This window comes from Phascolarctos cinereus, unplaced genomic scaffold (assembly GCF_003287225.1).
Source record: "Phascolarctos cinereus isolate Bilbo 61053 unplaced genomic scaffold, phaCin_HiC Scaffold_4;HRSCAF=312, whole genome shotgun sequence".
NCBI lineage: Eukaryota > Metazoa > Chordata > Mammalia > Diprotodontia > Phascolarctidae > Phascolarctos > Phascolarctos cinereus.
Genome location: NW_027555847.1, coordinates 115,528,767 through 115,600,855, shown reverse-complemented (window position 1 = coordinate 115,600,855; position 72,089 = coordinate 115,528,767). Strand labels below are relative to the sequence as shown.

At 34.8% G+C, this 72,089-nt stretch overlaps 1 pseudogene; it reads left to right on the top strand.

Moving 5' to 3' along the window:
- Positions 1-32,645: 32,645 nt before the first annotated feature.
- On the top strand, positions 32,646-32,956 carry LOC144456637 (SLC35A4 upstream open reading frame protein pseudogene; annotated as a pseudogene).
- Positions 32,957-72,089: the final 39,133 nt, after the last annotated feature.

The window sequence follows — 72,089 nt, the reverse complement described above, 5'->3', positions numbered from 1 at the left end:
CAGCACAATTTTTGAAAAATTGAATCTGGTTATCTATAATCATATAACATAACATTATTCATTAATAAAATATATTGATAAATATTAACCCTTTATATATTTGAAAATTTTAATTAATAGATAAAATAAGCATTTCAATAACATAATATAATAAAAATATGATTGTACATGAAACCACAAATATATTATATAAAACTTGCTATTCCATTTAAATATATAATAAAGTTATCATGTAAATTTTTCCTTTCACCTTATTAACTTTTGACAGTTAATTAGTATTTCCCTTGATATGATCAATGTTCACTAACTGAACCAGATTTATATCTTATATAGATGTGAAAAATGTTATTTTTGAATGGGTAAAAAATATGTGCTTTTCAAATACTTAGGAATATTATTTTTACCTAGAAATACTTCTACTACATCTGTATTTCAAAGAGATAAAAGACAAAAACAAAAAGGAACTATATCTATCTCTATCTTGATCTCTATCTGTATCTATCTCTATCTCTATCTCTATCTCTATCTCTATCTCTATCTCTATCTCTATCTCTCTCTTCTCTCTCTCTCTCTCTCTCTCTCTCTCTCTCTCTCTCTATCTATCTATCTATCTATCTATCTATCTATCTACAAATATTTATAGCAGTTCTTTTACTGGTGGCAAAGAACTGGAAATTGAGGAGATGCCCATTAACTGGGAAATGGCTATATGATTGTGATAGACTACTATTGTCCTGTATAAAAAATGAGCAGGATGCTTTCAGAAAAACCTGGAAGACTTACATGAACTGATGCAAAATGAAATGAGCACAACAAGAAGAACATTGTGGATAGCAAAAGAAATATTGTACGATGATCAACTGTGAATGACTTAGCTATTCTCAACAATACAATGATCAAAGAGAATTCTGAAGGACTCATGATGAAAAATGCTATCCATCTCCAGAGACAAAAAACTACTAGAATCTGAATGTAGATTTAAGCATGTTTTTTTTAAAACTTCATAATTTTTTTTTTGTTTTGTTTTGGTCTGTGTTCTCTTTTGCAACATGGCTAATAATGAAATATGTTTTACATGACAGCACATGTATTACCCCTATCAAATTATTTGCCTTTCTCAATGGAGGATGAGGAGAATATTGGAGGGAGGGAGAGAATTTGGAACTTAAAATTTTTAAAAAATATACATAAAATAGGTTTTTTTACATGTAATTGGAGAAAAATAAAATATTAAATAAATATATTTAAAGATTTAGAAAGGAAATATTCTCTTCTGGTTAGAAAAAAGAGTTGTAAGTAAAATGAGGAAAAAGTATCAGTTTATTGTAAGCCCTGACTGAAGTGAAAGTTAATAGCCACATTATATAAATCAAGACATAATCAGTAAAATGGATTTGTTAACAGTAAATTCTGTCTGACACAATCTTTTAAAATAAACCAACTTTTCTTGCATTTTTACATGAGGAAAAATTAGCATGTAGATAACTATGGAGATGTCTTGGCAATTATTTCTTGGTTCTGAAAGTGATTTTCTTCACTTCTTTTCCCTTTGCTTTCTCTGTAAGTCATTGAATCGAATTATTCTTAAATAAGTGAGTGCAATGAAATATCAAATGAGAGCACAGGGGTGTTGATTAGAATGGTAATACCATCAATCAGGCTAGACGTGTACTATAATTAGTAAATATTGATATACATGAAAACCAGGTCAGTCCTCACGGAGATATTGGACAAGGGGTTCAGAGAAAATTAGTGTAATCTTTACATCTTATTTACACTGTAAGCTATAGATATATTCATGTGCAAGGTGAAAGGCTATGTTTAATTAAATATCTTCATTCTCCATAGAGCTCCTATGGATAACTACTTTGATCATATGGATTGGTAGATGAATGCTAAGGAATAAAGAAATGAATCATATTCAAAGAACGAGTAGATGATAAAAACTGCACTTTTAAAGGATTTACCATAAATAGGATTTCCCTTTGAAATGTATAATGCATGTTAAAATAAACACTGTTATATTCATACCTTTCTTTCTTCTTACTGGCCAAAAAGGATGAATAATCAAAATGTCATAGTGTGATTAGTAATGTAAAGGGTGGGAAAAATTTGCATCCTTTTTTTTGTCATCACGCATAGCAAAAACCAAAAAAATTAAAAAAAAAAAAACACACCCTGAAGCATTGAAAAAGTACTGATTTGCAGAAAAAGAAAAGAAAAAAAAATTTCCAAATGGGTAGATCAACTGAGCAAGTAGGTTTTGTGATCAATTTGAGTATCTTTCGATATAACTGGTGTCAATAACTGAAAATGAACAGGATAATATGGTTTAATAAGGATTAAAGTTCCCAACAGCAACAAGCTGTTGGGAAACACAGCTTAGTAGTGCAATAACTAAAAAGAAAACAAGGAACAACTTTATATCAAGGCAGGGAAGATTTCTCTGCAGGGTTACTCTCTACATTTTCTAGGGATGCTAAGGAAAGAAACAATAAGCTCTTGAACTTCTTAGTAATTGGTGCACTGCTGTGCTTATAAATGGACATCGAAATGTGGAAATACATTTGTATTGAGGATGAGTTGGGGGGGTTGTTATGATGAGAGAGTTGTAAAAGAACACCAAAAACATTAAAAATAGCATGCATATACATGCAGAAATTTAATATCCCATACTTTTACTGACTGTCTTGAATATGAACATTATTATTGTTAAAATATGATCATAGAATCTTAGATCTAGATCTTAGAGTTGAAAGGTATCTCAGAGGTCATGTACCAACTGAAGACTTTTATCTTATTCTATATCATAATATTGTTAAAGTGAAAGGCACGTAAAGGAATTTTTAGGAAACTTCTGATTCTGAATAAATATTGGGATAAACCATTTATTAAGAATCAGAGCTTATAAGTTTAAAGAGAGGGTGACATTACATAAAAAGGAATATATGTTATGGGAAAACACAGAATAGGAACAGGCTTATAAACAGAACACTTCTGTATTTCACTGCCTCCATAAAAACAAACAAACAAACAAATTAAAGGCTTTCTTGAGATTAAATTGTAGAGAATTTTAGAAAGCATAAAGGAAAAGTAGGGAAGAGAGTGGAAAGAAAACAACACTTCTTGCAAATGGAATACCACATGGATATCAGTGAAATAAAACAACTGGTTAGGTGTGTATGTGGGGAGAGGTACAAGGAAGATTATATACTGCACTGGGTTTGTGTGTGATAAATGTTTAACAACTTACTGAAAAAAAATGAGCGCTACATACTTTAAGTTAAATCTGCATTATTAAACATTCTAAATTATTTTCTTAAGTATAAACAGTTAACAAAATAATGTCACAGTGTGATTTGCGGGATTCACTATTTCTAGGGGTTAATCATCACTTTAACAATTTACCAATCAGCCACCAGCAAATAGTTGGTTCTAGCCTCTCCCTGAAATTGATCTGGGTTAGGGAAAGGTTAAACAATAAAAAAAAAAAAAGGAGCTAGTGAATGAAAAGAATTCCAAGGAACTTAAGGTTACATGTTATAATGGGAGGGAGATCTAAATTCAGAGTTAAGCAAAATTGTAAAAGCAAAAACAGGTAGCTACATTGCTCAGTGGATACAGTATTAGGCCTGGAGTCAGGAAGACTCCTCATTGTGAGTTCAAATCTGGCTTCAGAGACTTACTAGTTGTGTGACACATTGGTAAGAAACTTAACCCGATTTGCCTCAGTTTCTTCTTCTGTAAAATGAACTGGAGAATGAAATGGCAAAACACTCTAGTATCTTTGCCAAGATAAATGGAGTCCCAAAGATTTGGACACAATGGAAAAATGATTGAATAACATAAGCAAAATGCATATACACAGGTATGTACAAGATATATACATACATATGTATATATGTTTTTGCTTATGTGTTTATGTTACAGATATGTGAGAGACATGCTGATGGAAAGGAGGAGGTAAATTTATAGTATAATATCTATTATCTATTTGTATGTACTTAAAGCATAATAGATTCACAGAAGCTGAGATTTGGAAGGGACCTTAGTGGTCATCTCTTCTACCCCCTGGATGAATATAAACCTTACTATTAAATACAAAAAGAGCTCATCCAGGCTCTGCTTAAACATCTAGGTCTTAGAACATTGCTTTGCACTTAATCTTGATTGCATATCCCCAAGGGGTAAAGGGCTCAATTATTGAGGTAGCCCATTTCACTTTTACATAGTTTTCCATGTTAGGTCAATTTTCCTAACAACTAACCTAAATACCTCCCCCACACCTCACACCCCCTCTTTTTTTTTTTTTTTGTAATTTCCTAAAGCACAACTAGTTTCCCTCTGGAGCCAAATAGATATAGTAAGTCTGAGAAAATATTTCTCCTTAAATTGAAATGCAGATGCAGGATCCTGATATTTTATCCTACAGATTGGAAAAAAAAAACATATGTATAGGAAAAAGAAACTTCAAAATCTACTATAGCTGTTGGGTTCATTATTCAAATCTTGATAAGAACAATAGAGATTCTATTCTGACAAAGTCAAGGAGTATGTATGAAGAGCCCACTATGTTCCAAGCTGTGCCAATGACTGGGGATATCAAGAAAGTTTAAAAAAATATAGTGCTGTCAAGGAACTCAGAGACTAACCTCTTTAAAAAATGATATGTATTGGCATAGAAGAAATACACCCATGGGGTAAGATATCAATCTAGTATAAGAAAGGGAAACAAAACAAAGGACAATTTAGAACCCCGATTCACCAGATTGCTTAGTATCCACTTCTATGAAATTTCTCTGTCAAGAATTGGTTAGGATCAGAACATAAGGACAAGGTATTTTTATCTTGTTGACTTTCTCTTCTCCTTGACTAAGCTCTTTAGTGAGAAAAACAGGTCAGATGTGGATAATTTCCAGCATCTGCTAGGGTTTAAGGGTATAGGGAACTGCTCACAGCCTATTGTCACAGAAGAAATGCAAAAGTCATTCGTTAGAAATTAACATCCGTTTAGGTAACTGGTATGGCCATTCCATGCATTCCCCTACTAGGAACAGAGGTCCCTGAGCCAAATATCTGGGGAGGAATCTGGGAACCTTGGTTATGAAGATGGAAAGACCATCTGTATTTTATATAAGGGTAAAGCGTGTGTGTGTTTGCGTGTGTGTGTGTGTGTGTGTGTGTGTGTGTGTGTGTTTACATAATACACATAGAATTCAAGGGATGCTCAGTGAGCATTGATAACTAGTTTGGAGAAACCAAGTCTTCCCAATTCCCACTGGTCATTTTAGGTATGAGTGACCACAGAATAGTGCCTATCTCTGGTATGGTGGATTGATAAGAAGTACAAAAGAATTTCAAAGGTAACACGTCCTCCTAACCCAAGGTCTAAAGGGCGGGGTCACTGTTTAAGTGCTCACTGAGTGCTGTACTCACACAGATTTTTCTGAGTGGCATTTAGTAGTTCACATTCTAGAGCCAGCAAACCTTTTCAGGTTAATTACAAATTATTTCCCTTTCACATTTACTTTTCCCCATGAGGTCTACTTGCACTTCACGTTTTACAAGACATTCCATCTCTGCCTCCAAACATGGAAAGGTATCCTGTAGATGGTCCATTTGAGCTGTGTCTTGGAGGAACCCCAGGGATTTAAAATAAGGGAATGTGAGGAGGAAGATCATTCCAGGCATGAGAACAACTGATGCTAACACTTAGAGATTGAGGATAGAATGTCCTGCCAGGTAATAACAAGCAATTAGGCCATATGGCTGGATGCTGGAGTGCATATTAGGAAGTAAAGTGTAAGAAGACATCCCTCTTTTCAACACTTATAGCCTGTACTGTGCACTTGTGTCTTACCATATTTTATTATTTATCTTCTAAATGTAGTTTGCTGGTCGGTCTCTTCAGCTAGATTATAAACGTGGTGAGTACTTAATTCACTTTGTAGGTCCAGTGCCTACCACAATACCCCACAGATACTCAATTAAGGTTCTTTGACTTTGGAATAATGTAGTAACAATAAAAAAAATTCCTAATGCCACAATGGTAACAATAGACAGTAAGGCCTTTCTCTTTTCTTTTGCAGTATTCTGAACTTGGCTACAAACCTGGAGACACTTATAGCAGATATTTTGAACAACTGTCAGTATGTTATGATCAACACATAAGATGATGCTTTATATTTAATCAGGAAACTATTTTGTTTCTAGTAAACATAACTCAATTTAAGAGAAAAAGGCATGTGATAGAAATGTTTTATTAATATCAATAAACAGCAATGGAAAGCTGAACATTTCCGAGCTCAAGGCTCTGAAAAAAATATATGCATCTTCCTCCCTTGCTATTTTAAAAAAAAATTCTGGAAAGCTTTTAATACAGTTTGGTTTTATCTAGAAAGAGGAAAACACTAGTCAGAACACTGTAAGCAGAGCAAACATGCAATTTTTGCACCCTCCTCCTCCCTGAGATTTCCAGCACAACTTTAGGTAAGCAAAGAGTTAAATGTCCAGACTTTTCAGTGTTGCTCTGAAAATACTTTAGCTTCCATCCTACCTCACTATCAGGATTCTTGTTGTTTTCAAAAAGGTTTCTGGCTTACTTCATCGTTGTCTCATCAAAGAAACTAAATGAGAAAAATGGCAAGTTTCCAGTCACTTTAATGATGATATATTGTGCCAAGGGAGCTACAGACAAATGATCAGCTCTTCTTTTTAGATACTAATGGAGAATACTCTTTAATCCTGCCAATTCACCAGTGCTGTTAGGAGTTGCTTGTCTAGAAGGGCAGAAACAAAGCTACTTGTAGCTAAAAGCACATTGAAAATAATTTATGTTTCCCTCTACTTCTAAAAAATTGGATGAGATGCCTTTGGTGTAGTGTGAAATAAAATGCTATTGATGCAAATTAAAAGACTGAATATGATTATTTTAATTGATTACATAATCCACCTAAATGACCAACAAAGTATTTGCTTTACTTTAAAAGAATAGTATAGTCACATCTAAGGAAAAAAGTAAAAAACAGTTTTCATCTTTAGGTTTCATGAGACAGAGCATAATTGGGGATGAGGTGAAGAGAGAAGGAATTGCCCCTCAATATGGGTAGTGAAGATTCATTACTTGTATGTCGTGATTTGGAATTGTATGTATATATATTCCTTGCTCTTTGCTTCTATATATTTTGGTTTCATGGTAAGCATATATATAACTCACTAAGTTCAAATTTCTGAATATTGATTGTGTTTAAGAAACATAAAAACCCATTTTTAACATTTGAATTTTAATGAACATTATTTTGGGGGGGGTTGTCTGTGTGAACAAATTACTTGATTAGTTTTGGGCTGACTTTTTTTCGGTGACTGATTGACCGAATTAGTCAAAGCATTTAAGTTAATTACAATGTTTTAATGAGAAGCATCATTATTACAAGGCTGGCCTTGGAGTCAGGATAATCTAGATTCAAATCTTCCCTGGGACAAATACTTTTATTGTGATGGGGGAAAGTTACTTAATCTCACAATGCTATGAGCAATTCTGTAAACCTACAAAGGTGTTATTCATTCATGAATAATTTTATTCAAAGTGTGAAGAGATATGTATCTATGGAGAAAATTTCCATACCAGCTCCCAAAACATTGATAAAAAAACAAACAAACAAAAAGATCCATTACTCCACTGCCAGCCCACAAAATATTGTGCATTGACAAGATGGCTTCTGTCAAACATTGGGTCAATTCTATCCAGTTGGCATGTTCAGGCTTAAATGCATGAAGCTTTAATTGTATTCTGCCTTATTACTCATTTGCAGTGAATCAGATTTCTCTAACTTAGAGACTGAGTGAATTTGAGCCATTTGCTTCATTTCTCTAGGCCTCAGTTTCTTGTCCTGAAAGCCAGGAATTTGGAGTAGATAATCTTGAAGGTTTCTTCTAGACTGATGGCAGTATAAACTGTCCATATTAAACCTATTTCATCCGTTTGTGTGTCTGGGGAAGGGGAGTTTTGAGAGAAACTTTATTAGAACATGTTAACAGGTTCTCAGTTGACCTTTGTAAACTTCTAAGATGCTGTTTGTTAAACTAGTTAATGTAGAATGAAAAAAAAGCAAACTTAACTTTAATCACAGATCTAACTATTCAATTAAATTCAATTCTGAAGCAATGAGATGTTCATAAAACTTTTAGCACAGAAGTTGGCTTAAGTGTATATATTAGTTTTATCTATTTTATGCCAGTAAATATTAGTACATGATGATAATTTATGCTTATTTTAAGACTATAATTCAATTTCTAAGCAACATAAATATGCAGTCCAAAAAACCTAAGGAGTGAGAGAAAATTAAGAAACATGTTAATTTGGGTAGATTTTATGTAAATTCATTAGGCAACAGGGTAACTGCTAGAAGTCATTAGCATTATAAAGATTTAGTATGACATAAATAAATTTAACATTCCAGGATCAGGTGAAAACTAATCACTCTAATATGTCATGCTGTTCTTTCTAAATAAAGTCTTTTCCTTAGTAGAAAAGAAGAAAAGTGAAGGAGGTAAGGAAATTGACACTGGAAAATATGACTGATCAATAAGATAAAGAAGAATGAACTACCAATAGTCAATAAACAAATAGATGCCTATAGTATTGAAGAGCTTACAGAAAGCCATACATTGAATATTGAGTTGTGTCAAGGCCAGATATGTAAAAGGGCAGTTTAATGAAGTTAAAATGTTGGGGGGTTTTCTAAAAATTAAAGGGAGGACAAGTGGTGGAATACAGCTACAGTCAAGGGAGGTTGCTTCCAATCTATTTTTCAGAATATTTAGTGTTGCTTTATTGATAAAACAATCATAAGAAATGCTTATGAAATATAAGTATTTGTATTAGATGATGACAGAAAGTGCAAAGTAGTTATTCTAAGTAAATAAATGTTTTAAAGCTGTTTGGTTGATAGGATCTTGCCATATAATAAGTAATTACTACAAAAAGCTTTATTGGTATGGATGTTCATACTGTGAATGAGTACATAATACAGAACTCAATATCTATTAGAACCAAAATGTTACTATTTAAATCTATTTGGACTCAGCTGGAGAACTGAAGACTCAGATGATTTTTTTTTCCTTTTACAAATATGAATTATCAACAGCAAAGATAATTCTATTGTAGAAATTTAAAATAATTAAATATTCATGGTGAGAAAGCATTTGATGTCATTGGTAAATAGCTTTATTTGAGAGTTTTTCTTGATATCATAAATATGCATTGAGATGGCTTTGAACTGTTGATTTGCAAAACAGCATTCTATATCAGCCATAAGTGCTATTTATTACGGATACCATCAACAAGCTGGTATCTTACTAGATGAGCAATACAGGCCTGGTTCTTAAGCTAATAAGAGCAAATCAATTATAACAAAAATTATAATATTACTCTAACATTTTATCATGGCTGTCTTATTACTCTTTGATCAACACAGATTGATATATTTCATTAGAAATTCAGAATAAGGCAAAGAAGGGGAAATTTTCTTCTAGAAGTTATTCATTTTAATAATTGTTTTATGAGAGAAATGTCAATTGCTCATCATCTTAAATTTAGAATAGGTAACACAAAATATTATTAAATAAGCATGGCACAAGAAAAACACACATGCTTCAGATTATATTATGGCCAATTAAGGTTATGATTGCTTATATGACTTCTCATTCCCCTATGTATCTAATTCTGATAGCCCTAATTCTAACCTATAGGCTGACTACTTTTAGGCTCTGCAATTAAACCTCATCTAAGTAATGATTAGATAAAAAGAACACTGTACATCATTAGCTTATTGCCTCTGTATTCAGCCAATTGGGCTGATGCTACCCTCTAACCTTGCTATTCCACTACAAACCTTGTTGGCTAGGCTTCCTGTTCTATTTTTAATGTATGTTCTTGTTAAGATTTCTTCTTTGTACCTTTCCTATCTTTTCCTTCAAATATTTTCACAATTAAATAATATTCACATTGTATTGCAAGATATTTGAAGGACAGAACCCGGAGCCTTGTAATCATCTTCATCATTCCTATGGTGCCTAAAACAATATCCTGGACATAGTAACTACTCACTGAATATACTAATGAATGACACATTCTAATACAATGTCCCATGGTTATAATATAGAAGTGAAGGAAAGGTTAGAAAAACAGAGAGAGAAAGGGTTAGCTGTAGTGAGGAGGGTGTGAGATAAAATGAGAAATAAAAAGACACAAAGGGGCAGAAAGAAAGGCATAGGAGACATACAGATATAGATAAATTGAAACATAGACAAAAACATAAGTGAACGCAAAATGAATGAAAAAGCAATTTAATGGCCTACAATATGTCAGGGAATGTATTCTGAGTCCGCCATCATATCAGGAGTGGGATAGCATATTTATATTGAGTTCTCTGGAATTGTGGAATACCGGTTACTCACTGCTTTGATCAAATGTCTTAAGTCTTTCAAAACTGTTCGTATTAACAATATTGCTCTTATTGTATACAAAGTGCTACCTTCACTTTGCATCAGTTAATGCAAACCTTCCTGTTATTTCAATCATCTCCATTATTAATTATAGCAAAATAGTGTTCCAACAACAACAACAACAACAACAACAACAACACACACACACACACAATTTGTTCAGCCATTCTGCAATTGATGAGCATCCACACAGTTTCTAATACTTTGCTATGGCTAAAAAGAGCCACTATAAATATTTTTGAGCTATGGGGTCCTTTTCCTCTTTCTCTGATATTTTTGGTGTATAGATTTATTAGTAATATTTCTTGGTCAAAGGGTATGTGTAGTTTATCAGCTTTGGGGGAATAGTTACAAATTACTTTCTAGAATACCTGGATTAGCTCACTGCTCCAGGTGAGTTCTTTAAAACCCTAAAAGTTAATGCTGTTAAATTGCTGCACTCAATGTCAGCAAATTTGGAAAACACAACAGTGCCCACTAGATTGGAAAAGATTTGTTTACTTCCCAATTCTGAAGAAAGGCAATGCCAATGAATTTTCAAATTACCAAACAATTGTGTTGATTTTACATGCCAGCAAGGTTATGATTAAGATTCTGCAAGCTAGGCTTCATCAATATGTGAACTAAGAATTGCCAGAAAATCAGGTTGGTTTTGAAGAGGCAGAGGAACTAGAAATCGAATTGTCAACATTTACTGGATTATGAAGAAAGTAAAGGAGTTCAAGAAAAACAAACAAACAAGCAAACAAATAAAACAAAATCTACTTCGGCTTCATTAAGTACACTAAAGACTTTGACTGCATGGATCACCACAAAATGTGGCAAGTCCTCAAAGTGAGGTGAGTGAGTACCAGATCTTCTGGCTTATCTCCTGAGGAAACTGCATTCAGGCCAATAAGCAATAGTTCAAACTAAACATTGAACAACTGTTGGTTTAAGATTGAAAATGGAGTACAGCATGGCTGTATGTTGTCCCCTTATTTATTTAACTTGTATGTAGAGTACATCATGCAAAATGCCAGGCTGGATGAATCAAAAGCTAAAATTAAGGTTGCCAGGAGAAATATCTGATGGCAGAAATGAAGAGGAAGTAAGAAGCCTCTTGATGAGGGTGAAAGAGGAGAATGAAAAAGCTGGCTTGAAGCTTAACATAAAAAAACCCCTAAGATCTTGGCAGCTGGTTCCATCACCTCCTGGCATATAGGGAGGGAGAAACAATGAAAGCAGTGTCAAATTGTATATTATTTGGCTCAAAGATCACTATAGACAGCAACTGCAAGCATAAAATGAAAAGATGCTTGCTATTTGGAAGGAAAGCTATGGCAAATCTGCACAGCATACTGAAAAAACAGAGACATCACATTGCCAACAAAGGTCTGTGTAGTAAAAGCTATGGTTTCTCCAGGGGCAATGTATAGCTGTGCAAGTTCAACTATGAGGAAAGCTAAGTGCTGTGAAATCAATGCTTTAGAGTTATAGTGCTAAAGAGACTTTGGAGAGATCATGGACAGCAATGGAATCAAATCAATCAATACTTAAAGAAATTAATTCAGGCTATTCACTGGAAGGTCAAATACTGAGGTTAGAGCTTAAATACTTTGCCACATAATGAGAAGATGGGGCTCATTGAGAAAGACCCTGGTGCTGAGAAAGATACATGGAAACAGTGAACAGGTAGCTGGACAGACTTCAGGAGATAGTAGAGGATAGAAGGACTTGGGGTGCTATAATCCAGGGCTTCTTAAACTTTTTCCACTCATGACCCCTTTTTATCTGATAAATTTTTACATGACCCTGAGTACATAGGTATATAAAACAGGCCTACAATTCAAACACTTATTAATAATAAATAATAAAGAAACTTATTTTAAAACAGTTCTTTGGTATGCACATAATTTACCATTTATTAAAGACAAAAGCAAATTTGTATACTAATGAGATGAATGTGCTTGTTTATTTTTACATAAATAATTAAGTCTTGATGGAACATTTGATACTACAGGACGTAGAGCATCTTCAACATTTTTCAGAGTTGATCGATATTTTCATTTTATAATCATCAATGCTGTGTTGGGAACTAAGGCTGCTGTGAAGTCGTGCCATGCAACATAGGAAAGTGCTGCCAGAAATATCTCAGATTTGTTTGCTGTTTGATTTTGAATTAATTTTTAGTCATTGTGTGTTCAGAAACCTTTTACTGTTGCCAAATTTTTGTGACCTTTACAATCAGTTATATGATCCCATTTGGGATTGTGACCCACAGTTTGAGAAGCACTGCATGATATTCCATAGTGTCACAAAGAGTCAGACATGAATGAATAACTGAACAACATTACCAACACTTAATTAACATTCCTATTTTCCTTCATCCCTTCTATTATTTGTAATTTTTCCATTTTTGCCACCTCTATCAACCTGATGGGTGTGAGGTAGAAATTCAAAATTGTTTTAATTTGCATTTATTTAATTATTTGATATTTATGGCATTTTCATATAGCTATTGATAACTTAGATTTTTTTTTCTCTAATCATTTCTCTAACATATCATTGACCATTTATTTATTGAGGAATGACTCTTTTTTCTTACAGACATATATCTATATACCTATACACACACACACACACACACACACACACATATATATACATAGATAGATAAATACATAGATAGATAGATAGATAGATATTTGAAATGAGAACTTTTTCAAAGAAACTTACCACAAATGTTTTTTTCTTCCTTTACCTGTTTCTCTTATAATTTTAGCTATACATACACACACACATATATAAATTTATAAATATAGCTAAAATTATAAAACAAATATATATATATATATGTATCTGTGTGTGTATATATATATATATGCATATATATGTGTGTGTGTGTATACATACATACATACATACATACATATATATATATATATGGGTGCGGGAAATATGTAATCAAAATTATCCATTTTACTTCCTGCGATCCTCTCTGTCTCTGATCTGATCAAGAACTTTTCTCCTGTAAACTAAAATTCTTTGCTCCTCTAAGTTGTTTGCAATATCACCTTTTATTTCTAAGCTGTGTAACCTCTTGGAGACTGAGGGAGTTTCCATTCTAATTAGGTGAGACAACACATATGTAAGGAGGTGGTGGTTATGGGAGAGAATCTGTGGAGTCACAGAGACTGTGAAATGTCACATTTCCTTTCCACAATAGGAATTGTAAAAGTGATTACTTAGTGTTACTGTTCCCAGAACAAGAGGTGGAAATACAGGGAGGGTATCTACATGGCATTATGGCAGATGGCAAGATGTCTAGGTAAATCCTGCTCTTCTAGAGCAGGGGTTGGTTCTCAATGTATGGACCCTTTCAAGAGTCTAGTGAAGCCTATGGACTCCTCAGAATAGTATTTTCTGCCTACAGTCACAATTGAAGGAAATGCTAAATTTCAATTAGAGGTTAGAGAAAACAGAGAAATAACTTTTTTCTCCTCTCAAGTCTACAGATTCGCTGAAAAAAGAAACATTGACCTAGTGGATGGCTGGATGGGAAGTATAGCATGGTCTGGAACTGGCAATACATAGACAAAGCATATAGAAATAGATACAAATATGACAAAAGTTGGAAATACAGAAATAAACAGTGATTGGGCAAAAGAGAGAGAAAGAAAGAGAGAGAAGTCATAAACTAAAACTGAGAGATACAGAGAAAGGCCCAAAATACAAATATACAAATATAGAAAGGTCTAGAGACCAACAGAATAACATTAAGAGATTAACACCTTTGAAAAAGACAATGTTTGATGGTGTAACATCCCCATCTTGTGACTTTTCGCGATACCACTGCTAAAGAATTCAAAAACTATGTTATATTTTTACAACCACAGGCACAAATGGGTATATTGCTTCTGCTATTTCTCCTAAGTGTTAGATGCGAATATTGCAAGGAGTAGATCTGACTCAAGGCATGAAAATTCTCTGTGTTGGGAATGAAGGATTGGAGAAGGGTGAAGAGAATAATTGTGAGAGAAGGAACCTCATGAAATTGCCTAGAATCATTTATTTGCTAGTCTTCTAGGAAGAATATTTCTAAATCTTACCCCCACACCCCCCAAAAAGGGTTTCCTATTCTCTTCATAACAGACACAAATATTCTTTGGGAATCTTATAAATGTAAACATTTGGGCAAAACTTAAGGACGCTCAGTGATCAATTAGCAATAAGAAAACTGCCTTTTAGAAAATATATTTTGGGTTTATTTATCTGCTATATGTTGAAGAGGGTGCTAGGAAATTTTTCCACAGTCATTCATGTCAGCTCACTCTCTTGTGCTGGTTGGAGCTTAGAAAGTGGGGTGAAAGAGGCAGTAACAGATGGACTTATCCAATCTTTCTCTGCCCAATTTAACACATATGCAGAATTACACAACTGTTAATGAAGTGGAGAACAAGTATAATATAAACTTAAGAATAATTTAGTCAAAACTCAAAAAGAGATCTCAATTAAAGTCTGTTTCCTGAAATGTTATCTTTTCTGTTTCCAGACAAACTTGAATTTATTGTCTGATCTAAGATAATACAATAATAATAATCCTCTGGTATTTTCTCAAGGCATAGATAATTATGGATTTAAAGAAATGGAAATTTCAGATGCATCATTGGCTGCTACACTAATGATACTTAGAGGTCACCTACTTTAAGAAAACTATGACACTATTTGGCAACTTAAGTGTTGTGAGATTATAGCAAAAGTAGAATTTCAGAGCAACCATTATAGACTATATTTTATCTGCATAACAAGCATTCATTGAATGCCCACTACAATGTTTAATGAATGTTCTAAGAGACACTCAGTATAGGATGAACAAGTAGCAAAGAACAGTTCCTGACTTGGGAGCTTACAGCCCTTTTGAGGGGGCACAAACAGTATTAGAGATGACATGAAATTATAAGCAAATTAAAGAGAAGATGCTGGGATCTGGATCTACCAAACTCTACTCTCTAGACAATATTTTTATAAGATACGCCTGCTTTGCTTGCTCTCTAAGAGAATTTAATTACTAAAGTACTCAGAGAATCTCACTGTTCAGAAAGCTCATAACTTAGACCCACAGGACAGATTAATAATAAAGCTTACAGGGGATGGAGCAAACTACATAGTAGAAAGCAAAGATATATAAATACAAAAAATTCCAAGCATGGAATTCAGTGTCATGAATAAAAATAGCTAAACATTAGGATAAATCTTTAGGGCTGAAAAGCATTTGAACACATTTTCTCAATGAATCCTCACAATAACCCTATGAGGTAAGTCTTGCTACTAATAGTTTCATTTTATAGATGAGGCAACTGGGGCTCAGAGAAACTAAATGACTTGCTCAGGATCAAACAACAAGTGGAGGAGACGCAATTTAAGCCCAGGGCTTTTTGAATTCAAGTCCAACACTCCATCTGTTATGCTACATTGGATTTTAAAATGGTTAAGGCATCTTAGAAGAAGTGTGTCTTTAGATGGTTTCTGAAGCATGTGTTGGTCATGGTAGCAGAAAAAATGAGGGATAAGGAGTTCACAATTTCTATAGATAGTCAGAAGACATTATATACACTGAGATAATTATATAGAAACATACAAATATAATTCAGCCTACAATCATAGAACTACATGCTAGACCTTATATGATTATGCTTGGGGAAATATTGTTGACTTAACCACACGAACACATAGAATTAGTCATAGAATCACTCCTAAGTAAGACACAGATCTGACCTTAGTATATTTCTGTATCTTTGACATCATCATCTTGCCAAAAACCTCAGAGTAAATCTACTTTTGAAATGTACAGATCACATACTAATGGCAATCATCAAAGTAAGTATAATATACTTGTTGGGGCCACTACTGAAATGGAACCGGTGTACCTATTCCTGGGGATTCAGATTTATTTATATAAAACTTCTAAATCTGCATGGCATAATTTTTCCCGTTTAGATCTCATTTATTTTCCACACAGAATTTCTATGCATATATATGCATCAAAATCTTGGAGACATTAGCTAGTTCTTACATTTTGCTTCGAAAATTTTAGCATCTTAGACTCAAATTCTATACCACTGGGGGAAAAAGACACATTGTGATATTCCTAAGATGGATATTCATGTTTGTTTAACCATCTCAGTTAAGCACCTGAAAATATAGTTCAAAATTGAGCTACAGAAACTAAAATGTATCACCAAGAGATAAATAAAATATATCCAGTTGGACAGTGCTATCTACAGATAACTGTGAAAAATATTCCATCAACAATTTATTAAACCATAAACCTCTTGTTTTAAAAAATTCACATGACGTTACTATATGAGTATGGGACTGTATCAAATAACCCTATGGGAGAAGGAGAAGGAAATGGAAAAGAAAGATTGAAGGAGAGGGATGAGAAAGGGGAATAGGGAAGGAGAGAACAGAAGGCAATAGGGAAAAGCCAAAGGTTGTTGATCACAGAACAGCCTCTTCTCATTCTCCACTTCACACACACACACACACACACACACACACACACACACACACACACACACCCCATAACTCATCTTGCTTTCTGTTAGAAATAAAAGTCCTTATCCATCTGAAGAGGTCATTACTACAGTGATACATTTCCTCAATGGAGATAAATGCTTTATTCTAGATAAACAAATAATCTGAATCCAAAATGTCACTGTTTTCAAATTGGAAAAAAAAAACTTTCCTTCTAAGAAGGAGGCTATTTTATTTAGCCTGACAGTGGGATTTAGTACAATATGTAAATAAAATTATATCACTTTTCCAATGAGTGGGAAGAATATTTACATTTGCTAAGATGACATCCCAGACACATCACTATAATTCAAAAAAGGGAAAGAGAAGAAGCTCATTTTTTTGTACATAAGTGAAGTAATATACTCATATCCTTTAACTTATTTTCCAATTGTGTTTTATTATAAAAAACATAAAATAAATATAGCTGAGCTATAAACTAGCAAAAAATGAACCATTTTCTTTTACCAACTACCCACTGGAATTAAAATTTACTCATTGTATATCTTATGGATATCAGTGTACACTGCTCTGTTTAATTTTAGGCCTGGCACCAGTGAAGGTTCTACAAGAAGAGAGAATGCTAAGAGATATGCTAAAGGAATCTAGGAAAAACTTTAGAATCAAGTTAAATTTGTTTCACATCTAAGGGTTTTTGTTCATGCTATCTGGAAGAGTGAATAACCATCCCCTAGGCCCTCTCTTCCCTGTGGTTAAAGGGTCACAGAAGAATAATAGAATTTATGTAGGTGCTTTATTTAGTCTGAATAGCTTTGTTAATACACTCCTCTCTACTCTTGGTCACAGCACATTATATCCATCCAGATCTGTTACCTCCTCATCTTCTCTTGGAAGCACTCCGCGCCTTCCCCCTGCTCCCTGTCTCTGCTTTGCTATTATCAATCCAGGACTTCCTCACTTTGTGGTTATTTACTGTCATTATGATAGTATTAGCATCATATTTTCACCTGTTGCCCTAGATTGCCAGGGCATTCTGCATCTTCTTTCCTTTCCAAATGCTAATCATAGCTGCTCTCCTATTTGGAATAACCTTTTCCCTATGATAACAGTCAACAGCATCTCAAATCAAAGCTGAACAATCTGTTGCAAAAGATGGAATGGTCTTCTATTTAATCTTATTCAACCTGAACCAGTCCCTGTCCAGTTCTTCCTAAGGATCACAGATTAAGAACAAGAAAATAACTTAGAAGTCATCCAGTCTAAAAAATTTTTGCCAGTGGAACAAAATGAGGAAAAACTAAACCCCTTGAATATTTTCTCAAATGCAGTATATTTCTGTCTCATTTTGTGGATATGAATAACAGACCTAAATACCATGCATCAATATAGGGAAAGACAAATTAGAGATGCTGCTGATCTACCTGGTTGCTCTCAATTTACTTCAAAAAATAATAAATCATTTGGTAAGATAGCAGTAATGTCAATGGCACTGAAAGTTGTGACTGGAAAATAGTTTTCTACTTTAAAAATAAATGTCTCGGCTTCACTCCAACATTTATTTTCTATAAATGCCTAAGCATTTATCTTGCAGCAGGAGACCATTATCCAGTCAGAATGTTCAATTCCTTTGACATTATCTCTTAAGTAAAACAGTAACAATAAGAAAAAAAGACTTGCTGATTGAAAGAGTATTTCAGTATGCAAGGCATGTGAACAAATACTGTAGATCAAACTTACCCCCTTAATCATCATTTGATGTGAAAACTGCAAATGTACTCTGTTCTTCCAATACCTTTTCTATTAGGGCTCAATGGAACAGGGTGATAGTAAGGAACATGCCAAAAGAAGGAACCAGATAGATACTGTGCCTGTATTTTCTATGTTAGGTTAAGTTTACTCTTTTCAATTTCATTTTATTGAATGGTTTTGTTGAATTCAGTTAGTTGAATTCATTTGGAATCCCTCTTGATCACATGTGTGCTGAGAAGCTTCTTATCCTTGATCATAGAGAGTATAATAAGCCATGTTCATGTTGAATAATGTGCTAACTTTAGTAATGTATCTCTGTATTAGAACAATGGGCAGACTCATGATGGAAAATGCTATCCACATCTATAGAAATAACTATGAAGTCTGAATGCTCTCCCTTGCTTTTGTTGTTTTGTTTCATTTCTTCTTTCTCGTGGCTCCTCCCATTAGTTCTAATCCTTACATCATGACTAAGGTGAAAATATGCTTAACATGAATGTATAAGTAGAGCCTATATCAGATTGCATGCTGTCTTGGGGAGGGAAGAAGAGAAGGAAGGGGAGAAAATTTGAAACTAAAAATATTATAGAAGTGAATGTTGGAAACTAAAAATAAATTAATTATTTAAAATTAAAAAAAGTTTGGGAGGAAGCACAGACAAGCTGGATAATTTTGAGAAAGTTGTAGGACTTACTATGTACATTTTTTTTAAAAAAGCAAGTATTGCATAATAAAAATGTGTGGTTTCTAGGTGTAAAAAAAATAAAAATGAATATGCTTCCTTTCTGGCTCTAAAAATAGGAAGATTATACAATCTAGAGCTGAAAGGGACCATTGAAACAATCTGGTCCAAATCCTATATTTTAAAGATGAGAAAACAAAGAAGCAGAGAGGTTATAAGTGCTAGTTGAATTAAGATTTTCTTATGGTCATAAGTTGGTCTTTTCACCCTACAACATTGTCCTCCCCATTCACAATAACTCTTAAGAATGAATTCATTTTAATCATTATTGGTTTTTGAAGCTATATGTGAAAGTACGGTTGTACCTTAAGCTGTTTTGTTGGATCCTGGGTGCCCATATGACTTAAGATTTGTTGCAAGACTACAGTCTAATGACAGATGTCACAGTAGAATTGAAAAGAGCAAAACCATTAAGTAAAATTAATTAATTAATTAAATATTCATATCACTGGGTGAAACAAATAGTATTTGGGAACACTTTGATAAGTCAAAAGTTGTTCTACTACATTTTAAGCACAGGAAGAGGTTATTCCTCAATAAATGACCCATATTGTCACCCAAGGACAAATAACTGGTGCTATAAAATAAAATACATTAGGTCTACAAGCATTTATTCAGCACCTACTACATGTTAAGCAGTGAAAATACAAGAAAGTCAAATAATAGGCTTGGCTACCAAAGAGTTCACAGTCCAATGAGGGAGAGAATATTTTAAAAAGCAAATCAAAGATCTCTCTACTCTCTAGTATATCCATAGTTATTTTACTTGTTGAAAATGAACTTATCTATTTTCTTTTCCCAAACTCTTCCCTTTTCCTAGCTTCCCTTTTATTGTTGAGGTAACCTCCCAGTCACTCAGACTTACAATCTAGCTGTCATCCTTGACTCCTTGCTCTCTCTCATTTTACCCCACATGAAATCTGTTTCTAAAGCCTGTCAATTTTACCTTCATAAAACCTCTCACATATGCCCCCTTCTTTACTCTGACATTGCCATCCTCCCTTGTGTAGGTCCTCATCACCTCACATTCAGACTATTGAAACAGCCTATTGGTCTCTCTGCCCAAAGGCACTGTGCATTTCAGGCTATCTTCAAATGTCTAAGTGATTTTCTTAAAGTTCAGGTTTGTCCATATTGCACACCCATAATACTTATTGTACTCCAATGGCTCACTAACATATCTGGGATTAAAATATAAAACCCTGTCTTTAGTGCTCAAGCTAATTATTACCTGCCCTCCCCTCCATCACCTTCAATCTTCTTACACCTTACTCACTTCTACACATACTCTTTGATCCAATCACACCAGTCTGTTTGCTGTTCCTCAAAACCGAAACAAAATAAGACAACAAAAAAAAGCAAACCAAAAAACTCCATATCCCAACTCCTGTAGTGCATGTCCCCTTGTTGTAATTCCTACTCTCTTTGTCTCTGCCTCCTGGCTTCACTAAAAGTTGCAACTAAAATCTCTCCTTCTATGGGAAACCTTTCCTGATATCCCTTAATTCTCTCTCCTATTACTATTTTTCTTATTCTGTTATTGTTAACTTAATTATCTTACAATATGTTTATTTCCAATTTATTACATATGTAAATACATGCATACACACAGACACACAGACATATATACACACTTTTTTTAAAGATGCTATTTCCTTCCTTCAACCATGAACTCTTTGAAAGCAGAGACTGTGTTTTATTTTTTTTTTGGTGGAGGGGGGAAATATTATATCATCACTGTATAGCACAGTGTCAGTACTTGGTACATAGCAGTTCTTTTTTTACATTTAATTTATTTTTTATCAGTTACATATAAACAATATTTTTAACATTCATTTTTTAAAATGTTGAGTTCCAAATTCTTTCTGTCCTCTCCCCTATCAAATTGCAAGAAATTTAGCATAGGTTATACTTGAGTATACTTATGCAAAACATTTCCACATTAGTCATGTTGCAAAAGAAAACACAGAACAAAAAAAAAGTTAAAAAAAATACCATAATCTGCATTCAGACACTATCAGTTCTTTCTCTGGACATGAAGAGCATTTTTTTCATCATAGGTTCTTCCAATTTGTTTTGGATCATCATTTTGCTGAGAATAGTCAAGTAATGCTAGTAGATTTTTAATAAATATTTATTGAGTGACTGATAACACAGATTATACACCTTTCTTTGATGAATTTCGTGGTAACCTAGGCTGAATCTCTTTTAGCTTAGTGGATGCTGCTGCAAACCCATAGTGTACAATTATAAGCCATCAGAAAGATGATTTTTTTTTAGCATAGTTCCTCCAGCAATCCATATGTCTAGGAGAGTGAGTAGGGCAAGAATCACATAAAGAAGTTGAGTCTTAGGACCAGATGGGAAGGTATCCAAAGGCTTTTGCATGTTCATGATGGGACATAATGGGAGATATTTTGAGAAACTCATAGACATATACGAGTAAAAGAAATGCTGCCTTTGAGTTGCAAAAGCAGCTTAAATTTTCCAACTGTGCCTGACCCCATCATCCAGATAGTTCATTGTTAACTGTGAATATATGGTATAACATTATGATTTTGTTTAGATAAGAAGTTCTAAATCTGGAGTTTGTGAACTTTTTAAAAAACAATAATTGTGGGTCAAGTAGGTGGCATAGTGGATAAAGCATTGGTCCTTGAGTCAGGAGGATTTGAGTCTAAATCTGGCCTCAGACACATAACACTCACTAGCTATGTGACCCTAGGCAAGTCACTTAACCCCACTGACTAGCTGAGAGAAAGAAAGAGAGAGAGAGAGAGAGAGAGAGAGAGAGAGAGAGAGAGAGAGAGAGAGAGAGAGAGAGAGAGAAGAAGAAGAAAATAATTGATCAAATTGCTTTCAGTCTCAGGGTAGGGGAAGTGGATGGAGGGACAGAGAATTTGGAACTCAAAATTTTAAACAATAAATATTTAAAATTGTTTCTATGTGTAATTGCGGGGAAATAAAATATTAAATAAATATTTTACAAAACTCCTCCCCAAAAAATAAACAAAAAAAATTTAAGAACTTAAATTTGACATAATTCTTTTTGTTATAATCTTGAATCTTTGTGTTAGATGATGACACAAAAATGTTTGAATGTATAATTGTCTTAAAATACAACAAATCAATTCAGAAGAACATCTTAATTAAAATGTCCATTTAATGACTCTCTTTTTCAGTGAAAAAGAATCATTGATCCATTCCTTTTAAAAATATTAATTTGCCATTGTGTGGAGTGTCATTCTTTGCTCTATTTCATAACAAATATTAGCATTTTCTAAATATAAATCTTAAGTAGCAAAGTGGTTTTACTGGTTATCAAATATGTCAAATTGGTTCTGGAGTTTAATCACCTCCAAAAGACATTCAATGACTATCCACTATAAATATTATTATACTTTAATTATAGAGGGCAGTAAAAAAGTTTCAGTGCTAGAAGAAACACCAAATTTGAAAGGAAAAAAAAAATCAACATCTTTAGCATCAAAAGTAAACTATTAGTTTGAAAAGATAGACCTCTGGAGAAAACTAAATGAGGATAAAAAAGAATATACCTTTTTCTCAGGAGTACACGACACCTACACAAAAATTTACTATGTATCAGGGCATAAAACCCTCAACATCAAATGTAAAAAGACAAAAATATTAAATGCATCATTTTTTGGATTATCACACAATAAAAATCATATTCAATAAGTAGCAGTGAGAAGATGGACTCAAAATTAATTGAAAACTAAAGAATGTAATCCTAAAGAATGAGTCAAAAAACAAATCATAGAAACAATCAATTTTCTTACACAGAGTGACAACAATAAGACATCATACCAAAATTTATGGGACACAGCTAAAGCAGTACTTTGGGAAAAATTTATTTCTCTAAATTGTTACATTAATAAAATAGATAAAGAGAAAATCAATGAATTGAGCATACAACTAAAAAAAAAACTAGAAAAAGAACAAATTAAAAATCTCCAATTGAACACCAAATTGGACATCCTGTAAACCAAAGGTGAGATTAATAAATTTGAAAGTAAGAAAATTACTCAGTTAATAAATAAAACTAGGAGCTAATTTTATGAAAAAAATCAATGAGATGAATTATTGTTTAATTTGATTTAAAAAAGAAAAAAAAAAAGCAAACCAAATATCCAGTATCCAAAATGAAAGAGTGAAGTCATCACCAATGAAGAGCCAATTAAAGCAAACATTAGGGAATATTTTGCCCCATTATATACCAATAAATCTGACAATCTGAGCAAAATTGGTGAAGATTTACGAAAATATAAACTGTCCAGATTAAGAGAAGAGGAAATAGAGCACCTAAATAAACCTATTTTAGAAAAATAAATGGAAGAAGCCATGAATAAACTACATTAGGAAAAATACCCAAAGCGAAATGACTTCACGTGTGCATTCTACCAAACATTAAAAAGCAATTATTTCCAATACTATATAAACTATTTGGGAAAATATGCAAAGGAGGGGCCCTAACAAATTCCTTTTACGACATAAATATGGTGCTGGTAACTAAATCAAGAAGAGCTAAAACAGAGAAAGAAAACTATAGACCAATTTCTCTGATAAATATTGATGCAAAAAAATTAAATAAATACTAGTGAGATTACAGCAATGTATCATCACAAGGATTATATAATATGACCAGAAGAGATTTGTATCAGAAATGCAAATCTGATTCAATATTGAGAAAACCATCAGCATAATTGACCACATCAATAGCAAAACCAACAGATTTCATAGGATTATGCAAGAAATTTTGAAAAAGCTTTTGACAAAATATAGCACCTATTTCTAATAAAAATACTAGAGAGTATAGGAATAAATGGAGCTTTCCTTAAAATGATAAGTAGTATGTGTGTAAAATCATCAGCAGGCATGATCTGTAAGGGGGATAAGCCTTTCCAACACAATCAGGGGTGAAGCAACAATGACCATTATTACCTCCTTTGTTCAGTATTGTACTATAAATGTTAGGTATAGCAATAGGAAAAGAAAAAAATGAAGTAATTAGAATAGGCAATGAGGAAACAAATCTATCACTCTTTGCAGATTATATGATGGTAGAGAACTCAAAAGAATCTACTAAAACATTACATGAAATAATTAACAACTTTAGCAAAGTTGCAGGATATAAAGTAAACCCACATAAATCATCAGCATTTCTATTTATTACCAACAAAGTTCAGCAACAAGATCTAGAAGAGAAATTCAATTTAAAATAGCTGTAGATAATGTAAAATACTTGGAAGTCTCCCTGCCAAGACAAACCCAGAAAGCATATGAACACAATTACAAGACACCTTTCCCACAAAGCAAGATCTAAACAATTGGAAAAAATAACTGAGCCAATATAATAAAAATGACAATTCTGCCTAAATAATTTACTTATTCCATGTCATACCAATCAAATTACCAAAAAAATTATTTTATAGAGCAAGAAAAAATAACAGAATTCATTTAAAATAACAAAAGAATATTAAGAGAATTACTAAAAATGCAAAGGAAGAGGGACTAGCTTTACCAGACCTAAAACTACATTATATACAAATCATTACCCAATTGATAAATTTCCAAAAGATATGAAAGGCAGTTTTCAGATGAAGAAAATAAAGCTATCTATAGTCAAATAAAAAAATGCATTAAATCACTACTGATTAGAGAAATGCAAATCAAAACAACTCAGAGGTACCATATCACACCTATCAGATTGGCTAACATGATAAAACAGGAAAATGATGAATGTTGGAGATGATGTGGGAAAATTGGAATACTAATGCATTCTTGGTGGAGTTGTGAATTGATCCAACCATTCTGCAGAGCAATTTGGAGCTATACCCAAAGGGTTATAAAATTGTGCATACCCTTTTACCCAGCAGTACCATTTGTGGGTCTGCATTCCAAAGAGATCAACCAAATGGGAAAAGGACCCACATGTACGAAAATGTTCCTAGCAGCTCTTTTTGTGGTGGTAAAGAATTGACAAGATACCCATCAATTCAGGAATGGCTGAACAAGTTGTGCTATATGAATGTAATGGAATACTATTGTGCTATTAGAAGTGATGAGCAAGTGTCAAAAAAACCTGAAAAGAATTATATGAACTGATGCTGAGCGAAATGAGCAGAACCAGAAGAACATTGTACAGAGTAACAGATACATTGTGCAATGATTGACTTTGATAGACTTAGTTCTTTTCAGCAATGCAAGGATCTAAGATAATTCCAAAAGACTCATGATGAAAAATGCTATCCATATCCAGAGAAAGAACTGTGGAGTCTGAGTGCAGCTTGAAGCAGTGTATTTGCTCTCTCTCTTTGTTTTCTTTTGTTTCTCCTTCCCACATTTCCTGTCATTGGTTCTAATTTTTCTATACAACATGACTAAGGTGAAAACATGTTTAACATGAATGTAAATGTAAAGCCTATATCAGATTGCACACTATCAGAGGGAAGAGGGAAAGGAGGGGAAGAAAATTTCGAACTCAAAATCTTATGGAAGCTAATATTGAAAACTAAAAATAAATTAATTTACAAAAAAACCCTACTTTATGAAGTGGCAATCATCAAAATTATTTGTTACTGTCTAAGAAATGGAGTGGTAGATCAGTGGTATAGATTAGGTACAGAAGACACAGTAGGAAATTGCCATCTTAACTGAGTTCTGATAAATCCAAATATGCTAGCTTCTGGGATAATAACTCACTATTTGACAAAAACTGCTGGGAAAACTGGAAAACAATGTGGCAGAAATTAAGTATAGACCAATGTCTTTCACCATATACCAAGATAAGATCAAAATCAGTACATGATATAGACATACAGGGTGGATAGCATGAGCAAATTAGGAGAGAAAGGAATAATTTGCTTTTCAGATCCATGGAGAAGGGAAGAATTCATAACCAAATAAGAGGTAAAGGGCATTACAAAATATAAAACATAGAACTCTGGTTATATCAAATTAAAAAGTTTTTGCACAAATAAAACCAATGCAAAGACGATTGGAAGACAAGCAGAAAGCTGGGAAACGATCTTTACAGCAAATGTCTCTGATAAAGGACACATTTCTCAAATATATGGAAAACTGACTCAAATTTATAAGAATACAAGCCATTTTCCAACTGATAAATGGTCAAAGGATATGAACAGGGAGTTTTCAGATGAAGAATTCAAAGATATCTATAGTCATAAGAAGAAATGCTCTAAATCACTTTTGAATAGAGAAATGCAAATTAAAACAACTCTGAGGTACTACTTCATGCCTATTATATTGGCTAATATTACAGAAAGGAAAATTATAAATGTTAGAGAGCATGTGGAAAAAAATCATACCACTAATACACTGTTGGTAGAGTTGTAAACTAATACAACCCTTCTGGAGAACCAAAAGGCAATTGAACTGTGCATCTCATTTGATCCACCAATACCACAAAAGTATCCTAAAGAGTTCATAGGGAAAAAAAGGACCTATATGTACAAAAATATTTAAACTAGTTCTTTTTGTGGTGGGAAATAATTGGAAATTGAGGGGATGCCATTCACTTCAGGAATGGCTGAACAAGTTGTGGTATATGAAAGTAGCACTAAGAAATAAAGAGCAGGCAGATTTCAGAAAAACCTGGAAAGACTTACATGAACTGATACAAAGTGAAATGAGCAGAATAAGGAGAACATTGTACATAGTAACAACAATATTGTGTAATCATAACCTATGAATGACTTAGCTCCTCTCAGCAATTCCAAAGGACTCATGATGGAAAATGCTATTCATATCCAGAGAAAGAACTGTTGGACTTTGAATGCATATCAAAGCATACTATTTTCACTTTCTTTATTTTTCATGTATTTTTTTTTCACTTGATCCATTTCTTCTATTAGAACATGACTAATATGAAGATGTTTTACATGATTGCACATATGTAACCTATATCAAATTGCTTACCATTTTAGGAGAAGTGGAGTAATAGGGAGGGAGGGAGAAAATTTGGAATTCAAAATTTTATAAAAATGACTGCTAAAAATTGTCTACATATAATTGGAAAAATAAAATGCTTTTTAAAATACATAATTCGAAATCTAAGGAAAAGTGGCTTAGAAAGGGTTAAGAAAGAACTATCTTTTTTTTAAAAAAATGCTATATTGATATAGTAAAATACTAACACATCATTAGTACAGTTCACAGAATTCTAACAAAAAAAACAATTAAAAAAATCTTAATCTCCAGTGTCTTAGGTCACTGAAGAAAATATATTTTGATAAGCTTTCATCTCAGTGTTTTCAGACAATTTTTTGGAGGTCATAAAGTCAATATTATTCAGTAAAAGGAAGAGTAGTGTTGGAGTCAGAAGACCTTCACTGAAGTATCGGTTTCATCACTTAGAGTTATAGCTGTATGAACTTGGAAAAGTGACTTCATTTTCTGTGAAGTGAGATTGTTTCTTTTCTGTATTATGGATATAATGATAATGTTTACACTTCCTACTTCATGATGTTATTTCAAGAAAAGCATTTTGTTAGTGTTCTGTGCTCATTCAATTATTTGTATTTCCTTTGCAATTATTTTGTATTTACTTATCTATTTCATTTCTCCCTAATAGAATAAATGCTTCTAGAAGAAAGGGACTGATTTTATTTATTTTTTGATGATTTGTATCCCAGGGGCTTAGCACAGTATCTGATACAGAGTAAGTAGGTCCTCAAATTCTTATTGAATTGAATAAAATTGAATCAGTTATAATGTGTTGTGTAAATATAAGCCATGGGCTATGAAAGGTAGAAGGATTACAGAATTATCTAAAGGCAGACAGTGGAAAGAAGGCAAGAGATGGAAACAAAGGGCCTGGATAATCAAAAGACAAAACAATTAGCCCATAAATAATTGAGAAAGGATACACTACACAGCAGAGTAGAGTTCCATTTCATTTTCCTATGGCAGAGGCTCTCAAGGATAGCATAATAATAATATTAGAAAGGAATGGAGAAGGAAGATGCTGAAAGAGGAGAAACTTCTAGTTATTGATAGGAAGTTAACAACCTATCATTTTTAAATGTTTTGTATATTGAGCTAATTTCAGCTGCACATTTCTTTCAAGTGAAATGGGACTATAGGTTTCCTTATGTTTCAAAATTCTTTACTTAGTGCCTTCCAATTCAGGAAATATTTAATAAGCATCATTTATGTGATAGCTTCTGTGCTCAGAACTGGGGATGCAAAAACAAAAAATGACACAGTTTCTGCCCTCACAGTGCTTGGAAGCAAATTGGAGGGATAGACACACACATCAATCGGATCATTTAAGGATTGCAATTCAGTCAAAGGACATTCTGACACAATCACCTTATACTGAATTTAATTGGCTATTTTAACTAACTGGTCAAGGATAAATAGAGAAACATTTACTACTTTTGCCATACAGTCACTCTGATTTGGGGGAAAGCATAGCTGTCTACAGGATTTTTACCAACAAAGAAACACACAGTTTGTATTTTAAATAGGCCCTAGCTGGGACAGTCCAAGAGGTGATTGAAGGTTTAAGCCTTTTATTTCAGTGCAAATATATCAAGTAGTCACAAAATTGGTGAGCATTCCAAAAGATATCAAATATGGTAGCGCATGTGAATCTTAAATTCTGAATGATAACAACAGAGATGCAAGTATTATAATACTTAGCTGATGTTAACACAGTGTACTACATGTGGTCCAAGGCACATAACAAATCAAAGCCTTAAAAAACCTGACACTACTGTAATGAGGTTATCAATATTGCTAAAATATGTACATAAACCAATACGATATAAGGAAGAAGCTGATAACATTAAAGGATAAATTTAGACAAATTGCTGTAATAAAGTCGAAGAGGAAGAAACCGCTTTCAACTGAGGTGTGGGGGAAAAGCAGTATCTGCCATGTAGACTGTGCTACTGTTTCCTTTGAAGATATTGAAACCATCCTTAGGACTTAATTGTCTCAGAGGCCTAAGGCTTGGTGAACTGATATAACTTCATGGTGGCTTACATATAGAAGCCAGACCATGAGGAGACAAGAACTGTTTTCCTTTAGGTTTGACTGGTATACCAGTATGAAAAACACTGAGGCAAGAAACTTATATTCACCTGTATCAGTGTTACATGCTTGCTGAATATTCTTTCCTAAGCTATGTTTAAGTAAACCATCTTGCAATGATGGAAGGTCTATAATTGTCTCATTTCATTTCAAATCTGAACTTAAAGCACCAAACCTGTCTGAATAAGGACTAGCCTACCATGCACTTTACAAAAAAATCCAGCACTTCAACTGGATTTTAAGGGAAGAGAAGGATTTAAGAAGCAGAGACCTTGAGGAAGTGCATTCCAGGCATGGGAAATGGCTTGCAGATGGTGGATACAAAGAGATGGAAAAGCATGATGCAGTAATAAACCATTTAAACTAGGTTTTAATGTGGAATGAATGAAGAGGGGTGTACTGAAAAAGGTGTACTATAGCCATGTTCTGAAAGGCCTTCAATCTTTGACTAAGGAGAGCTCCATACATTGAGGAGTTCTTGGTGGCTTTTGAACAAAGCAGTAACAACAGACTTCACAACTGAGAATGTTCTTTCAGCAGCTGGGTGACTGGCAGATGGAATAAGGGTGAGATTGAGGTATGGGGACTACTTAGCCCAGTTGAGACATAAAAAGAACCTGAAACAGGATGGTGGTAGTGTGAGTGAAGGTGTGAATGGATATTAGATATTACCAAAGTAGAATTGACAAGACATCATGGTAACATGAAGAAGGTGTAGTAGAGTGAAGAGTCAACAAACAGTGTATTCAAAAGTGAGAAACAAGGTGCGATCAATCAAAAACTGGAAAGTTGGCAGGAAGGACAGACTTTGGGGTTGTAGAAAATATGATTTCAGCTTTGGACATGATAAATTTGAGGTATCTCTTGGATATATAGGTATAAATGTCCGATGAGCAGTTAGAAACCTGCTGGAGCTGAGGAGCAGTGACTGGAGCATCTGGTCTCCTTCTTTGCACTTTGTTTCCTCTCTGATTCATCTTCCAAAAACTTGCAAAAACCATCTTCCTAAGGCCCAGGTCTGACAATGTCACTCAACAAAAAAAATCTTTTAGTGGTTACCCCATAAAATCCAAAATCCTTAGCTTGGCCTTCTATAGTCTGACTCTACCTACTTTTTGGGGTCTTATTTCATATTACTATTCTTCAAAAACTCTGATTCAAATAGATCTGTCTACTGAAATTTATCCTGAACTAAATACTCCATCTTTCCCCTGCATACATCTGTGTAAGCCTTTGCCTATGCCTGGAATGCCCTGATCTTTGCTTTTAAGACATATTGTCTTCCTTCAAGCTCATTTTTCACCTCTTTTATGAAACATTCACTATTTCACCACTGCTTCCAAATTATTAATATTCTGCCCTTCAAGTTTATTTGTACTATACTTAGGTGTGTACTTGTTCTATACTTCCTCCTTCCCATCCCTATTTTTCCCCAACCTCTTCGTAGCAGAATGTAGATTCGCATAAGGTAAGGAATATTTTTCATATTTTTGTCTTTGTATATTTAGCACAGAGACTTACACACAGCAGACGTAATAAATATTGAACAATAAACTAGCAAAGGAGGCTGAGAAGGAGTAGTTGGATAGGCAGAAAAATATTGTAAATTAGAAGCCAAAGGAGGAGGGAATATAAGGAACATTGGAATCATGAACAGCATCACATGTTGCAGAAAGGTCAAGGAGAAGAAAGACTGGAAAAAAAAACTATTGAATTTGGCACGTCAGTTGTTAGTTTGCAAAAAACCAGTTTTTTACTTGTCCAAAGTAGGTGCTAATTAAATGTTGACTAACATGCTAATCAGGTTACTACCAATTGTCAAAATGAAGAAAATTCAGCTAAATTAGAGATAGTTCCATTCAGAGAACTCTAAGAGATACTTTGCAAAGACAGATTAGGAGTTTAGGCAGCCACTCTTTTAGAGATATCAAATTCAAAACCTGGTTTGGATCAAAATCAATGTGAGATTCAGGACAATTACTGTGCATATAATATGTTGTAATTCTTTCTCAGTGGATTAAAATAATCATTCTAGTCTTCAGGCATTCTCTTGATGTCCTCCAAATATTCGGCATTTAATAAATCATGTGTGAAAGTTATCTATATTTTTCTTGAAAAATCAAAAACAAACTTGTTTTTCATGAAATTTTACATAAATTTGGTTTGTGAAATCAATCAAGTTACACATGATGTGCTCCATCCTCTTCCCATAAAATGGCTGGTTAGTTTTTATTTGTAATTCTCAGTAGTTTTCCATCATATTCAGATTATCAGGATTGAAAGAAACCTCAGAGACCATCTGTAATGATTGATACCAGAAAGAAGAATAACCTCTTCACCATCCCTAAAGAGGAGTGATCAGGGCTTTGTCAAGTGCCTATTCCATTCAAGGATGTTTGGCAGAATAGAGGGATGGTAGTATACAGGACATTCTTTAAGGTTATGCGGAGATTTCACCCATCCACATTTGGCGAATGAGTACTCAGGAAAGGAGGTTCCCATGCTGATGACAAAATCACAGCTTTAGAACTCTCTCCCCAAGAAGCTACTATTTTCTTACACCAAGCCTTAAAGCACATCACAACTCCTACTATTATTCCCAATTTAGCCCTCTAGGGCCAAGGAGAACAAGTCAAATTTCTCATCGGAATGATAACCATTCAAACAGCACATTTCTTCCTTAATCCTTCACCTCAAAACTTTCCTTATTTAAGCTACCAAACCAGTTTTTTAAGCTAAATATCTTTTTTTTTATTCAGTCCAAAGTGGTTAAGTGACTTGGCTAGGATTATACAGGTAGTAAAGAACACAGCTCAGATTAGAATTCAAGCTCTCTGAATCCAAGTTCAGATCTCTTTCAATTACACCGTGCTTATTTATATAATTAGGATGATTATAAAATTATAAAAAAATATATCATTTAGAGCTGCAAGAGATATTAAAGAGGCATTTAAATCTTTTCCTTTTCTAAATGAGGAAACTGAAATTCAATGATATGAATTAGTTTAATGAAGAGCATTTAAAAAGTAAGTTGGAGGTTGTGGGGAAGATGGTGGATGACAAGGACTTGATGTCCAAGGTGAAGGACCAGGCTTTCCTGAAGATTCAGCTGGAAGATCTACAGTGGTAACTAGAGGAGGAGGTCAAGATTGATGTGAAACAGGAAGGTCTATTATTCTCATGTCCTTTTCTCAAGGCTTCCTGGTTGTCTATGCTGTCACCACATTGAGGATATCTGCAGTGATGAGCTTTGCATTTGGTGTATGCACTGGTATTTACATGGCACAGTCCTATGTAATCCTCAACATCGAGAAGACCTTGCAAAATTATCTCTGGGCCTTGCATGAGTGACCTGAGTAAAGTACCCCCAGCAGTGCTCCCTCCAAGGTCTCTTCAAGAGGGGCCACATCCCTCTAAGAAAGAGCCTTGAAATATGGGTCAGCATGGATAGGCAGCAGGTCTGACTGTATAGGGTCATCAAGGATAGAGGCCAGCTGTCTTGCCATATCTCCAATCTCACAGTTAAGGGCTTTTAATTTTTTTTTTCAGGTGCTCCAGACTACAGATTTTTTTTTTCTCCTTATCTGGCTGTATATCTCTACTGTGGAGGCTGGTAGAGTCAGAGGGCCCACCCTCTAGAGCTGTTTTGCCCCCAGTACTATTAACACAAGCTTTCTGTGGTCAATATTGTCCTTTTTACTGCCTGCATTAACTAGCTTCCCTGACCCAAAATATAGTCAGAGAATTAATACATATTTAGTATGTGTTTCCATGTATCAGTCACTATTTCTAAACCATTTTTCTTTTTTTTTCCCACCATTTTAGTTTGGTCAGGCTTTGTATGAAATCTGACATTTTCCCCCTCTCTGTTGGCACTGCAACCTGCTTGTATATCTCCGAATTTCAAACCAAAGGAAATTTATTTCAGAACATCAATTTTCCACTAAAGGTTTGCAAACCTGTGATAGCCTTCTGTCATACAAGAAAGGAGCTTGGGTATTATCATCAAGCCTGAAACTAGGTGAACTTTCAGGCTTGGTGAGTCCTTCAAAGACTTTTAGTGACTGTGCTTTGAAAATCATATATGATTTATTTTCTAGCATTGGGTGGCCCACAACTATAGCTACTAATTCTGAAAGACTGGAAGAGTCAGGAAACATTCTAGTTATCAGATGGATTAGAGAATGCAGAAAAATGCTTAATTTTTCTTTTCTTTTTTTCCCTTTTTCACAAATATATATTGCAATGTTCTTTCTAAATCACAAGATGTGCTGTTCAATATCTATTGAATTTACAACAAAACAATGAGAAGTTAAGGGGGCAATAATGCCAGCTATTTTAGGTTGATGCTGTCCCAGCCAATTGGACTCTGGCAATACAAAGCTGTAATAAATATGTTTATTGAAAGCAGTTAGAGTGTATAGTTACTTTTAACTTTACTCATTTCAATCTCTTTCCCTGTATTTCCAGGACCCTCTTTTTTATAATACAGACACTTCTTTGCGCTCCATTTTGGTAGCTTTTTACATTGTAATATTTTGCATCATGTTGTTCTTGCTAAAATTGCTAATTTGTACTGCCTACTTCCATTTTCATTAAAAATATTATGTGTGCATATGTTCACGTATACAGAACCTAAATAAATATATATGCAACCTCTGTCAAGTTTTTTTTACCTCTCAGTTCCCTAGTTTCCTCATCTGTAAAATGCGGACAATAATGATTATTCTACTTGACCTCAGAGGGCAGAACTATGCTTAATGAGTGAAAGCTTCAAAGAGGGAAATAGAGGCTTAATATCAGTTGGGGAAAAAGGTGGGGGTACACATTGTAATAATTATAGATAGCTCAAAGTGGAATGGGCTGCCTTGGGTTAAAGGTTTTCACTCAGCTTAAAGCACTATAGAAGTGTATGCCAATATTATATGTGGCAAGATGTTTTGGAAGGACCTTAGATAAAGAGTCTTTCTGAAAGGTCATATATTTTCTAGCTGCTACTGAGCTGTTATAAAGATACTGATAACATTTGGTAAAATAATTTAATGTGACATTCTTTCCACCCTATTTAGGACTAAATGTAAACTTCGGATCTGGTTAGAGTTATTACAGAATGAATTTGATTTTGCATGCTGTCCATATGACTTTCGGCTACTGAAATTATTTGTTTTAAATAAGACATAGGTCAGCACTTATTACACTGGTAAACTGAAAGAGACATAATAATGTTTTAACCTCACAGAAGTACATATATTTGCTTTATCTTCTCCCTCATCCTTTTTTAAAGCTACTATGTATATAAACAATTGCATCCCTCTGTGACTTGAGCCAGAGGATTTAGCACAGCAAAAAGACTTTTTGGAAAGCTAGTTATAGGTGCTGTGGGCCGACATAATCTAAAATGAATGTCAACTCCTCTGACTCCAGTAAGTAATTTGTAGTCATACCACCTGAATTGCACTTGCCATCATAGCCAACTGTCACAAAGGAACTGATTGGATCCCCATCCAGAAAAGTGATTGGTTCTCAAGCTCAGTCATCCTGTACCTAAGGAGTCATGGCAGCTCTCAACCCCCTCCCACAGTGGTAGAGAAGTGCATGTTGAAAAGGATCTATTCTTGAATCAGATTGTGACTTTTTGATTAAGCCAGCACCTTTGAGTTCTGAGTACCAATCATTAACATCATTAAGCTGCTTGTTTCTTAATTGCATTTTTGTGTAGGGAACTCAAGGCAAAAATGAACTAACTCTGAGAAGCCCACAATCAAAGTTGATTGCATCCAACCTTGCTGTTGCACCTCTATTAACCCACAAGCTGTGTGGGCAGGACTTGTACAAAGCCCTCTAGGAGAAAAAAATGGTCTCCTTCACATTGGGCTACACTTGCATTTATCATGAATTTTCTGGAAATTATGAAGAAGCTCTTCTAATGACCCCTGTCAGAGGGGGCCATTATCTCAAACTATGACTACTGGTTGTCATTTTCAAAGTCAACACATGTTGACCTTGGGGTGGAAACATTTCCTTCATTGCATGAACCTAATCAACATTACACCCTTTACTTTTCCATGAAACACACTATCCAATTAAAAGGTAAGCTCTTTTATTTTTTCAAAGAGAGGTCTAGGGTTAAAATCTCATTTAGTCTGCATTAGTATAAATGTGGCTTTGGGCTATTTGTATTAGCTTGAGTTATTCATGAATTCCATGAAAAAGGAAAGGAAAGGACACTTAGGGGACTACAAAGAAATTGATGTAATAGTATGCATGACTTCACATTCAATTTCTTTAAAAGTGGTCCTTGATAAGATGATGTGTAGATTTTTGACACTGTCTCCTTTTTTATCTCATTGCTTATCTCCATTCAACACTGCTGTTGAATCCTGTCAAAGTAGACACTGCTGTGCAGATATTTTGTACCCAACTATGGTATAGTCAGATTGCTTCCTATTCCCTCACAATCTTTGCTTCTAATGGAAATGTGTTAAACGAAAGATATCCAGTCACTTCCAAAAGACTAATTCATTATTATAGTGATTTATATTGGCTACCGGAGTATGCTTCAGCTGGAATTCTGTAGGATGTCCCAAAAGCCTTAGTGCATTTTCAAGGCTTTGGGAGCAGTGTATAACTGTATGCAACCTATCTCTTTCAAAGCTTATCGCAAAAACCTTCTCCAGTCTTCTCTAATGACACTTAATTCTCATAGTTTTGATTTTTCTAAAACTTTGTTTCTAGCGTAGCAGCTTGGAAAAGTAGAAAGAAGAACAAGTAAAAAGAATGTAGCTTCAAATTCTGGCTCTGCCATTTACTACCTGAATGACTTTGGACAATTCATTTAGCATTTCTGGTACTTGTTTCTTTATGTATCAAAAGTGAAGTTTGGAGTAGATTACTGAAACCTATAAATATCATTATTGAGTCCAGTTGTATATCAAAAAAAATTGTATTTCAATGTCTTTTCTGAAAGCTCCATTGGGTAAAGGTGTTTTCAGTTGTTAATGTTATTAGGATAAATTCTATCAAACAAATAATATTTTCATAAAAATGGTTTCTATGTGGGATAATATTTGTACAAAATTAAAAGAGATTTTGGATAAGTATTTTACAATTCATTATATACATGAAAAAGATATGATTCAGCTGCACTTAGAAAACTGGAAATCAAGGTGCCCTTTGGTACAAAAGGCCATCATTTGTGCATCAGTATTCTCTTAGAGTTGCTTTTTGTTGTTTGGTCCTTTTTCAGTTGTGCCTGACTCTTCATGGCCCCATCTGGGACTTTCTTAGCAAAGATACCAGAGTGGTCTGTCATTTCCTTCTCCAGCTCATTTTACAGATGAACAACTGAGGCAAACAGGGTTATGTGACTTGCCTACGGTCACACAGCTAGCAAGTATCTGAGGTCAGATTTGAACTCAAGAAAACACGTCTTTCTGTCTCCAGGCTTGGAGCTCTATCCACTGAGCCATCTAGCTGTACTTATGGGTACTAAATGGAAAAAATATGGGACACTGGGATATCAGAAGAATTAAAATAGTAGATGAACCAAAGTGCAAAGGATTACATATGGTTTGTGTAGGTTAGCTGTTACATATTGCAAGCCTTGAATTGCACATGATAAGTTATTTAAATGACATAATTAAGGTCATTCAAATTCAGGTGGGCTGATAATATAGTGAAGGTGAGAAATGGCAAACGGAGAGTCTGAATGCTTCACTGGAAGCAAGAAAATGTTCAGAGAACTGGAAGGCACAATTTTGCATCATGGGACCAATGAGATGGCAGATTAGACACTTTCCCCAGATCACTGGCTCTTTCTCTTCCCCCAAAAACAGAATTATTAATCATGTATAGAAAACAAAACTAAATCAACAATATAAAAGTGAAAGAACTCTACAGGGTTAAAATACTTATGCATGAACACAAGAGAATGCTAAACCGTATTGCAATTACTCACTCAACATTCCTCTCCAACCACCCTCCACAGTACTACTTTCAGGATGCACAAACTGACTCTTGCTTGCACCTGAAGTCTGCAATGGGATCTCCTCCTGCTTCAGAGATTTGGTCAGCACATCTCATGCCAAGCCCATACTCTACCTCATAAAATACAACAGACATTAATTGCCGCAGGCCACTTGACACTGAAGTGGGATTTGAGAAAAGCACACAATTTTCTGCCTTCTACTTAGAGCAGGCCCTACCACCTGAAGCTACAGAGACTCTATCCAAAACATTCTCCCAACCTTCCCCCAACAGTGCAAAAACTGGCAGAGATGCAGTCCAATCAAAGAAAGAAAAGAGGGGAACCATGGTATGAAATATTTCAGTGGCTGCACTGGGTGTGAAAGAAAGGGGGAGGGAACTCTACTGGGACCAATCTTCTCTTCCCAGAAGATGATTAGGGCAGGACCAAAAGTAGTGAAACTTCAGTACTGTGCTGCAAGAGGCTGGGGCAGATTTGCAATCCAACTTCGGGAATGTACCCACCAACAAAAGGGGAGGAGTCAGAGAATGATGGAGTATTTAAAGGGAAGAAAGAACCTGAAACAGCAAAGATTTCACAAGGAAGGAAATTTAATAAAAGCCCAGAGTACAAGCAGATAAGTCAACAAAGAGGATCTTAATACTAGAGTGAAAGAAGAATAGCAAATCCTCAGTGATTACAAAGCTGTCTCAGCAAATATTGTAAGACAAAGGAAAGTAAACCAATGCCTGATGAAACATAAAATCATCTGGAATCCCAACAGAATACTAAACAATAATAAATTCCAAAATGGTTCAAATGAAAAAAATATAATCCATAATGAATAAATTAAGAATGAATATGCCAGATTTTATAGCTCTCGAAACATAAATTGAAAAAAGTCCCAGTGAGATTTAAAAAAATTGAAACAAGATGAACTGGAGAAATAGAATTTTAGCCACAAAATATAACATGGGTGCTGAATGTGTGTCTTCTATCTGATCTCCATCCTCTTGTGGGTAGAGGAGAAGTGTCATTGCATTGTACTAGTCTCCTTTTGCTGAGGTATAGATAGCACAGAGAGAGTACCATTGCATGAAATTTCAGGTCTATCCTCTTGCCTTGGGAAAGGAGGACATTACCATCCCTTCTCTAATTTCTTTCCCCACTCCTTGAACAGTCTAATGCTCTGAATGGACTCCATCTCTAGTTTATAATACTACTTGAACATCACTTTATATTTTTCACTTAATTTTTAACGAACTCCCACTTGTTCATACTCTCCACATCCCAGAGTTTCTAAAGTACTACAGGTCATAATCCAAATCTCATTTCTTATTGCACACAAATTGTTTATTCTCTTCTTCCTCAACCATCCCACCTCCCAAACCCCCCAAAAAGAGTCTCAACCAAATGCTACCTATGTCTTCCACTGTACCCACTGGAATGGCTGCTCCATAGGAAACACCTTTGATTTTATTTTTTTTTTCCTTTCCCAATTCTTTCAGGAGTCTTTGTTTCCTCATGATGACACAATCTCCCTGGCTACCCTTTCCAGCACTGGTTCTACTTTCATCATTAGTTGAAGTAAGGGAGTTGGAACATCTACATCTACCACCCAATCAAAATTGTGGTAGCTGTTGTCTATAGACATCCAGGATAATCACCTTCTTTCCTCAATTAATTCACTTTCTGGCTCATGGTCTTTGGTCTTTCTTCTCTCCTCAACTCCTGTCCTCAAATTTGGTGACCTCGATATACATACTGATATTCCCTCTAGCACTCTAACCTCTCAGTTCATCAAACCTACAAAATTCCTATAATGTACCCTGCCACTCTACATTAGTCACATACAAAGTTAGCTATACTCTTGATCTTGCCCTCACCCATAAATGCATACAAATGAATTCCATATATGCAGAGTTTTTAAACTTTGAAATTCTCTTAACTGTTCACAATCTTTTATCTTTACACCTCTTCTTCTGCCTTCCAAAAACAAACCCTACTCTTCATCTATACTATGACCTCCAGTCCCTTAACCTCTCAGTTCTCTCCCAGATCTTTAGCCTTGTACTACTTATATTCTCACCCTTTCTATATCTTGACCTCTCGTGAACAGTTAAACCCCACAGTGTCCTCTTTTCTCAAATTCCTTGCCTTCTAATTGTATAACCAATTATGCGTTGCCAAGCCTCCACCTTGAATCACCTCCACTACCTGCAGCCTTCACTACCACACACATGCTATTGAAAGAAGGTAGAAAAAAAATCATAAAACCATTTTGACTGGTAATGTCAGAGGAGAGAAGGGGGCACATTCCAGAAATATTGCAAATCTGACAGACCTTAGCAATAGATTGGAAGAGAGGGGGAGGGGGATAGAAAGGGAGCAGTCAAGCATGAAATCTACATTGAGCCTGAGGAACTAGGAGCATTATGTTGCCCTGTACAAGTAGGAGGGGGGAGGGTTTTAGGAAAGATAATGAGTTCCATTTTCTGTATGTTGAGTTTAAGTTGAGTACTAGACATCTAGTTCATCATGTCTGAAAAGCATTTGGAGATTTGAGATTGGAGGTCAGCAGAGAGTCTGGGGTAGGATAGGATACATAGATTTGAGAATCATCAGAATGCCTTAACTCCATGGGAGCTGATGAGATCACCAGATGAAGTTGTATAAAGAGATAAGACCCAGGAGTGAACACTGAGTTTTCATTTCCCATGGATTCAATGATCATGTCTATGGTAATGATTTTTCAAATCTACATATCCAGCCCTAAACTCTCCAGTGAACTTCAGTCTTACATCTTCAAGTGTCTATTAGATACATTGAAATAGATGTCTCATAGATATTTAAATATGTACAAAACTGAATTCACTATCTGTCCCCCAAATATTCTCTTTTTCGTAACTTCCCTATAACTATTAAGGGCACCCCCATTCCCTCAAATCACACAGTCTGGAAACCTAAACTCTTCATTATGTCTAATCCTTCATATACTAAGTTCTCTGGCCAAGGCTTGTCTATTTCACTTCCACCAGGATGAAATACAAAATCCTCTGTTTGGCATTCAAAACTTGTTATAACTGAACCCACCACCTTTCTCCTTTATTATATCCTGACCCCCATATATTCTCTGATCCTCCTTACTGTTTCTCAAACAAGACAGTCCATCTCTTAGACCCTGGCATTTTCACTGACTGCCCCATGCCTAGAATGATCTACCTCCTCATATTTTCCTTATGGCTTTAAATACCAGCTAAAATCCTGCCTTCTACAACAAACCTTTCCAAATCCCTCCTAATTCTAGTGCCTTCCCTAGGCTGATTTGTTTTGTTTACCTGTTGTCTTCCTGACTGAATTATGAACTCCTCAAGGCAGGCTTTGTGTGTGTGTGTGTGTGTGTGTGTGTGTGTGTGCGCGTAACCCTTGTACTTAGCACAGTGCCTGTCATATAGTAAGTGCTAAATAAATGCTTACTCTCTGAATGCCTAAAAAATATAAATTACCAAATTAATATGCCACTAAAAAGAGGTCTTAAATTATCTGGTCTCAGAGAAGAAATTTTAATTAGGGGTAAGGAGCCACCAAAGAGGATGGAGAGAAGGAACCTGATCTATATGAATTTATAGAAAAATTCAAACTTAAAAAAAATTGGTATATTACCCAAATTAATCCCCAAAATTAAGAAGAAGGCACTCTGGCAAACTCCATTAATTGTGCAAATATAATTCTAATTGTTGTGGCCAGCTAGGTGGCACAGTAGATAGAATGTTGGGCCTGGAGTCAAGATGACTCCTTTCCCTGAGTTCAAATTTGCATCAGACAGGTAGCTTTGTGACCCTGGGCAAGTCACTTATCTCTTCCTCAGCTTCCTAATCTGTAAAATGAACTGGAGAAAGAAATGGCAAATCATTCCAGTATCTTTATAGTTGGACACAACTCAAAAACAACTGAACAACAAAAATTCTAATTCTTAAACAAGAGAATGGTACAGAAAATAAAGGGAAGTGTAAACAAATATTGCTAATGAATATTAATTCAAATAAATTCCAGGCAAAAATATCGACAATAATTTATTCAAATAATCATCCATTATGATGACTTGGCTTTATATCACAGATGCAAGGATGATTAAACATTAAGAAAACAGTTAACATAATTATTTTAATAATTAAATAAATTATCTAAACCATCTGACTATCTCAATAGATGTAGAAAAGTCCTTGAGAAAGTATAACTCATTTTTGCTAAAAATTCTACATAGTATGGGCATGAAGTAGTCTATTTTAACAAAATAAAAAAGAATCTACCCAAACACAAATGCTAATATTATACATAATAGGAATATATTAGTTTTCTCAATAAATGTAGGAGTAAAGCAAGTATTATGCCTTTCTCTTCTGTTTTCATCTACAATTCTAGAAATGCTAGTAATAGCAAAGAGAAAAGTGAAATAAGTTAAAGGCATAAAGAAATCTACTGATGACATTACATTTTGCTTAGTAAATCCCAGGGAACAATCAAAGGAACTATCTGAGGTAATTACCCTGAGCAAGTCACTTAATCATTTTTTTTTGTTTGTTTGTTTTTTGGGTGGGCAATGAGGGGTAAGTGACTTGCCAGGTGTCACACAGCTAGTAAGTGTTATGTGTCTGAGGCCAGACTTGAACTCAGGTCCTCCTGAATCCAGGGCCGGTGCACTATCCACTAAGCCACCTCACTACCCCCTATGTAATCTTTTTAATCCTTGGTTTCCCCATCTGTAAATGAGAGTTTGACTCAATGACCTCTAAGTAGCCTTCCAGCTCTAAATCTGTAAGTCATTGGTACTAACAGATTTAGTAAAGTGGCAGTCTATGAAATCAACCCACAAAAATACATATAATTTCTTTATAGCAATAGCAAACAAAATCCAGAAGGCAATAATAGAAAAAGATGTTCCATTCAAAAATAACTACAAGACCCATCAAATATCAGGGAGTCAGTTGACCAAAGGAGTCAGTTGACCAAAATACACTCAATACATGCATAGATATATTGTAGCTACACCTACATGTATAGGTAAATTAAAAAGTATTCCTTAAAGAAATAAAGAATAGCTTGATTTTTTTTGTTGTTGTTCAATCATTTTTCAGTCCTGTCAGATGCTTTTTGACCCCATTTAGAATTTTCTTGGCAAAGATACTGGAGTGGTTTGCCATTTCATTTCCTTCTCCAGTTCATTTTACAGATGAGGTGACTTGCACAGGGTCACACAGCTATTAAGTGTCTGAGGTCAGATTGGAAGATGAATTTTCCTGGTCCCAAGCCCAGTGCTCCAGTGTGCCAACTAGATGCCTGTAGCTTAACTACCTGGAGGTATATTTGTTGCTTATGACTGGGCTACGATCATATAACAAAAATGACAGTGCTACTAAAGTTAATTTACAGGTTGAAATGTATAACAAACTGTTAAATGGAAAATTTAAAGAGCTAGGTAAACAGTAACAAAATCCATTTGGAGGACCAAAAAATCCCTATCAAGGAAGATAATGCCAAAAACAATAGCAGTGAAGGAAAAATTGCAATTACAAAACTAAAATTGTATTATAAAGTGATAATCATCAAAATAATTTGGTACCGGTTAAAATATAACAAAGTAGATTCTTAGTACAGGCTAGCCAAGAAAGAATTATAATTATTGATCTAAATAAACCAATATATAATAAATTTACATATATACAATATCTAGGAAATAACTCCCTATTTGATTAGAATTGTGGCAAAACCCGGTAATCAGTCTGACAGAAAAAAAAATCAGTTTGGACCAATAACTTATACAATACACCACAATTAACTCAAAATGTAAATATATAACCAACATATATGCCACAAAAATATCACAAGAGAAGATGATCATATACCTTTCACAGCTATGACTAGTAGCTGAGTGCTTAACCAATAAAGGGATAGAGACAACTTTAAAAACAGGTAAGCTTTCACAATGAAATAGAAAAGCTTTTGCAAGAACAAAAACGATGCAACTATAATGTGTTACATAGAGACAGCTGAAAAATAGATATGCTTTCATGCTGACATCAAAAAGCTTTTGCAAGTACAAAAATAATGCAAATACAATGTGTTGTAAGGGCTAGAGAAGTGGCTTCAGAACCAGGAATACCTGTGCCCCATCTCTAGCATATACTGCATATATGACCCTAGGTAAGTCACATGACCTCTTTCTACTTTAGACAAGTTTCTAAGAATAGAACGCCATTGACTTTTCCTGTCTTTTGTTATAGTGGCTGATTTGACACATTGGAAGTAAAACCTTGGATTATTTTGATTTGTATTTCTCTTGTTAGTAATGGTTCGCAATTTTTCTTTTGAGAATGGATAAACAAGGAATTGTAATAAAAGTAAATGCCAATCCATTCAAGAATAAATGCCTAAAATAGTGTGGTATATGAATATAATAGAATAGTTTTAGTGCTGTAAGAAATGACAAATATAAATACAGGGAAGCATGGAAACATGACTTATGTTAACTGATGCAAAATTAAAGAAGAAAAGCCAGGAAAAAAACATACACCATGATTAAAACAATGAAAATGAAAAAAAAAAAAAGAACAACCACTAAAACAAAGCAGTTGAATATGAATGCAGTGAAACTGCAATAACCAAGTTTGGCCCCACAGAAAAGATATGATGTCTTCCTGCTTTCTTGTAAAGATGGAAGGACCAGAGATATGCAACTCTGGCTATAACATTAGACTTTTTAATATGTTGGTTGGTTTTGCTGATTTTTTTTTCTTTTTTTATGCTCCTCCATGGCTATATGGAAGGGGTTGGATGAGAATATAATTAGAAACATTGGAGAAGAAAAAACAAAATGTACCAGTAAAATTATAAAAGAAAAAAGAATCATATGAAGGCTTCTAAGATTTGGGGTAGCTTCTACATTGACAACTTACAGAGAGATATGAAAAAAGAATGAAGCTTATGAATTTATTGGTGGAATGTATGACCATGACAATGAAATCATGGATTCATTTGAAGAAAGTCAGAAGGATTCCAATTGTGTTTGAATGGAAATCTGAGAGGCTGGTGATTTTTTTTCGTGTTTTGGGAACAGATAGACAGCAAAGGAGTGCTTCCTGTAGATACTAAATAGCTGACAGTTGCACGATGGAGAGGGAACTGATTAGGAGAATCATGGGAGAAACTTTTAAAAATAGGATAACAGTATCCTATTTTTAGGGTTAGGGATAGAGATAGGAATAAATGGCAGAAATAACAACTATGGCAACAAAGACAATAATGATAACAAAAAAACATATAAATAATGTGTAAACCTCTAACGAGTTTTTTTCTTTTCTGAACATTCTTATTGGAGGATGAGCTCAAGTCCTCTCAGTATACCAAGTCTGGAGTAGGATACAATTAGGAGTCAAGTGTACCTTGTACATAGCACTTAATAAGTACTTTTACTTCTTTCTTCTCATGCAATCATTCATGATAAAACCAGTAACCAAGGTAGCAATAAGAAAGGAATAAATTACAAAGACAAAACTAGAAACCCAGTCATTTGCAAGGAGAGAGAAAGCAGAAGCAGCAAACCAACAATGCTGAATTGTTGTAACAGAAATGAATATGAGTCAGAAAGAATTAGGGGTGGATGTGGAAGTTCAAATTCACTGACTGGAACAAAGTAAGGCCAGAGAGGTAAATCATAAGCAGTGGAAAGAATGAGTTTGCATTGGGAATCCTGTAAGGAATATGAGGCAGAAAGGAAAATATTCAAAGCTTTAGGGGCAAAATTTAGCCACATAAGTTATATTTCCAAACCAATTAGAAGCAGCTAGTTGGCTCATTGTATAGAGCACCTAAAATTCTTCCTCCTGAGTTCAAATCTGGCCTCAGGTGTTTACCAGCTGTGTAATCCTGGGCAAGTCACGTAACCCTGTTTACCTCAGTTTCTTTGTCTGTAAAATGAGCTGGAGAAGAAAATGGCAAGGTACTCCAGTATCTTTGCCAAGAAAACCTCAAATGAGGTCATAAAGAGTCAAACACAACTGAAAAACAACTAAACAAAAACTGATTAGGCTAATGATGTGTGTTTTATGTAGGAGAAAAGGATTAAGGATAACCAGACAATAATAAATGAATTCAATTGTGTTGTTAGAATAGAATTATGGTTAGGAGATAAGAACTGAACCTTTGATTTACCAGGTATAGGAAACACTTAAGTAAAGAAACTTTGTACTAAAACAGGTTACTACCTTTTCTGCAATTTAGGGTTGTTGTTGCTGTTTTCAAACTTCCCTATGACACTGAGAAATTAAGTTACCAGGTTGTCTTTCTTAGTTAGAGTGAAGTCTAGAAAATCCAAAAGAATATACCAATTAAAATATACCAATATATTAATGACAGGAATTTTTTTTTATAATTTCATATTATGTTATATCTTTGTTCAAAATGGTATTACTGATTTTTTAGTATAAGGGTGGTAGAGGGGTAATACCATTCTGCTTAAAATAGCTTACAAAATATTCAAGCACTAATACCTTAGCATGGTGAGAAGATCTTTACTGAATTATTCAGATGGGAATAAGACATACATATCTCAATGAATTAATCAATCAAAGAATTCTGGGGGCTCTATTTGTCACTGCATCTGAGGATTGGGGAAGCAAATCTAGAGGAGGGGCTTATAATTATTTTTTTTGTTATAGACAACTTTGGAAGACTGATGAAGCCTATGGACTCTTTCTCAAAATAATATTTTTAATACACAAAATAAAATACGTATGACTTAGAAAAGAAACCAATTTTATTTTTTTCAAGTTATTTATTTTTAGTTTTCAACATTTATTTCCACAAGATTTCAAGTTCCAAGTTTTGTCCTCATCCCTCCCCTCCTTATCCCATGACAGTTTGCATTTTGATTCACCTTTTGCCCAATCTGCTCTCCCTTCTACTACCCACCCACTCCCCACCCTTTATCCCATTCCCCTTCTATTTTCCTGTAGGGTTAGTTAGATTTCTATACCCCTTTGCCTGTGTATCTTATTTCTCAGTTGCATGCAGAAACAATTTCTAACATTTGTTTCTAAAACTTTGAGTTTCAAATTCTCTCCCTTCCTCCCTCCCCATCCACCGTCATTGAGAAGGCAAACAATCTGACATAGGCTATATGTATGCTGTCACACAAAACATTTCCATAACATTCATGTTGTGAATGACTAACTATATTGCCCTCCATCCTATCCTGGCCCTCATTTATTGTATTCTTTCCTTTGTCTCTGTCCCTCCTCAAAAATGTTTGCTTCTGATTACCCCCTCCTCCAATATGTTCTCCCTTCTATCACCTCTCCCTCTCTTATTCCCTTCCCCCCTATTTTCCTGTAGGGTAAGATAGATTTCCATACCCAATTGGGTGTGTATGTTCTTCCCTCCTTAAGCCAAATTCGATGGGAGTAAAGTTCACTCATTCCTCCTCAACTTCCCCCTCTTCTGTAAAAGTTTTTTTCTTTCCTCTTTTGTCAGATAATTCACCCCATTCTACCTCTCCCTTTCTCCTTGTCCCAGCATATTCCTCTTTCTCCCCATAATTTTCTTATTTAGACATCATCCCTTCATATTCAACTTACCCTGTGCCCTCCGCCTCTCTCTCTCTCTCTCTCTCTCTCTCTCTCTCTCTCTCTCTCTCTCTCTCTCTCGATATCTATCTATCTATCTATCTATCTATCTATCTATCTATCTATCTATCTGTCTATCCCCTCTAAATACCCTAATAATGAGAAAGGTCTTATGAGTTACAAATATCATCTTTCCATGTAGGAATGTAAATGGTGCAACTCTATATAAGCCCCTAATGATTTCTATTTCCTATTTACCTTTTTGTGCTTCTCTTGGGTCTTTTATTTAAAAGTCAGTTTTTTTTATTTAGCTCTGGCTTCTCAAGAATGCATTAAATTCCTCTACATCATTGAACATCATTTTTCCCCTTCATTGATTACACTCAATTTTCCTGGGTAGGTGATTCTTTGTTTTAATTCTAACTCATTTGACCTCCAGAATATCATATTCCAAGCCCTCTGATCCCTTAATGTAGAAGATGCTAAATCTTGTGTTATCCCGATTGTGTTGCCACAATACTTGAATTGTTTCTTTCTGGCTCCTTGCAATATTTTCTTTTTGACCTGGGAACTCTGGAATTTGGCTATAATATTCCTGGAAGTTTTCCTTTTGGGACATCTTTCAGGAGGTGATCAGTGGATTCTTCCAATTTCTATTTTACCCTCTGGTTCTAGAATATCAGGGCAGTTGTCCTTGATAATTTCTCGAAAGATGATGTCAAGACTTTTTTTTATCATGGCTTTCAGGTAGTCCAATAATTTTTAAGTTATCTCTCCTGGATCTATTTTCCAGGTCAATTGTTTTCCCAATGAGATATTTGACATTGTCTTCTATTTTTTCATTCTTTTGGTTTCATTTTATAATTTCTTGATTACTCAGAGAGTTATTAGCTTCCATTTGCTTCGTTTTAATGTTTAATGAATTATTTTCCTCAATGAGCTTTTGAACCTCCTTTTCCATTTGGTCAGTTCTGCTTTTTAAGGCATTCTTCTCCTCATTGGCTTTTTGGACATCTTTTGCTATTTGGTCTAGTCTATTTTTTCAGATGTTATTATCTTCAGCATTTTTTGGGGTCTCCTTTAGCAAACTGTTGACACATTTTTCATGCTTCTCTTGCATTACTCTTATTTCTCTTCCCAATTTTTCTTCTACTTCTCTTACTTGTTTCTCAAAATCCTTTTTGAGCTCTTCTATGGCCTGAGACCAATTCAGATTTTTCTTGGGGGCTTTGGATGTAGGAGCTTTGACTTTATTGTCTTCTTCTGGTTGTATGTTTTGATCTTCTTTGTCATCAGTGTAAGATTCTATAGTCTGACTATTTTTCCTCTGCTTGTTCATCTTCCCATCGAATTGCTTGATTTTTAAATTCCAGCGTGGAGGGTGTACTGCCCCAAGCTTCAGGGGATTTTGTGCAACTGTTTTCTGATAAACTTCTAGGGACTTGTAAGTTTTCAATTCTTCCAAGGTGGTACATTCTAAGGAGAGGTGTTTGCTTCTCTCCTGTCCTGTGCTCTGGTCTGTGAGTGTCTACAAGCATTCTTTTCTGCTCTGGAAATGAGATGAGGGTTCCTTCTGCACTGCTGCCACAAGCTCTGCTATGCAGTGCTTCTACTCACCTCAGGATCACCACCCAATATTGGATCCAGATCCAAGCACAGGCAAAGCAAGAGAATCCTGCCTCAGCACCAGAAAAAAGATCCCTACAATCCTTCTCTGATCAGCTACTCAATTCTCCCACCATCTATGGACTAAGAGCTCTGGAAGCAGCCACTACACTGTCACCAGCATCCTGGGGCTATGCGAGGACCAGGGCTGGACCACACTCCTCTCACCCAGGCCCAACAGACCTTTCCTATTGACTTTTTGATTTGTCTTTGGCATAAGTCTGGAAATCACCACAGCTCCCCTTGATTCAGTCTTCTGAGGCCTACTCTGGGTTTGTTGGGTACCCTTCTTTGCTGGAATGGTCCACACTGAACTGTGCTCCTCTCCCAGCCTGGCATAACAGACCTTTCCTATTGAACATCCAGATTGTCTTGGGCTGGAAATGTGCTTCACTCTCTCTTTTTGTGGGTTCTGCTGCTCTAGAATTTATTTAGATTAATTTTTTAAAAGTATTTGGAGGGTTTTAGGAGGGTGCTCAAGCAAGTGCCTACTTTTACCCCACCATCTTGGCTCCACCAGAAACCAATCTTATTAAAAAGCAGTTATTAAACTATTTAAAAGAAAAAAGTCAAAAACCCTAGGTTAAGAACCCCCAATTTAGCCCAACACTCTCATTTTATAGATGACATTCTTTATGATTTTGTTCCCAAACTGTCAGTTTAAGTTCAACAAGGAGACTATTTCCTAAGCTTTGGTTTCCATATATATACTTTAAACTGTTCCTTCTTCCAGTGGGTCAATCATATGGTATCCCCCCAAAAAACAAAACAAAACAAAAAAACCTTTTGTTAGGCAAAAAGACTGAGACAAGAAGTTCTCAGGAACCAGTGGTTTTAGGGTTGAATTCTCATTATTCATCAACCCTAACACACCAAGGGAATGATGGCTTCTACTATCACTCTGATTTGGAGATCCCTCCAGATCCAACACAGTGATTTGCCCCAGAGATTACAGAGACATGGTAGAAATGTCTAAAGGATACTCAGTATGGTGATGTTCCTGTATTGTGTTAAGGAGCAATTTAGCCTCAAGGAACTGAAAATTACACAAGGTCAGAAATAATATAATTTTTTTCTTCTCTCTATCTTCCCTCATCCCCTATCTAATTTTGGTGCCAAGGAATTCATGGTTGTGTGTGGGTTCATAGGTATTCACTCTAGAGACTCTTCCATTCCCTTCTTTGTGGTCCATCTGGAAAGCTGCAACTGGATATTGGACCAGTTCCTCTAGCTTGTTTTAAATTTCTCTTCTTATTTTCCACCCCATACCCACTTTGCCACTTAACTTCTCTAGAAACTTTAAGGTTCCCCTAACTCTTTATTCTCCTTGGATCCCAATCCCATCCAGTCATCTGATAAGCAATGTAGTAATCTATTTCTCTAACTTTCAGTCTGCTCTCCAGTCACAAAACCATCACCCTATTTCATTCAGGTCCTATCCTCACTTCTCCCTAGAAATATAGTAATAGCATATTAATCAGTCTCTTTGGCACCAGCCTTTGCTCTCATAATATGAGATCCTTCTTATGGTTGTTCAGTTGTTTTAGTCGTGTCCAACTCTTTGTGAACTCATAGGGGTTTTCTTGGCAAAGATAATGGAGTGGTTTGCCATTTTCTTCTCCAGCTCATTTTATAGATGAGGAAAGGAGGGCTATCAGGGTTACATCATTTGTCCAGGATTACACAACTATTAGGTGTCTGAAGTCAGATCCTGACTCCAGGCCCAGTGATTTATTCACTGCACCACCTACCTGCCCTGTATGTCATATAGTAAGCATTTAATCAATACTTCTTCATAGACTTGTTCATCTTCCACAGAAACACCAAAAATAACTTCATTGAGAGCTTTATCATTCTACTTCCATGATCAAAAACCTTTTGTACCCCCATGGTGCTAGGACAGTATAATACAAGCTACTTGGTATTTAAGACCCTCCACAATCTGGCTTCAACATCCTTTTCCCTACATCTTTTCATGTTACTTTGTTTGTAACCTTTGTGTTCCTGCCAAATAGACTTTTTAGCTCTTCCCTGAACTCAACATTTAAGTATGAGAGCATTGTTTCATTTGCTCCTAATGTTCTCCTGAGAAGAACATTCTTCCTTTTCTCACTCTACTTTGCATCATGCTTAAGTGTGTAGATATTCTTTTCCTTGCATTGTTGAAAATAAGTTCCTTGAAGGTAGAGATTTCTCATTTTCACTCTGGCATCCCCAGAATCTAGCACAGTATATTCAACTGAGTTCTCTGAATAGGTATGTTTTATTTTCTAATTACTTTGTAAGGAATAAAGATAATCTTAAAAAAAATACCAACTATGACAGCAAATGGTCGTGACATCTGTAGTTTAAGAATGACGCGTTTGAAAGCAAGACAAGCGCTACCTTGTGGCTCTTTATTGTCAACATTATCTGGAAAACCTCAACTAATTTACCTTGTGGAACTTCACTTCCAAATGACATTTCTTTCCCAGATGGATTAAAAGGGCACATTCTCTGTTCTGGAAATTCAGTTACCCACAGGAACCATTTTTAGCAGACTCTCAGCAGGCCAATATGTGCTTCACAGCTTGTCAATAGCTTCTCAATTAGTTAAAAAAAAATCCTTTAAAAGAATTTAAGGTCTAAAAAGAAGGATTTCCTAGACAGAATAACAAAAAGCTAAAATTTTGTATTGACTTTTTGTTCAGGGACATACGTAAATCATCTCTAGGAAACTTCTACATATTTCTTTATTTTTTAGTAGCACTCTTTCTAAGAGAGGTCTGCAAAATGAGGGAGATAAATTGAATGGCCATTGAGGTCCCTTTCTAGTTCTAGATTTATGAACCAATAAGAAATAGTCTTTCTAATCTGGTGCAAAATATAGTTAGAGTGAGGAACCTGACTGCTTACAATCACTTCATTTCATTAAACTCTCCAAAGCAAATAGAAGAAATCGTATTTTCTTAAATATTACTTAACCTCTATAAATTTTCTGTAGGAGATCATCAAATGAATTTAGAAAAATAAGAAAATTATCAATAATAAAGATTTCATTTTTAAACACTTTCTGCTGTGTGTGTGTGTGTGTGTGTGTGTGTATGTTTATGTGACTCTTGAGAGTCTGAAATCTAAGTTACATGAAACTGATATTATATGGTCAATATTTACTGCTATTGCCCTTCTGATGACTCATCAAAAATGACCAGATATTTGGGTCTCATCTAGTTCTGATGTATATATATGTATATGTATATGTATATGTATATGTATATGTATATGTATATGTATATGTATATGTATATGTATGTGTATGTGTATGTGTATGTGTATGTGTATGTGTATGTGTATGTGTATGTGTATGTGTATGTGTATGTGTATATGTATATGTATATGTATATGTACATGTATATGTATATGTGTATCTGTATTTGTATGTATATGTGTGTATATATATGTGTGTATGTGTATATATATGTGTATATATATATGTATGTGTATATATACATATATACATATATATGTATATACACATATAATTTTTATGCAATTTTAGTGCTACATTCCTGTACCTTACCCCAGGTATCACTGTACCTAAAAATAATGTATTTCCTGAGGACTGTCATGGGTTCAAACAATTGATAGTCTTTGCCAGTTATGTATATTAGATTTAAAATATTATAACAAAATGTTGCACATGATGCCTTTATCTCCAAACACATAATACCGAATATTAAAAAGGATTAATAATCCTTTCAGCAAAGGATGAATGAAAGCCCCTGTCTGGTCTTATATAACCCTCTCACCCAGATATTTGCAAAGTGAAAGTTCATCCTCAAATCTGTAATCCTTGGAATATCTGGGCACATGAAAATAAGGTTGCCAACAACAGCAAACAAACTTGTTGATCAGTCAGAGCTCTAGTACTTGCACAAAATTATGGTAATGAAATGAAAATTGTTTATGTATTAATATGACAGTAATCTCCAAAGCCTTTTTTGCAGATGTTTGCATGGCCTCATAAAATTTTAGCAGGTTGCATTCTTATTACTATTTGTGATAGGAGGAACATTTCACCCACACAGACTGGGCTAATTTTGTCCAAAAAGCCAAGTAAATTGTCCTTGAACTTTAACTGGTAGAGCAACCAAGGCTTGAAATCATTGATGGCACCTGCACACAAAAGGAACACAGGAGGAGTCTGGTTTCTCAGGTTTGCTGACCAGGTGAACTAAAGGAGAGGCAGGGGAGCAATGCCCTACTGAATATATATTGTATTGTTACTTACTATCCTTTCCACACTGTTATTAAGTATACCTGTTGATAAATGTTAGAAAATTTATAAGTATTCAATTTTGTTCTTATCCTGATCTTCAACCATTAACCTGGCACCAGCTAGAGGATGTGACTGGAGACAGGATTTCTTATGTCTATAGGCTATCTATCCAGAGATTGATCAACCAAACTTTAAGACTTTCTATATAAAAATAACAATAATACTTAAATAAAATAAGATCAAACTATTTAAGAACTGAATAATTTCTTTACGTCTAATAATCAGGTACATTTTAGGTATTGTTTTTTAATTGTTGAATCAAATTGAATGGAAGTTGAGGCCAACTAAAAATCAACCTCAAGTCTCACCCTGAACCCATGTTACACATTTGGGTCCATGGCTCAAATGTAAAAAGGTTAGGATTTTTTCTCCCAAAGGTGGTTCTTTTTTGTAAAGATTTATGAGTTGTTTTCTTTTCTGGTTGAAGTTTATTGACTTTAAAAGCCTTCTAAACAAATAGCCTCAATCTATCTATTCTTGAATCATTGATAGTAGGTCACCTGGAGACAGTAAATGATTTTCATTTCCTCAAGGTGGACTTCCTGAAGTGAAAGCAAAAAGGACAATTGTTTTATTTTGAATGCCAAGTAAAATTATTGGGATGTAGAACTTAGTGGTAAATGCAGGCTTTGCCCTGGGTTTAAAGAAGTGGCTCCATCTCCTTGATGGGCTCAACTCACATGGCCTTTGTCAACTGAATCATGGCTGTAACAATATTAAACACTATAGCAACAGATCATGTGGGTTAGCATAAGGTATTATTCTTTAAAAATTTGTTTTTAAATGATGAAAACTTCTGCTTATGGGAAATAATGCAAAGTTAAGTAAAGGAAAAATATATAGTTTTATATATGTATATATATATATGTGTGTTAATAATATATAATTATATATATCATAATATATATATATACATATACATATTTTATATGTGAAATATATGTTAAGGAAAAAATATATAGTATACATAAGTATACACAAGGAAGGTCATACAAAGGAAAATAACAACATGAAGCCACATACCATATAGTTTAGTAATTACCAATCTTTCCCTGGAAGAGAAGATGAAGGAATGTACCTTATTCATTGGTGTGGTGGAAGACCATTGGTGTAGAAGACTGAGTACACTCTCAAAGGAGATTGTCTTGTGGTTTTACTGAATTGTTTTGTTTTGTTTTTCCTTGTCACAAGGAAGAATATAAGTGGAAACGACTGGTTTAAAGATAAATAGGCAACAGTAACACAATAATTTTTTAAAAAATCTTTGAACTTCTGCTATAGACTACATGCATAACTCATGAAGATGCAAACTGTTAGACTTCATTAAGATGATTATTAGAAATTCACCCTTAAGGGATTGATGGATTACCCTTTAACAAGCAGGAGCAGGCTATTTCCTTTCTAGTATAAAGGTACTTTGTCTAATAGAAAAATGTTACATTTGATACTGAATTTAGAAAGGGAAAAACAAATTATTCCTCCCTACATAATATTTGATAGCTTGTAAAAAGATTAAAAAACAAAACAGTTGTGACTTTAAAATGAATATAGATTTTTTTTAAAGTTTCTACTCTTGGGGCAAATTTCTTAGAAGCAGCAAGGAAAGGATCTTAAAGAAGTGGTGCAATCATTGGTCTGAGAATCAGAAAATATGTTTAAATCCTAGTATTGATACTTAATAACTTTGTCTCTAGGGAAGCCACTTAATCTCAGCAACACTGAATATTCTTATCTATAAAATGGGGATAAAAATAGACACTACCTATCTCACAGTGTTTTAAGGAAGAGAGTGCTTTTGAAATGTTAGAGAGCTTTATAAATGTGTACTTAAAGAATGTGATATTTGGGAAAGGACCTCAAAACAACCACCAGTCTAACATATATTCTGTTATGATAACCTGATCCCTGGTCATTCATTATTACATATTCTTTGTCTAGGTATTAATAAAATTAAACAAAAAGCAAGGAATTGCTTTAGTGTATAAAGGAATCCTATAGCTAGAGTAGTCTATTAAAGTCACCAAGACCATTCTAGCACCAGTCTGTCCTACAACTTGCCAGAAGAGGTCATACAAGTCCAGCTTGAATGTCTCCAATGCCTCAGTTTCCTTATTTGTAAGATGATACGTTTGGATTAGATGATCTCTAAATTGCCTTTCAGCTCTAAACCCTCTAATTTTATAACTCATTACCTAAAGAAACAACCCCAACTATTTTAGACAACTCTAGTTGCAAGGCATTTCTTGATACTGAGCTGGTCTGAGTCTTTATCAGTTGGCATCATACCTGCCATATAGTAAGGGTTTCTTTCTAGCTACCAGTTTGACCTTCTGCCCTCTGTATCATGGCTTCCCTGTGAAAATCCTTTAGATGTTTGAAGATAACGATTATGTCATTTCTTACTCTTTTCCCATGAAACACTCATTGTCACAATTTAATCAGTTCTTTAAACTGATCCCCATATAATACAGCTCCGAGTCTCCTTACTACCCCGAATTTTCTTTGTGCAACCTAGTCAAAGGACGCTTTAAAATTAGGGCTCCAGCACTAGTCAACTATAAGAGTATCACTTCCCTTGTTCTGGGGATTCCTATTCTATTAATGTAGCTTAATTACTGGCCCAAATACTTATCATTAAGAATAAGTTTATCTTACAACAAATAAAGCTGTCCAAGATGGTCCAAGATCAAATATTTTTAAATTAATTTGCTATTGAAAATGTTAGCATTACTATAATATGTGATAGAAAATGTTTGAATTTCAAACATTTGGTAAACAAATGAGAACTGTTGTTCCCATCAGAATTGCTAAAGAAGTATCCAGGCAAAAGAACATCTTCAATTTCATGGGAGCAGAGACCATCACTGAGATCACCTATTATGAGCTAATTCTAATTTGCAAAGCAGGTAGCACAGCACACAGTTTCAATAATAATAGTGAGAAATGTGCTCCTTTTCACAATTTTTTCATGAATTCTGCTATAGGAATAGGGTAGTATGAGACAATTTTGTTGTTACTGTTGTTTGCTTTCTGACCTTTGTTATAAGGAAAAACCATACAAATGATTGGAAAACTAATGGGCTACATAAAGAATAACAAGAAGCTTATCTGAGCTGACCTATGGATGAATAATTAGTGATGAGTAAAAAAAAAAAACTGAAAATATATAAGTAATTGACACAACTCCCTTCATCTATTTAGGACTTCATCTGTTTGGAGTTTCTGAATTTTACTTTTGAAATTCTGAGCAGAATAAGTCTTGTTTGTTCAAGGAAGATCTCAGAAAGCCCTAGCATAAATATCTGTGCCTATAATTATCAAGTAGCAGAAATTTTAATCTATAGTTTTAAAAATTTAAGAGAAAAGTGGCCTAATTGAGGTATATATTATCATAATTTCTTTTAACCCCTAAACCAGTTATTTCATTGTAGAGGGCCAGCTTTGGGGAGTTGGAGGGCTTAGGCGAGCCCGGGTCTTACCTGCAGCTTGTACTAAGCCTAACAGCTGTGAAACTCAGGATGTCGGCTCACCACCCCCCTGTTCCATCTCTTGAGAACAGGATGCAGGAAGGGAGGAAACGGATGGGGTACAGGACAGGACGCAGGAAAGAATGTAACAGACAAGGAACAAGGAAGTAAGGAAATCACTTAATTAGATTTGTACTTTTCATGAATGATAATGTTACTATTGCTTGATCCAGTACTATGTAAGCCTGAGCCCTCAGATCAATAAACAGAGTTTGTTCTTCACTGCTCTCACCTGGCCCGTGTTTCTTTCTCTCTTCACACTCTGCCGGCATCATACCACAGCTTGGGACGCAGGCGCTCCCGGCATTTGGCGCCTAGACAGGGACCTGCAAGGAAGGCTTCCCCCAGCAGAGTGGCCCTGGACAAGGTGGGCTGTTTGGCCAACAGCCCTAGAAAAGAAGCTCCGGTCGTCAAGAGAAGACGCTAACAAGGTAGGGCGATAATTTTCCTATACAGCTTTTTATTTTCACCAGGTTAAACGGGGATTAAAAAGAAACCAGACTGCCGCTTATCGGGGTCTCTTAAAGTGAACTTCAGAACGAGATTGCCGCTTATCAGGGTCTCTTAAAGTGAAAGTGAACTTCAGAACAAGACTTCCACTTTTCGGGGTCTCAGATTTAAAGTGAAAGCAAACTGCACAGGCAGGAAAGCAAACCGCACAGGCAAACAAACGAGACTGCGGCTTTTCAGCGTCTCCAAAAGCGAAAGTAAACTTTAGAAGGAGACTGCCGCTTTTCGGATTCTCTGATTTAAAGGGAATGTAAGCCGCACCAGCTAAGTAGTGTCCTATAAGATAGTTAGCTAATATGGGGCAGAGCTCGTGGGCAGAACAGAGAGACAGACAATATTATTTGAAAGTGTTCAAATACAGGGGACACAACTCGAATTTTAGCATGCAAATAAGAACATTGTCTTTCTTGAAATTGTCAACTGCATCTTTGCCATTTCTATTGAGAACAAACCAAGTGCCATTCTGCTGCCTAAATCTCTGCATAAGATACCTGTAATGTCCAAACATGGCATTGCAAGTCATAGCTGAAATCAGTTCAGTGCATCACCAAGACTCAATCTGCTGACTATTTTGCTCGCCAAAACTGTACTAATAGCAACTTTGATTACACTAGGAAATGACAATGCACAGTCTTTGTGGTGTTGCAATTTTCACATATTTGCTATTTTATTGATTATTATTTAAAATTATAGTACTGTATGAGAACTTAATGATTATATCTTGGAATTATTTTGTATAGAAAATATACTTAGAAAAGTGGTTACCATGCTGCTGTCCTGTCCTTGTTAAAAAGACCCATGTCATAAATATTCAGGACACTGGCAGCTGATCACATTTACAAAGTCAGTGTATAAGTGAAATTATTACTCCCTCCATAATGTCTTATGGACAAGCAGGAGCTGTGATGTGAAGCTACATTATATTTCCCATTTTATACATGTCTCCCTATTTGATTTTATTCAAGTTATAGTACATTCTGGAAAAGTTGGCCTTAGGTTTGTGTGGTGGCATGCAAAGAGTTATGATGACTTCACATTAAATGTTAGAATTTGTAGTCATTATGATATTGGAAATTTTTGTGGTTTTCAAAAGTCTCAAAGAAAATTGTATATTAACATTTTTTTTTGTCAGCCATCACATTTCTGAACAGTATTTTTAAAAAACAAAGGTAAATGTGATATGGCAGATGAGCAGACTAACCAAAATCAGTGGTTAAGGGGATTTCATTTTAGATCCTTTTTAATAATCAAAGCAAATGGGACATTTGCCTTATATACATATAAAAAAAAGTTTTGTTGAAGTTAGAGCTAAAATAGCATACTTAATTTTATAGCTTTTGCAGATACATGTCCTTTGCAACCTTTTATTCATTTCAGATCAGTTTATAAATCCAGAGTTCTTTCTTATGGTAATTCTAGAAAAATAAAGCTTGTATTATTTTATCTACAACCACCATTTAAGTAACTTTAAAATTACACTGGCATTCAAAAAAGAGGAAAATTATTTAAGAAGCTAAGTTATATCAATAATTAGAAAACAAACCAACTTGTTTTCTAAATCAGGTGGGGAGGAAACTTCAAGGGTAGGAGTAAATAAACTCTCTGCTTTAGAAATTTGACATGAGCAGTTTGTATGTTAAACACAGTCTAATGCACTGTATGTATACTAAAATTTCCAGTAAAACATAGCTTGTAAATTTTCTGAATCAGCTCCTTAGTACCAGTTATCATATAGCTAAAATCTTAATATATTTTACAGTATATAAAAGGCTATAACTTCATAAGTCCTTTTTAATATATCTTTGATAGAACTTTTTGATTTAAAAAATTATTCATTCTGACTTTGTTAGAATATTAATAGCAATATTTTTAGGCTTTCATTTGTCCTAGTGGTTGTTTGGGAGGGTTTGCAAGCAAATTAAACAAGTGAAGTGGGAAAGGGGACATTTATTTGTCTTTGAATATTCAGAAATAGATTTTTACCTTTGCCCAACAAAACCCTCTTGAATTCAGTAGATAACTACCAGAAATGTTTTTGCTTTGCTGCAGAGTTCTATTGCCTAACTCCCCTCTTGTATTAGAAAATCCAGCATAAATTTGTCATAGCCTGGTCAGTAGTTAAAACAACATTTCAGAGTTGAAAATAATTTTTATTAATTAAACCATTAGGGAATCTTTTTTTTTTAATGACAGGTAGGAAACTTAGTTATTTCTGAAGCATAGCCTTAAACACATTTCTATACATACCTGATTTCTTAGCTACTTAAACTTATGCTGTTCTAAACATTACTTAATCATATTTAGTTGGCTATTTTTCTACTGAACAATTACACAATGTTAGGGAGTCTTATTCTAAAATTCCTTTATTTCATATCAATGTGTGATTCATGTTTTTTAAGTGTAATTACAATGTATGTGTCAGAGTATGCACAAAAAAAAAGTGGGGGCAAGATATACTTCAGGAGATGGGGGTATCCATACAATCTATATGGCAGGGTTTTCACTAGGGGTCACTGTTGAGAAAGACAAGAGACAGAGGACCCCTCAAATAATTTGGAAGGAGGGACCTCCCATATGGGTGGAACAGTGGCCCCTATCTCAAGAAAAGCTAACTGCCCTGACTGAAATAGTAAAAGAACAGTTAGAGGCTGGCCATATTGAGCCATCTAATAGTCCGTGGAACTCACCTATTTTTGCTATAAAAAAGAAATCAGGAAAATGGAGGATGTTGACCGATCTTAGACGCATAAATGATAGAATGCAAGATATGGGCAGCCTTCAACCAGGCTTGCCCTCTCCCAATATGATACCGAAAGGATGGCCCTTATGGATAATAGATTTGAAGGATTGCTTCTATACTATCCTGCTACAACCAGAGGACAGGCCATACTTTGCATTTTCATTACCTTCAATAAACTTAAGAGCCCCACATAAAAGATATCAATGGTAAGTTCTCCCCCAAGGGATGAAAAATAATCCCACCATTTGTCAGCAATTTGTAGCAACAGTCATCCAACCAGTTAGAGACCGCTTTCCACAGGCCTATATTATACATTATATGGATGATATTTTATGCTCTCACCCAGATGCTGGAGTATTAGAAACGATTTTGAGGACTATGACTAAGGCATCAGAAGATCAAGGATTAGATGTAGCATCAGATAAAATACAACTTTCTCCACCCTTTTCATATTTAGGACAAGTAGTAGAGCAGACAGAAATTAAACCACAAAAGGTCATAATAAGAAGGGATCAATAATTTTCAAAAATTACTGGGAGATATTAATTGGCTTCCTCATTTGGGAATAGGAACTCATGAGCTAGGGGAACTTTTTAAGATACTCTGAGGAGATCCTAATCTTAATTCCCCAAGACAATTAACTCCAGAAGGAGATGTACAACTTCAAAGGGTGGAATCTGCAATTGAACAATGTAGAACCCAAAGAATAGAAAAGGGTCTTCTTGTTGAAATAACCATCCTGCCAACTCCAGAGATTTCTTTTGGAGTCATACATCAGCAAGCAGGGATCTTAGAGTGGGTATTCCTGCCATTCCAAACCAAAAGGTCTGTAACCCCTTATGCACAGCTTGTAGCGCAACTTATATCAAAGGTGCTAAAAAGAGCACTCGCCATCAGTAGACACCTTCCTCAGGTGATCCACCAACCATATACTCAGGAGCAGATTGACATGTTGGTAAGTAATGACCCTTCCTGGCAGGTGGTGTTATCAGTATATCAAGGGTAAAAAAAAATCTTTCAATTCATGGCATCTTATAAGTGGATATTCCCTCGGATTGTACAAAATCAGCCATTGCCCAAGGCATTAACTATCTTTACTGATGCCACTAAGAATGGCACCGCGGCTTATTACTGTCCTGCTGACATTAAAAGGATTATTAATACTCCATTCCAGTCTACTCAATAAAATGAGATTTTTGCAATTATTGAAGTTATAAAGCAATACAATTGTCCTCTCAATATTGTCTCTGATAGCAAGTATGCTGTTTATGTAATTAACTCCATAGAAACTGCACAGTTAAAATACTCCACTAACCTCTCTATTTTTCAGCTTTTTCATGAATTCCCGCCTATACTAGCAGGAATTTTGCACAATTTTGTCTCACCTATAATATCACTCATTCTACTGGCATCCCGTACAATCCTACTGGACAAGCCATTGTTGAAAGGTGCAACAAGGATATTAAAATCCTCCTTGATAAACAGAAAAAAGAGGGAATAGAAAATAGGGTAAGAAGGGGATTGGATCAGGTAATATATACCATAAATTTTTTGACACTAGATGATCAGGGATGTACTTCTGCACAAAAACATTTTGCAGGGCAAAAGAACAGGTTGTTAGATGAGCAACCAGATGTCACAGTAATGTGGAAGGATCCAAAGACAGGTAATTGGGATGGTCCAGTAAAATTACTAACCTGGGGTCGAGGTTATGCTTGTGTTTTTCCAGAACATGCAGGAGAACCAGTCTGGGTTCCCGAGAGGAACATCCGTACCTGTTAGCATACTGACCAGAGGGATAGAGACCCTGAACATCAAGGGAAAAACTGGTCGGAGAGACAAGCGGAGGAGGAAGGCGAGACCGAGAAGACAAAGAGCCAATAATAAGATGCTGACTGTCCTTTTTGCAATGATGACTGTCACAGATGGCTCCATGATGACATCATGATTACATTGGACTTATATGCCTTACCCCACCTTGGGTTAAACCTGTAACTTGACCACTATACTTTTGTTTGTGTAGCTCCCTATTTGCTTTCTAATACTACCAATGTAACTACTGATCAAATATTGAATAAGCTTCAGGGCGCTTGGCATTCCAAAAATATAACATGGATGGTATTGATCCTCAAGATATTGTTTATAAGCTATTGTACTATATCAAGCAACTTAACACTTTCCAGGATATTTCAAGTTTGCTGTTGCATTTCGTACCCTGATGGTATTCTTGTTACTCTTGAGTTTTCTCCTGATGTGCATCCCACGTTCTCAAGCTAGAACAGAAGAAAGGGGGAGATGTAGAGGGCCGGCTTTGGGGAGTTGGAGGGCTTAGGCGAGCCCGGGTCTTACCTGCAGCTTGTACTAAGCCTAACAGCTGTGAAACTCAGGATGTCGGCTCACCACCCCCCTGTTCTGTCTCTCGAGAACAGGATGCAGGAAGGGAGGAAACGGATGGGGTACAGGACAGGATGCAGGAAAGAATGTAACAGACAAGGTACAAGGAAGTAAGGAAATCACTTAATTAGATTTGTACTTTTCATGAATGATAATGTTACTGTTGCTTGATCCAGTACTATATAAGCCTGAGCCCTCAGATCAATAAACAGAGTTTGTTCTTCACTGCTCTCACCTGGCCCGTGTTTCTTTCTCTCTTCACACTCTGCCGGCATCATACCACAGCCTGGGACGCAGGCGCTCCCGGCATTTCATCAGCATAGGAGATATTTGTTATGGAAATTCCCTCCATCATTACAGATGAGGAATTCTATACCTTGAAAACTCTTGGAGAGTTGCCTGGGACAATGACTTCTGAGACTTGAACCCAAGGTCCAAGGACTAGAGTTTTGTCTTTGCCATGTCATCTTTGTATTAATATTACACAGAGTAATAGAAACAAGGTAACAGTATAATTGTAATTTGTACAGCCCCAAGAACTTTCAAAATATGACTCTACAAAAACCTTACAATATTGTTAGAGGTCACAATGATCAATTGTTATATTTAGGATAAAAATAAAGTTAATTAAAAGGTGTGCTGATTCATCTACACACAGAGAAAACACTCTATGTCCTTCATGACTTAAGAGATTCACAGATGGATGTTTAAACTGACAAGCATGTTCTTTGACTTTCTAATTATTGTCTTTCTAGCTACTAAATTATTTGCTCTTCGGAAGAGTTACATGTATAAAAGTGCATGTGCAGAGTTTCCTGACTTATTGAATTTAGGGGGATTCTTTCACCTTTGAATCATAAATGGCTAACAAGAATCATCCAAACAGAGCCCACAAACTGAGCTATCATATGTGATTGGAAATAACAGATAGAGCAGCTTCATTCATACCTTCTTATAGATGGAAAGTTACTTTTAGAAGACCTTCCTGATCTATCATTTTGATAGAAAGAAAAACCAAAGAGAAACAGATCTGTCTTCAAAAAAATTATTAAAATTTCCTCTACCCCCTCTCCCACATTGCTCCAAAGTGTGGCAAAATTCTAGAATTGGAAGGGTCTTGGAGATCATCTAGGCCAACCTCTTATTTGAAATACCAATCTCCTCTGCAACTTTGCCCAGTGAGTAGTCATACAATGGGAAGGAATATATATCATTAGTACATGTACTGTGTAGAAAGATGAGCTTTACTCATTTGCGCAATTGTTTGTATTCCCTAAATCATTAAATACACACATGGAGATGACACTAAGTGGGATCTAAGCTTGGGATTTAAAACTCAGCACTACATGCATTTCTCTATTTGTGTCTACGTAGATTTACTTTTTTAAAAAGTAGATGTTCATGTGGATTATGAGGATTGATCCCACTACACAGCAGTGGAGCAAAGATACATGATATTAACAACTTAAGGGGTTATTTTCATAGCAAAGGATGGGAAATGTATTTCTGTTTATGATACACACATACAGACACACACATGTATAGGAGATTACCAAGTGCTCAGGAAAGATTTATCTTCATGAGATCTTTCCTTTTCAATCCTGTGTTTCTCCTTCATGTTACTGCTTGGTAGAATGAATTTAAAAAAAATTTCAACCTAGCTCATAGACTCAGAAAACATTGTGTCAAATCCTTTTAATCTCAAAATAATCTACACACTCAACTATAGCAAAACTTTTCTTCATCCTGTAATTTGTGCTAATAGATTATTTCAAGATCAGTAGTCACTGGATATGTGTTGCCCAAACAGTTGACAGACACTGAAGAAAGACCTAGTGAAGCCTTGAGGTATGGTTTTTTTCTTTGTACCACAACTTTTACGTAATATAGACAATACAAACTGAGAGAGGTCAAATTAAGTTTTACTACGTCCCTTAGGTTTCTAATTATAATATGTTTAAAGTCAGTGATTGAAATTCATTGACCTATATCTTATTTAGAGCTATTAATTCAATTTCACTTTGTTGCTCTAATCTCATTAAGTTAGTCTGAAGAGAAATTTGGCAGTATGGAGATTGGTCCCAACAAATTTGACATTTTTTAAAAAGAGATATTTCACAAACGTGATAGGAAAGTAAGGCACAGAAGACAAACTTCATTTGAAAAGGAAGCAAGAATATGTATACAAATGTATTCAAAAGCTATTACACACCTGTGAAATCTTATTAGAACCACTAAGCACATTATTTTATTTGGTATAATATTCAGTTTTAGACTTAGAAACGAAATGCAATACAGACAGAATCTATTAAGACACAAGTCCATAATTGGAACCTAAGAAATTTTGCATTTATATAGTGCTAGTAATCTTGCCATCTAGATTTAAAAAAAAGATACTATGCAATGTGACTAGATTTAAAGAAACAAATGAAAATTGAAAATGAGCTGGATTTCTTTAATTAAAAATAATTAAATTTTATGTTTTCATTTATATTTTACAAACCTTTCCCAAAATACTTGTTTCTGACATATGAGATAATGGCCAAGGTTGGCCTAAGAAATGAGGAAATGTACCTCCTTATTTTTTTTTGGAGAAGTAGAGGAATATGGGGGTGGAATACTACATAAACTACAAAATGAAGTCTCTCTATCTATTGGTTTCAATTAATTGTTATTCTGTCCTATAAGGTCAAGCTCACTGGTTTGGGGGAGGAAACAGCTGGAACTGACCAATATAAAAAGAAAAAGCATCAACAGAACATTTAAGAAGAAAATAAATTGAAATAAAACCAAACTATATATCATTTATACCTGCATATTGTGTGAAACTTAGCACTCAGACAGTTCCTAGCAGGATGAGAACTGTCAGGATGGAGATTGTCACTTAAACAATCAAAAAATATGGAAAGAGGAGCCAGATAAAGGAGACTGCACAATCCTGGCATATCTCTATACATGTGAAAAGAAATATTAGTGATTTAAATGCACAAGGAGATAAGCAACTGATAGACAGCAGCAACTTTATGTAAACCATTTTTCCAAAATTATCTGAAAATTTACATCATTCACTGAATATTTTATGGAGCTTTTTGAAAAATATCTTACAATGAGCACCATAAGGATGACTATGCTCTTTCTAACAGAGGGAAAATAAATTTTCTAAACTACAAATTTCAAGTCATCATTATTATTATTATTATTATTATTATTATTATTATTATTATTATTACTATTATTAAATATTAGAATATTTTACTTTCTATCTAGAGGAGTTTGGTGAACTGAAAACATTATAGGAGAATGTAATATAGTTTTATGGAGATAACCTCTGAATCAACTGCTTATTATCCCTTGCATGTATTTGAGAGGCTTCTGTTGATGCTTCTGGTGCTTTAGGTAAGTCAATTTCTAACTTTATGGGAGACCTTTAATTGAAAAATATTGTAATGGATACTTATCCCACCACACAGAGGTCAGATTTGTTTATGTTGATTATTATATATAAACTGGAGAGCCTCTTTCACAAGGATTTGGGTGGAATGGGTAGACGATATTGTTGTTTGTCCTTCATTCTTGAAAAGGACCATCTCATCAAGAAAATGATGCCGCAAATTGCAAGTGAATTGGATTTAAGTGAGGGAGGGCTACGCAAAGTCACTGGCCTCACTACCTCCTCCAGACCCATCTGGGCCCAGTGGCAAGACACAGACCAGGACGACCAGAGATAGCCCCCAGGAAGCCAAGTAAAGGAAGACTGACTCCAAGTTATCTCCCTCAGAAGCCTACCACTGGAGAGTCAATCCTCTGGATTTTAAGTAAAAATAATGCTAGGAAATATGATATCTTAAGTGCTATTGGCTTTTATTTTATTGAGAACTAGTTGACAGATAAGTGAGTGAAACATCATGGAGGCCTTATGATAATGGAGAATAGCATAGGTGCCTGGAAAGTATGGTGGATAGGTGGGTGAAGGATGCTGGAGAAGGAACAGGAAATCCTAAGAACAAGAAAAAAGACCCTGAAATGGATAACATAACAGTGTCAAAGAGAAATTTGATCTACTCTACAATTTTGTAGAAGGTCTGAGCCTCATGTCCCATGTGGTTAGGACATTTGAAAACAAATTTTCACACAATAAAATACTCATGGAACCCTAAAGTAATATCCTTCTAGAGTCTAGGCCATAGACATATAAAATTTTAGATCCTAATGGATTCTTAGAAATTAGCTAATGTAACCGTTTAATTTTATAGAGGAGGCCAATTCAGAACCAGAGAAATTAAATGCCTTGCTGAATGTGATATTTTTTTTCCTTTGGCAAAGGAGGCCACAGGCCTTGGAGATAGAAGCAGAGGTATAGAGGGCAAGTAACTGACAGGTATTTCCAATAAGGGAGGAGGTGTGTTAGACTCCATGCAGTTGAAATGTAGATTGCATTCAAATGAAACCAGGAATTATTGTGAAAAAATATGCTGGTAGTTCAGTAAGAATAAAAACATCAGAAACTCAAGAGCCAGATTTTAAAAAATAATAAGTTATGTATATGAGACTGTTTACTAGAACATAGAATAAAAAAGAAATTTGAGCAGGTAGGGACTTTATAGAGAAACCCACAGATAGGTTACAAATTACCCAAAATTGAAGAAAGCTTGAGAAATCTATTGCCATTTTGAGGTGAGGTTGACACTTACAGACTAGCCAATGGGTTAGGAAAAGCATTATGTAGCTTGTCAAGCTGGACTACAAATACAAATTTTTTTTTTACTGCCTCTAGTCAAACTTTTTTTAGATAAATTAAAAAATTCACACTATCCAACAGAATAATTAAGCTGTTGTCTGGGGAGGGGGGAGTAATACTACATTACTTATAGATGTTCCCTGGTTTATTTTGAAAGGTTGTGATTAAGCTTATGTGAAAAACAGTAAGTGTTTTTAGTATGTGGATCCTTCCTTCCTTCTTCCTTCCTTCCTTCCTTCCTTCCTTCCTTCCTTCCTTCCTTCCTTCCTTCCTCCATCCTCCCTCCTCCCTCCCTTCCTTCCTTCCTTCCTTCCTTCCTTCCTTCCTTCCTTCCTTCCTTCCTTCCTTTCCTTTCCTTTCCTTTCCTCCTTCCTTTCCTTTCCTTTCCTTTCCTTTCCTTTCCTTTCCTTTCCTCTCCTTTCCTTTCCATTTTTTAAGAGCCTACTCCATGCAGTAGAATGCACTGTGCCACCCAGAAGACCTCAAGACTAGATAATATAGAGACAATTTTTGACTACTGTTTCCCACCTTTGAGTTCCAACAGCAATAATCTCCCCAAATTTCCATGTAACTTATAAAATATGTGCTCTCTTTAAGATTTTGTCACTTAAAACAACTTTTGTAATTAAGCTAACTCCTGGAAAGTAAATAAGCAGATTCTTTGACATTTTAAAATTGATTACATTTCTATATTGGGCTGTTACTATTCCTTGTAACTTGTAGGTATACACTGTTTTCCAACACTCCACTATAAAATGAAGTCCTTAATCAACAAATGCTGCTATTGGGACTATCCATTATTATGATGCATTTTTGCCACTATTTCTCCAATGTACTATTATCTTACTTCAAGTTGCCAATGTCATTTTCATTTTACAATCAGTAAAAAAGAAAGTTCCACAAAATACATTTTCTTTTAATTAATAGATTTCTACTTCAATTATAACACAAAATTTCTAAATGTTTTTAAAAGCTTCTCATAAAGTCATATCCAATTTGCCATAAGCACACACAATGAATAACAATATCTCCTGAAGTATTGCATTCCAAAGCTCATATCCATTTCTATCCCTCTGTCAACAAGAGATATTTGAATAAAATAATTATTTCTGGACACATTATTTCACATATCTGACACATAATTATCTACATGACAAAGCCATCATAAACACAAATATTTTCATAAAATAAAAAGGCCTAAATCAGGATGTTTTGTTCATATTATGGCAAACATCTGGATGTTTGAAAACCTTCATATTTATAGAATTTTTTTTTTCCAATTTCATTTGGATGCATGGCCCTATGAAGACAAAGTCAGAGATTATAGTCAACCATTCATTCTCTACACTTTTTCCCCCTGGATATAGATTTTCTTTTCTCCTTTGATCAACTATCTTCAGAAAGATATACATTTGTTTCACACAGTGAGACAAATGGAAGGACAACCAAATCCTAGACAATTTTATGCAAGAAACTCAAAATAGTGATGAGAAGTTGTTTTTAGTTTTAAACCTAATATGTGTCAATAGTCAGGGAATATCATTCTTGTATCATATGTCTTTAAGAAACCAAAAGAAATAAGGGAAGTGGTTCTTGGTCTGAGGATATATTCACTTGACACACCTTACCACGCTAGCAGAAAGCATGAATGTGTGTGTATGTGTGTGTGTGTGTGTGTGTGTGTGTATGTTGTGTGTATGTGTGTAAAGATGTGACTATAAAGTAACATGAATACAATTAGTGACTTGTACAATCAATCACATCTCATAAGTATAATTATGTGAAAACTTAATGGCAGATTGAAGAAATATAGTCAGCATATTCTCCACCTGGGGCAGGTCATATGGAAAGTTAACTCTCCAGGCAACATGCTATCAAGAGAACTTGGAAAATGTCCTCAATCCCTTGAATGGACACCCTCTCATGAATCTATGGGAGGACACTAAAGCAAACAGGATGATACCTACAGGCTGCATAGTGACTTAGTTTTAAAATATAATGTTATATGTTTTATTGCATTTTATTTATTTGTGTTAAATATTCCCTAATTCCATTTTAATCTGGTTCAAGCTACACTGTTGCAGCTATATGTGGCCCACTGGCAATGTGTGACACCTTCGATCTACTGTATCTCTGTGAACTACTAGGTAATTATTAAACCAAATTAATTTCTTAAACTAAACTAGCTTAACAATCCTGACAAAAAGGGGAATACAATTACTCTCATGATCTGTTCTTCATAAAACCATTCTATCTATAACTGCAGCTTCCATTTATAAAAATTGATTAATCATATCATTAAGGATGCATTCCAGAATTTTCCCAGGAAACAAAATTAGGCTGACCTTTAGTTTAGCAATCATTTTGCTTTACCTCCATTTCTAAAAAATCTTGTTGCAGATTAAAGAACTGTTTTTACCTTTCTTATAAATCCAGCACAACACAATGCCTGGTACATAATAAACTTTTAATAAAGAAATCTATTTTATATATATATATATATATATATATATATATATATATATATATATATATATATATATATGTATGTATGTATGTATGTGCATCTATCTCTCTATATCTGTCTATCTATCTACACACTTTCAGCAGCTATTACATATATGTGTTTAGCATCAAATAGGTGGGAATAATAGCAGAAAGCATTGAGAGAAAATAATAAATGAAATCTCATAGCTGAATTAAATCAGGAAATCTTTTTTTTAAATACTCCAGTATTGAATAGATTATACTCAGTTTCAGACTTGAAACCCCCCAAAAAAAAACACCTCATAATTCAAGAATTAAAGTGAATTTTAAAATGGAAAACTCAGAAAAAGGTCTAGGTATTCCAAATAACTAAAGGTGAAAACTAAAACGAGAAATTATACATTTATGTTTGCAGGTAATAGACCTAAAATTTATCCTAAATATGTACTCTAATATAACTTTATTTTCCTGTGAGTATTCCTTATCAAGACTCAGAGGCTGAGCTAATTAAAACAGGGTTTTTTTTTCTATGAAGTGCATAATTATGCAGTTGCAGTGATATTATTCTTCTAGAAAAATCTTTCAAAGCGCTGAACCTTTACTAGGCCTAACAGATAGAATTATTATCAGATGACAGAACATACCAAAAACACATACACACACAGTATTCTGGGAAAAGTTTGTGTTATGAGTGATAGTAATATATCTATGTATACACATATATACATAAGATGTACATATGTACACAGTTATAGCATATCTATATCAATATCTATATAGTAGGAAAAATTGTTATATTAGCTCTAAATCAACATAAAGTAGAGAAATATAGATGTTAGCTTTATATTTTTATTATTTTTATCAGTGAGTTGCCATGACAATGGGTTAGTGAGTGGATTCATTATATATCATATAATACATATAGTCCTTAATGAATGAAGTTGAGGTTCAATAATGCCCCAGCAACACCACTAATTGGACTGTGTATCCCAAAGAGAACAAAGAAAAGGGGGAAAGGACCTATATGTACAACAATATTGCAACTCTTTTTGTGGTGGCAAGGATTGGAATTTGAGAGGATTACCATCAGTTGAAGAATGGTTGAACAAGTTGTGGTATAGAAGGGTGATAAAATAATATTGTGGTATGAAAAATGATGAGCAAGATGGTTTCATAAAAATGCAGGAAGATGGGTATGGTCTGATGCCAAGTGAAGTGAGCAGAGCCGGGAGAACACTCACTACCACAGTAACAACAATACTGTAACAATGATATACCATGAAAGACTTATTTATTCTAATCAATACAATGATGCAAGAAAATTCCAAAGGACCCAGGATGAAAAATGCTATCCACCTTACACAGAGAACTGATGAACTCTGAATATAGATTGAAGCCTACTTTTTTTCACTTTCTTTATTTTTCTTGCTTTATTTTTTCTGCAACATGGCTAACACAGAGATATGTTTTGCATGACTTCTTGAACATAATTAATATATTGCTTGCCTTAACTGGAAGAGAAGTGGCTTGAAGGATAGAATTTGGAAGACAAAATTTTTTAAAAAAAGAATGATATAAATAAATACTTTTTAAAAAATGTTGCAATATATAAGATACATTTATGGACTGCAAGTTAAAAGAATTTAGTATGATTCTAGAAAGAAAAGAAAACCCTAGAAATAAAATCCTAAATTTATCCTTTTCCAAACAATCTTTTTAAACTGTGATATTTTTAGTTTCTTTGATTCATTAATTTTAAAATAAATGAGATTTTATGCTCTGACAGATATTCAGATGAGCTATTTTGGGGATAGGGATGATGCAGAAAATAAAACATGATATAACTGTACCTGAAGTATAGCCAGTATGCCTTGGGGAATCCTCATATGGTAGATCCAGAACACGGAACATTTAGGAAAATTGTGTCATGTGATTAAAAAAAATCATGGAATGCCAAAGCTAGAAAGGACATTAGAGACCTTCTAGTCACCAACTGCATCTCAAACTCAAAATAGAATTCCAAATATGCCCATCATGTCCAAAAAACCCAATTCATTATCTCCCATCACCCCAATCCTTTCCTAGATTTCATATTACAGTCAATGGTACCACCTTTCTCCCAGTCACCCAGCAATGTAACATTGTTGTTATCTTCCACTCTTAAAAGCACTGTCCTAGCATAGGCTCAATCATATCTTTCTTATATTATTTCTAATTTATCTGCATGCCTCAAGTCTCTCATGACTATAATCCATACTACACACTATCAAAGTGATTTACTTAAATTTATATCTGACTATGTCACTTTCCTCTCTCATTCAATTCTAAGGGCTCTTTAATACCAGTAAGATAAAATACGAACTCTTTTGGTTGTTGTTTAAAGTCTTTTACAGGGGCAGCTAGGCTGTGCAATGGATACAGCACCGGCCCTGGAGGCAGGAGGTCCTGAGTTCAAATCTGACCTCGGACACATAACACTCATTAGCTGTGTGACTCTGGAAAGTCACTTAACCTCAATTACCTCCCCC